Source organism: Bombus bifarius, unplaced genomic scaffold (genome assembly GCF_011952205.1).
Source record: "Bombus bifarius isolate JDL3187 unplaced genomic scaffold, Bbif_JDL3187 scf7180000007991, whole genome shotgun sequence".
NCBI lineage: Eukaryota > Metazoa > Arthropoda > Insecta > Hymenoptera > Apidae > Bombus > Bombus bifarius.
Window position 1 is genome coordinate 676829 of NW_022884372.1, and position 71636 is coordinate 748464.

A 71636-nucleotide genomic window follows, 5' to 3' on the forward strand; every position below is an offset into this window, starting at 1 on the left:
CTCGAGACTTGTCGAAGAGATTTCGTGCGTGGGATTCTTTGGGTTTCGATCGCGTTATCAGTAGATCGCGTATCGTTCTAACGTTTCGTGAATATTTCGATTCGCTTCTTCAGATTTGAAAGATCTGAAAAGAAATGTCAGCCCTCTGTCGAAGAAATGAACTAAATCTGAAAAAAGAATTCTCGGATCTCTTCTGAAGAAATAAACCCGAGCGGTCACGAAACGTGTTAATAACACGATACAAATCCGAAGAATCACAAATCATCACATTCAACGTGAAAGTTTGCGATTTAAAGAATCGCGCGATTTGATTTTATTTAAATCATCGTAAAAGTTCTCACTATGTTTCGAAATGTTTAGCTTGAAAGAATGTAATTAACTAAAATCTCGTTGAAATTTAATTTTATTCAACATTGGAAATGTCAAGGTTTCTTCTTGCCGATAGGTGCGCCTCTTAGATATACTTTTGTTATAGCTTAAAGCAATTTGAAAACGAAGAAAAATACTCACTTTCCGCTGAAAGTACCGTTTGGTCGTAACCCGATCGACTTTTTGTAATTAATATAATTTCTATGATGTTTGATACACTTTTGCCAGCCTATCGCAAGAACATTAGTTTTGCATACGTAAAAGCCTGAACAATTAGAGGAAAGAAACTGTTGACAGTCCTTTTTCTTAAATCATCTTTCTGCAAGGAAATTGCCAACGAAGAAGCAAAGAGTGAAAAGCGGTTGAAGATGAATCAGAATAATGAGATAGAACTCAAATAAGCACTTGATGTATATAATTTTTATACGATTATGTCATTGACTTGGTTATGCGTGTATGTATATTTCCTATGCGTTTCAATTTTTACCTTTGGTCTTCGAAACATACTGAACAGGATAAAATCAACTACTCGTTATTTTAAATAAAAGAAGTTGCGAGATTAAAACTATGACTAATATATGGACATTTATGAACACAAATAAAGCAGTGGAACCGAAATAATTATAATGAGTACTTTATTTTGGATGTTTTGCATTTGGATATTATTGCGAATTATGAAACCTATCGTCTTGTATATTTTTGCACATTAAAATTTTCTATAAATAACATAAACATTTTCAATCTAATTGTGGGCTTCTGTTAAGTGCGTATTTATGTGTTTCTTAGGAAAATTAAAAGTGGGAATAGAAACAGTTGATATATTTACCGTTGCATGAAATTGAAGATTCCTGGTGGAAACTTGAAAATGGGTTAATATATTAAAGTATTCAGTTGTTCTGGTTATATTTGATATGGTTATATGAAATTCTTTTGGTTATATATATGGTTATATTAAATTCTTCGTCTTCCTTCTTTTAGTTTCATCATTTCTTTTCGATGTTAAATTAAAAGCTATTCTTGTTTATTCAATGCAAACTCGCAACGGTTTTTCTTATGTAGAAAAGTGATGCCTTAGAAAGTAGGTATCTTAGTTTTCATTTGCAGGAAGTCAATTTGAAATTTTTCGTATTTCATTTCGAAAACATTAATACTATGTTTATAAATTTATCGGCCGTATATACTCGTGTAACGTGGAGTAGGAAATAAAAATGAAGTCAACACGTGTAAGCGTATACATTATTACTAGCGTGATACGAATGTTAATTTTTCAGAATTACCAGTATCACAATATAATTAATTAATTATACCTTAATTTTATGTGCCGATTTTAGAAGCCATTATTAGATTTCATTTTACGATTACGTATCGATAAAGATATTTATTAATTATCAGAAACCACGTACAGTGATAAAAAATATTAACTTTTATCGCTCTGACTTAAATAAATGTAAATGTACGTCGATTATATTCTGCTTTAGCTAAACCGTTTTCATTTAGCATTCAGATTTATCAGCCACGATATTAGTTTCATTATCATTCGAAAATATTTCTATCGCTTCCTATTGATATTTACTTGTTACATTTACTAGGTACACATACGTAATATTAAAGCAAGCAACAATCATTAAGGTTAATATTTACGTTTATAGTACACGCATCAGAATACTTGTTGATGCTTATGAAACACACACAAATACCCGTCCTGCAACAAGTATTCACAATGTTTACAAAGATTCATAATCACGCGGAATATCATAAAATGTTAGATGTTTTACGGTCATTATACATGTTTCATGGTTCAGACAGAATTACAGATGTAATAATTTTTATTACACCGATGAAGCTAAAAATGTCAATTTATTTGTAGTTTGTAGAATTGTTTAAAATTGCTATATTTAAACTTCTGTGAAACTGGCCAGTATTTTGCAACGAAAATAGGAAAAATGCGCTAGCTTTTGCTACATTTTTTGACGAATGTATTTCTTTAAAAGCTCTCTAAGCTCTTTACATAGTTGAATTTTTTTTCTGTACCTAATAGTTTCCAGTATATTCCGTAAAATATATTTTCGAGAGTCTACTTTAAGGGATATTTGTATTTCGAGAAGTACGTTGCACGTAAATTTCATCAAATCAATGCCTGCTCCTTTATTATCGTTGGTAATATTTTTCAGAATCTTAATTATTTAATTATTTAATCGTTCGACTGTAACAGCTTTGCGTACGTATTAAATGGGAACTATGGAATTCGTTTTGAACAGCGCCAAAGACAAATGCAATTAGCGTATATATCTATATATATATTAGAATACAATATACCAGAAAGAATGGCTCTAAGATATGCTTATGTATACGTATATGCTTAATATGTGTTCAAATATATATAAATATAGGTTCGAATTGAGACTATGTTAAGTTTATTATTGGTTTTAATACTTATTTAGTGAAACTATAAGGGTCGGAAGATAGTGTTTGTGGTGAGAATAGTATATAAGACAACATAAGATATTGAAATAAATGGAGTTGTAACCGGAAGTTTGCAAATGGTGCGAATCAATAAATAAACGATAGTAATATTTTTGTAAGAACGTTACTAAACAATAAACAAGAACGTATCGAGAAAAGTTCGATTATAAAGGCAGATCACGTGTTGATAGTTTTTCGAAGATTTCTCTGACTATATGGAATCTGTTTATTGTTGTGAAAAACAGAGGAAATAATTTCAAATAGATTTCAATAAGCGAAATTCCTTTCTTTGAATTTCATGAATGGTATTTACTTTCGCATTTGCGCCTTGCCTTTCCTATTCTTCCTATATTTTGTTGATAATTCCAACGAAGTATCGTGGTCTGATTCCGATGAACTTTTGTGCGTCAAATAGTGGCGTTGTCACGTCGATCCTTTACCGGTCAAAATTGAATCAGTGCGCGTCGAACGCTGCAGTCAATCTCTCTCGTCAATTTCTAAGTGACTGAATTTCGGGATGCTCGATTAGCCAGCTGAAATCTCCTCGATAGTTGCGACGAGGTGTCTCGAATCGATAAAAGAGAAATGTCGAACTAGATTTGGCTTGGAAGTTCGAATCAATCGAACAGTATCGGTATTTGATTAATGTGTATTCGTACATTCTCGTTTATGAGCACACTTATGCTAAAATTACGTACATCTGAAAAATCGTCAAGAAATTAATTGTTTAATTATTTAATTAAATGTTATAATATTTAAAATCTGCCTGAGAAATATGTATATATAACAATTTGTACAATAGGAAATATATCAATTATAGTATTACTCATGTATTAATTTCAAGATTTTGGAAAACACATACATATACGTTTGTATACATAAACGTTTGTATATTTAAAAATATATGACACATAATAATATATAATAAAAGTAATTAAAGTTGTAACTATATATATATATATATATATATATATATATATATGTATATGTAATTACAACATTAATATATATATCATGAAAATAAAAATGATACTTCTATTTTCTACGTGATATCGCTAGGGTGACATAGTAATAAGTAATAAAGTACAACAGTAATAGGTAAATAAAGTAGTTTGTATAAATTTATATACACATACAAGAAATTTTTAAATTACATATCCTTATGAAGGATTAAATAAAAAAGAGATACCTTTATAGTTAATAAATCGATATTAATGATTTACTTATAGTTCGCTATTCAGTATGATCAGAATGTTGGTACTATAGAGCGACATCATTATACTGTGCAAATGTATATTTGACTCTACATTATATGTCTATTATGGTATTCACGAGGGACACACAGCAGTGCACGGTCAATAATGTGAAAATTTTACTTCCCAGAATTAGGTATACGCAATGTCTGGAATGCTTGGTTAGGTAATAAGTTAATATTCCGACTGCTATCAGGCTGAATGTTCGAATTCCACACGTATTTCAGTTGTTGGCTTGAACATCGCTTCATTGCTACTCAGCCGTGCAAAGTGTCACGAAGGATAGGAATATTTCTGTATCTTGAATAACACATTCTACGTGCATAATAGTAATTTTGAATTTTAGTATTTTCGCGCACAAAGAATTGATGCTCGTTTAAAGAGGCAGTTATTAAAAAATTTGGTTTTTATTCACGAGAAATGCTGAATCGATGTTTCATTTTATGACTTTAATACATTTTGCGGATAATACAATCGTGAGTACGCTATATGGATGACATAATAAAGGATCACGTGCTTCGATATCGACTATTACTTAATGCACTCTGGGAGTTTTAAGTAATAGTACTAATTGAAAACATTTCTTTTGTTTATATCGATGCCTGTAGTGGCTCTGATCGATAACCTGCTTGCTGTTAAAGTAGGACACCTGTTGATTTCTCGTAACAATAAATTTATTCTTCTTCAAGAAGTATAATTAAGGAAAAAAAGAGACATAGACACGAATCATTGATTAAAATTTTCTGTGTGCAAAAATGTATCAAAGCAATATACATATAGATACATATATGCAATTATAAAAAAAGTATTAGGACACTTTTCTACGATATCTATGTATAAGATTACCTTGTTCAATCCTTTTTTTACGATATATTAATTACTAATTAAAACCTTTGATTATTAATCTTATTAACTTTTGAGCTTAAATCTCAGTATATCGTAATTCGTTTCCTCGAAGCAGTTATATAATATGAATAAATAATAGAAGACATATAATAGACTAAATTTTTTATGAAACGTAAGATTTCAATTACCGTAAAGTTGATATGAGATTTTAGAAACGTTTTGTAGCCGATATGGAACCAAAAACATAATGGTTTTAGAACTGGTATATAGGAACCGATATAGAAATCATATCGAAATGGATGGAGTTATAAATTTCAGTGCCTTGTAATAGTTATTCGCGATAAAGTTCTGTATATTTCAAGAGATTTGAGATCGATGTGTCTAATAACTGTTTTCAACTCCTACTTACGATGTATTTAATGCTCCGACTGAAAATTATATTTTACAAAAGAATTGAACGAAGAATCGTGTTTGTTCACAAATTTACGCAAGATTTTCTATGAAAGAGACTTTCCTGCGCCACTATTTTTATTCGTGACTGCGTGTAACATAAAAATCGAAAGAGAGCTAATCATTAAATATGTCTATTCCGAAATAACCAAGATCAATAAATGATAACAATGTCGAATTTGAGCGTAATTACTATTCACGATTTGTAATTATTAAACGATTATTATACAATTATTGCACTGTTTCATCATGGTAAATAAAATGAGCTAATGAATTATTTAAAACACGCAATTCTATATGCAATTAGTATTCATAAAGATTGGAACATTTCTCAGTTTATGAATACTGACGACGAAACGTTGTAGGTACTAATTACAATTTGCGATAATTGATTATCTCGCAATGTAGATCGATACATACTTGCGGTAAGTCACACGTTTCAAGATGCCATGTATTTTCTAGATTAATTTCTTTATGCACCACTTGTAGGTATTTTTAGAAGATTTTTAGGAGATGTTGTTTCTGCATTTAATGCAAATAATAAGTGTATGCAGGATCAACTGTTCGATTTATTTTATGTTAAATAAAAATTTAAGAATATTTTAAAGAAAATAAATATACATGTGTATAATAATTAATTTTTTATTATTTCGATATTCATCAAGAGATAAAAGTGAAGTCGAGAAGACAGCTAGGTTGGCCGAGCGGTCTAAGGCGCCAGACTTAAGTTCTGGTTCCCTCTGGGAGCGTGGGTTCGAACCCCACACTTAGCAAATATTTTTTGGTGCTGCCATAGTGCCATGGCGACGAGCTTATTGCTAGTCAGTCAACTTCTGACCCGAAATTCGCGGATTTCAATTTCCGTCAAGTAGATATCTCCACCAAAAGTTAGTCTACCGTAGATGTTTTATAGGTGGTAAAGGTCTGTCACTATTTCACATCATTGGCGATCACGATACTCGAGTGCATACAAGATCGTAATACAAAAACATACTAGAACGCGTGTAATTCACGTTCATATTGGTTGATTATAAATTTACATTGATTATAATGGATAATATTTCGATCATTACCTATATTACGAAACTATTCAGCAAGAATTACTTATCCCTTTTCTCAATAATTCTCAGTAACGCTACATAATTTTCTAGTTCGTCTTTTTTCCAAATTATACCGTGAAACGTTATACATTCCCTTTGAACAGCTGGTATCGACAAAACGAAGTAGTAGTAAAAATCTGTGTAATAAAATTCTGCATTACTCGTCTGTTCGCCATGCTACAGTCCTCGCCTGGGTTTATCTAAAAGTCTAAAAGGTTTGCTTCCTTCTAGAGAAATTAAATTTAATACGCTGTGCTCCACGTACGTTATATTTCTCAGGAAACAAGAAAAAACAATTATCTTTCTTTGACCTTACTAAATTCGTCTCTAAAAAAGTTAATAGGATAACCAAGTTAGTAACTCAGCTTGTATATTCGACCCATTCGCTTATCAAGCCACACAAACGAACAATCCACTAATTATCATCTCCCTTCTACTCTTCCCTTCATAACTTAAGCTATCGCTCATCTGGAATCTCGCTAGTGACTTTCCCTTTCTGAACATCGCGCTGAGCAAGAAAACGCGCCCGACGTTGGCGAAATATCCTTTCGCGAATGGGAACGTTACGTTAGGTTAATGCAGACGTATGAATTACTGTCACGTAGCGGGAAGGTTTTCTGGACGGGGATGCGTAATTTGTACCGGTGGCTGCAGCATCGTGAGATGAATAAATCATCTGGCACTTATCGCGGCTAAACTTTTCGAAATGTACGAGACCCACAAGCTCGCGGCTCGTGCGCGCACCTACGTTAGTTTCCTACGTAACGTCCTTTTTGGTCTCGCGGCTTTCAGAAGAAGACAGAGAAAGGAAGAGAGAAAGAGAGAAAGAGAGAGAGAGAGAGAAGGAGGGAGAGAGAGAGAGAGAGAGAGAGAGGGAGGGAGAGAGAGAGATTCGAAAGCGTCGAAAACGATTTATATCCGTCAGAAGGAACCGTCGCGGATTCCGTCGCTGAATTATTGTTTGTTTGACATTCTGATCTTCTTGGGCCAAGAACTTTTTTCTTCTTTTTTCCGCACGGTTAAGTGGAACAAGAAGAAAAAAAAAGGAAAAATCCAGGGAATGAATATTTATCAGCCTTTGGCCGGGATTAGTCGCGGTAATTCGTACGTGTCTCGGCTCTTTTGCTGGATTACATAAATTTGGGAAAAGTACTTCTCACTGCAGAGATTTCTCGGATGTTTCTTTTTAGGGAACCGAGATATTTATAGTTGATGCTTTGGATAATTCTTTTCATTTAATGCGATCTATGTTCCTCTTTTTGCGTACCTTTTACAAGCGCTTTCTGTCGCTAAATGAATGAATGAATTTTTCAGTTGTAAGCCGATGAATGGTCGAGTCACGTTCTAGAGAATTATACAGTTACACGATTATGTAAGCGTATACGTATCTCTTTGACTGTCGTAATGCAATGAGTTTGCATTATGACAAAAATTTTATCATTTTATAGTCATCATGATCTTTGTATTTTATATCATTTTGTATTATTATTATTTCGTACAGTACATATCTTTTCAAAGAGATTAGGCGGACAAAGGATAACTTTTCAAAAACTCTACTATAGTTTAACGAAATTAATACTTTCCATTCTTTATCAGAGTATAGTCAACAAAGAATAAAATTTTACAGCAACGATAACAAATTTCTTCTTAAAGGATTAAATGTAACAATCTATTATCTTATTTTAAATTCAACGTATAACAATATATTCGCAATTACCATCTTGCTCTTTGCAATTAACTGTGATTGCAATTAATACTTCGCGAATCATAAAGAAAGCTCTTAGCCTCGAAACCTTGTAAAGTTTTGCACAAAAAGATGTGCTCGAAATCCTTTATTCTATTTCTTGCAGCTTGTATATTTTCGATCCCGTGAAACCATCCAGCCAAACGGGAATACTTTTTGCTGCATCTTCTGCCAAACGGAAACTCTCGTCGAAACTTTCCTTCGTACTGACGTTCGCCGAATTTTCGTTGTCCCGATTTGCAAGCATTAGTTGATCAATTCCGCGACTAATAATGATAAAAGCCGAGTTGTTTCAGGGTGAAACCGCGTAAAAAGCGGCGGATAGCCCTGTTCAACGACGGAAATAACCGTGGCTCCCGGTTCATTTTCATTTCTCCAACGGAACGGTCGGAACAGATGGCAAATTTTTGCCGGATGCCATGTAAAACCGCTTTTAGTTCTTTCCACGGAGTTACATCGTATTTTCAGAGAGAAGTCGCCCACTTTGCGCGTCGCTGCTCCGCACGGTACCATTTTTCTTTGCGATTCGTACATTTGCACTCGGCTGAATTGTTTATGTAATTAGATCGGACGCGGTCCGGTGGTTTTTATCTGTTTTGAGCGTTAAGGTTGTGTTCGATATAGGAAAGAAGTAACTTGATGTCAATGGAATCGCAACGAACGACTTGACAAGTGAAGTTCTCAATTTTCAGTTCGTTTTGAGCGCGGAGCGAATCGTTAAAAATGGAAAAAAGCCATACAGTGATGAATAATTTTGTTGGTTTTGTAAATCGATAATTACCGATATATATATTACAGTACATATATCGATATTAATATTAATATATATTAATATATATGATGATTAATATATCATAACTATATACATATATATAACGTGATTAGTGCGATGAAATACTTATTAGATCGAAAGACGCGATTTTTGTGAGATCCTATTGAAATTAGTAACAATTTATTGTTAACAGGCATGCAAGAATAGGTAATATAAGCTAACATGCAAAGTGTTCCAAGTATGACCGTAGATTGATAAAATTAGAAAAATCTATAAAACTGTACATACAGGTTTCAACGCTAGAACTTCTTAAAATATTGAGAATAAGGAAAAGGTAGGATACAAATTAAATTGTTCAGCAATCATACCTGAAGTTCTGTATTTTTCAATGGATCCGTATGAAGAATACTTTCCCCTTTTCCACAAATTTTGTTACTACAGTGAATTAATATTTGAGAACAGGATTTATAAAAGCAAAACAAAATTCTGGAGTATCCACGTTCATTTTAGCATTATTGATTCGATCAATATAACGACAAATAATGCGATAATAAATAATAGCAACGAAGTAATTCTTGTGATATAAATTTAACGAGCTTCTTTTTGCAACACTTTTCAATTGTGACAGGGTAAATAAGTTACTATTTTTAAGCTCCACTCGTGTACTTTTCTTTCTAAGTAAAAGCAGCGAAGTTTTACGATAAAATTTCGCGCCGGAACTTCGAAACTCGGATGCTCGTTTGTCCACGTGAATCATGCTTATAAGTTAAGAACAATGAGCCCATTAGAATCGATAGATAATTCTGCACAGTTGGATCGTTAACACGAGAATCGCTCCTCGTAAAATGTTTCCATATTCATTGGAAATACTACAGGAAACTCTACTATGTATAAGATGATCGAACATCATTACAAGCAATTATTCATTTCGAATGTCCTTTAGATTCGATAAAGCATTAAATATTTACCAAAAACTAGATTTATTGATGTATACGAATTTGATAAAATAAAAAGATGTAATTCTTGGAATTATGTAATGATCTTAAACAATAGTATCTTATAATTACTAAGTTTGGAAAATTTATTTTTCCAATTTATAATTCTTTTCTAACACCGCGTTTACTTATTTAAGCTTTCATAATTTAATAACTGTCCTTTTATAATTTCAAGATATTTATTACGAACGAGACATTAATTTTTTACAAAAAATAAAATATACAGCTATATATACAACATACTAAATTTCCTGGATGAAAAACAAAATATGATAACATGCGTAATGGTTTCATAATTGTTCGTCTGTACACTTTCTAATACACGCGCAGCTACCGTATATAACGCGCGTTTACCAATTTTACCCGATAAACGAAACGTTATTCGGAACAACAAGAAAGCAACAAAGCTGAAGCTACCTGTCGCAACGGACTCTTCCAGGTCGTCTCAACTCCTAATCCGATTCGTATTAAACATTTCCAACATCGAAGGCGTCGATTCGATTCGAATTCGAAATCGAGCACACCATATTCCAAACTTGAAACCCGTCGACGTAAACGCGATATCGCCATGAATCAAATTTAACCCTTGTACAATATCTTCGACGCGATACCTACGGACAAACGATTGCATTGCGGTCCCAGCGACGATAGATTTCCAGCAGATGCATGTTCTTCGTGCGCACCTCGAACGGCTGCCCGAAATCATTGTTAGTTTACGAGCGTTCGGAAGCCGTGGCTCGGTCCCAGGCGGGCGTTACTCTTCGGCAAACTCAAACGCTCGCGATTTCCCAAACTTCTTTTGGTGTCGATGAGAAAGTGAAACGGCGAACGTCCACCGCACGTGGCGTACGATACTCCGTGACACGCGTAAATCACGCCGCCAGGGGAGTTTCGCAACTTCGACTGTCTTGCGAGCCCGAAATCACCGATATAGGGGAACGTTAAGGGGGCAGAAAAGAGAGAGAGAGAGAGGGAGGGAGGGAGAGAGAGAGAGGGAGTGAGAGAGAGAGAGAGAGAGAAAGAGAGAGAGAGAGAGGACGCTATGGGGGCGCACAGGGGTTTTTGGTGGCATGTACACACGAACACGAGCACCGATACGTGCCAACGGGGCGATAGGCGAAGGAAGGGCGGATGGAAAGAAAGAAGGAGAGGAGAGGAAAAAAGGACGAACGTGCAGAGCACACGTGTGGCCCATTCGTTTCGAACGTCCCCCTCTGCCGACAGGGCCAGCAGCAGGGACGAGAGGGAAAAAAAGGAAACGGCGGAGGGTAGTCACGCTTTAGGGGCATTTTTCAGGAGCCGTTTGTCGGCCACCGTGTCCTGGTACTTGTCCCTCCGTCTCTTCGCTTCGCCTTCCCTTCTTTATCCGTTTCTCAATGGCTGCGTGGACGCCGCGTGTCACTGATCGATTTCTTCGATTCTTCTTCGAGCCTCGTTCGGATTAGTCGAATTATCTCACTCGAAAGAGTATTCGGACGATCGATATTATCGCTAATATTGTTTTCAATGTTCAGGGTTTTCGATATTGTATTGAGTATATACTCGGGGTGTGCCATTCGATCCAAGCGAATATCTCCCGAGTTATATACGTTATTGGAAAAAGTTTTGAACAAAGCTCACTCTGCTTCGGGAAGGACATGTTGCAACGATCACAAATCTTACGCAGATGCACGTGTATTCGAGACTACAAGGTAACCTTCGTTTTTTTCTAAATGGTTCCATACATTTTTTTATGCACCATCTGATGTATTTTTTGATTCTCTACCAAAAGATGTTAAGTCACATGGGTCGAAAATGAATAGTTTCAAAGGTATTTTATCTTTGATCTTGTAAAGCTTACCGTATGAAACACAAGTAAAGATAACGCAGTGCTTTCGCTTTCGTGTTTTCCTTGTCCTTCATACACTCTGCTCGATGATAGACAAATTTGGTGGTCATCGTAAGGCGTCCCCCATGAAGCTCAGCAAGTTTTATCTGAAATGCTTTTTCGAATAATGTATAGTTTAGGAGATATTTGCGTAAATCGATTAAAATGAGACACTCTGTATATTGATGGTGAGATCGATAGAGAGTATTTTACGTACGATAATGCCGAAAAACCTGAATATTCACAGTAATTATTGGTCGTCTGAACGCGCCTTAAATTTAACTAAGCGACTAGAATTCGAGCATCTTGAGATCTTTTTACCAGCGCTGAAGTTGTTATTTACCTATTTCTTCGAATACTTTCTTCTACGTTTATTCTCGTTTATCAAGTCATTTGACTTCAAATTGCTTCAAGTGCTCGAAGTAATTTGAAATGGTTCTTTAATGTGATTTAGCTTGAAATCTTTTTTTAATTTGAAACGAGGCGTAATTATTCATCGATCTAAAAAAAACATGCTGAATAACGTTACTTCCAATATCTTATTTCCTACTGTTGATTTCTTGAATCAAGTCGTTTGTTCTTGAACTTTTATATCTTCCTTATTTCTTTGCTCTTATCTCCTACAGTCAAGAGTCCCACATGTACTTACCAAGACGACCCTGTCATAGCAACTGATTTCCTTACCCAAATTGATTTACTTGTTCCTCTTTTAATAGCGGTTTTCGCGCTTTAGCATTTTGTTGCCAATAAAAGATAATAAATATACCTATATAATTACTAATTACATCATAAAGATAATTATCTATAAGGCATATTTAATGACATAGTTGAACACCAAAAGTTTCTAAGGTGTTCATATTGAGTCGTGAGACATTCAAACTTAATTAGAATGGCTTAAAATGGACGTCGTGTAACATTTACGAAATTACTTGACTAATATGTATGAAGCTTCGCTTGAATACACGTATGTCTAGTCACTAGACTTCAAACGACTAAGTCAAATAATATAAGCCTGTATAAACGGAAACTTAAAGTCAAATTACTTCAGGAAATTTGTCTAAATTGCACGCGTTATTATCACCTTCCGCTTATTTCCACATTATATACAGTCAGATAGTTTCTTTACTACCACGACCAGAGATTTTCTGCCCTTTATTTCGAACGATAGATTTGTCAACCGGCCACCCGAACTACACGGTCCACTCGAAAGCACCGATACAATTGCGTGAGCCATCGGACGTGCATCCTGAGCACGGAGCAGATCGACACGGAACCATTCGCCACTTCACCATGTCCGGCGCCGTCCAGAGATTTCGCGGTCATGCGTCAACTATTTATTACAATCCTGATCCTTCCAGATATAATTTATTGGATATCAATGGGAGCCAGCGAGCGGCGTTACTTCGTCGATGATCCGTGGCCGAGAGACAGCCTCCTTAATCATCGACCGTGGAAAAAGCTTCTATTTACCGTAGCTATGGGTTATCATAAGCCGTGAGACTAGAGGGTGTGAGATGCGGAACGAGGGATGGTAAGCCAATATCATTCCCCGGGGAAATATTTCGTAGTTGGTAGAACGGCGCGCTTAAACATGTTTACATGCACGGCGAGTATCTTTTCCCCTCTTTTTCTTTTTCTTCTTCTTCTGTATTTTTTACCGTGTGCTTCGTTTTTCCTCACTTCCTTTTTTTCTCAAGTTGGTCCTTTATGGTTTCTTTTTACGGCCACGCAATTTTTCTCTGGCAAAATTTCCCTTCGCGACAAGATATGTATTAGGTTAAGTAAAAAGTTCTGAGCGTTTTTCGCTAGATGTCTTTAGTGAGCCATATCTCACGATGTGCACATCGCATCGAGTCATAGTATACACCGATTTCAAGGTGATATTACGCATCAAAAAGGTTCTTTGTCAGTTTTGTGTTCGGTGAAGCCAGTTGTGTGTTACAGCGTTCGAAAATGGAGATAAAAAAAGAGAAAATTCGATACATTCTTCAGTACCACTACGACCAAGGTGAAAAGGCGGAGCAGGCGGCCAAAAAAATTTGTGCTGTTTATGGACCCAGTACAGTATCGAATGCAACAGCAAAGCGGTGGTTCCAACGATTCCGTTCTGGTAATATGGACGTCGAAGATGAGGCACGCTCTGGTAGGCCAATCGTCGAAAATGTGGATAAAATCATGGAAATCGTCGAGTCGGACCGGCATGTGAGCACTTATTCCATTGCCCAGGAACTGAAGATTAGCCAGAAAACCGTTTGGAACCATTTGCATAAGGCTGGTCTCAAGAAGAAGCTCGACGTATGGGTGCCACATGAATTGACGCAAAAGAACCTTTTGGACCGAATTGATGCCTGCGATTCTTTGTTGAGACGTAACGAAATCGACCCATTTTTGAAGCGGATGGTGACTGGCGATGAAAAATGGGTCACATACGAGAACAACAGCCGAAAAAGATCGTGGTCCAATCGCGGTGGGCCGGCCCAAACGATCGCCAAGCGTGGATTAACGGCCAAGAAGGTTTTATTGTGTGTTTGGTGGGATTGGAAGGGAATCATCCATTATGAGCTGCTCCCATCGGGGCAAACACTTAATTCGGACCTCTATTGTCAACAACTGACCAGACTGAAGCAGGCGATCGACCAGAAGCGGCCAGAATTGGCCAATAGGAAAGGTGTTGTGTTCCATCAAGACAACGCCAGGCCGCACACATCTTTAACGACGCGTCAGAAGCTCCGAGAGCTTGGCTGGGAGGTTCTATCGCATCCGCCGTACAGTCCAGACCTGGCACCAAGCGATTATCACCTTTTTAAGTTTTTGCAAAATTTTCTTGATGGTACAAAACTGGCCTCAAGAGAGGCTTGTGAAAATGAGCTGGTCAAGTTTTTTACCAATAGGGACGAGGACTTCTTCAACCGCGGAATTATGAAATTGCCTTCAAAATGGACAAAAGTAATCGAACAAAACGGCGCATATTTAATCTAAATCGAATAATCTTGACTATGTTAATTTCATCGTCGAAATAAAGCGAAAAAGCGCTCAGAACTTTTTACTTCACCTAATATATATATATATTTATTTATTTATATATACATATATATATACACATACATATAATATATGTATATGTAGGATATATAAATGAAGGAACTAGCGAGAGGAGAGGCTGTTTTGCTTTCCGACTAAAGCCAAGATATTTATCGAATCAAACTTCTCTTGGTGGATTTTTACGGCAGCTCGCGAGGGAAATTGATTCCCCGCGTGTGTTTACGACGTCGTCGATGCGGAGGAAAAGATTTCTTATTTCCGTCGGATGAGATACGTTTCTCCTCTCTTCTCCGTCGACAGCTCTTCCGCGTCTTTAGATAGACTGGTATATCGGCCTTTGAACATCCGGATTGATGCATAACGGGTGTAGAGACGTTATTGGGAGGAATTTTGTGGGATTAATGGGGCGCGTTGGAGAAAATGAAATTTTGTAAATATATTATGCCGTAGGAAATTATACTTTGTACATTTTTTAGATTTAATTACAATTCGCTGAATGACGTATAAAGTAAGAGTAAGCAGTAAAATAGAGAGATAGATAACGAAAAGATGTGTCCTCCTCGTGAAAGAAGAAATCGATCAAGTCTCGTATGTTCGATTTTGATTGTTATTTATATTTATTTTACAATTTTATTCGATGGGTCAATAAAATTAGACTGTTTCAATTTGCTAATAATATCTCATTTAGTAATTTTATACGTGTTTCACTCCTTGCATTTAAAATTTCTATTTTTTATTTTATGGTAGTTTTATTTATGAGCGTAATTAAAATATCTTTCTTCTTCCGCAGAGTCTAAACATGTAAGTTTCAAGTAAAAACAGAATTCCCATTAAAGAAAAGCATTTTCTCAGTTATGAAAAACGATCTCGGTTAAATGTTTATTACGCTATGTTAAGCTATGTCTGAACACGTAAGACTTTAAATCTTGGTCTCTGTGTATATTTTTGTTTAAATCTCCTTTTAATCTAGTTTGCTTCATTCTCAAACGACGTCTTATTTAAATACTCTATCCAACTCCTTTTAGCCTCCCCCCTCTTCTCTTTAACTTCCCTTCTTAATTGCCATTTAATTAGCTAATTAGTTAATTTTAATAATAAGTTTAATAGCAGTTAAATGGTAATTAATTACTTTGAAGCTAATGTGACTGGAGGAAGGAATTCTCTTTGCTTCAATTTATTCCATTCGACTCTCGTCATGGATACTTTTTATCTTCAACGGTAGAAAGGTTTAATTAATTGTTCTGTTCTTATCGGCTTTCTCGATATTTGAACATATTAAATAACGAAATTGACAAAACATTTGCTGCTTGACTTTCTTTCTCATTACAGATACGCCACACTAATCTCATGATTTCCCAAACGTTCGATTACTTTAACCCTTCGTGATATCAAACAGTTTACAAGCGTATAAAAATGAATATAAATTTTGATAATTGCTATGTTCCACTGAAAATATTACGCGTTGGATTAATTCGAAGTCGAGGGTGCATGTTCAAGTGTATTCATCAGTTGGAACGCGTGTTCGTTGTTTGAATATTAACGCATCAAGGGTTGGGGATTTGAATCGACGTGATTTGCTTTTCAAATATTTATGGAATAAAAATATGTACCGATCGTCATATGTTATTTATAATTCTTTCGTATTACGCGTATATACAGTGTAAGTAAGCAATTTGAGTTTGTCAGTAGCCTTTGAAACAGAAATATCTGGGACAATAACTAAACATTCATTCTTTTAACGATTACAAAGATTTATCAATCATGCAGGCGTGAAAGGGACACTTGCAGAATGAATACATTTTGGCTTTAAACTTCCAAAGAGATGACTATTTTTTTATAGAAATATAACAACATTAAAGTGTTACATTAAAGAAATCATAAAGGTTGCATGCGTTGAAAGAATAGGAAACTTTTTTTTTTTAGTCGAAACTGTTACAGATAAATAATTTATTTTAGTCTCTAAGACTCCTATTGTACGTTAGAGCTATGATCATAAATGCCGATTAAGGTGAGGCTGATAAAGATGAAAGTATAATGTGCAAATAAATTTGTCTCCTTTCTATTGGAAATCTTTACTCGTGGCATCTATCGTTTAATCACGAAGAAACATAATAATACATCTATGACCGTTAATGTGTCAATAATCAAGCTGTCTGTTGTATTGATCTTTATATAATAACCAAGCTGTCTGTTGTATCGATCTCTATGTGCCTAACCATTGTATTATTCTTGTCTTTTTATCGCTCAACCCACAAAAGCAGCTAAATTATTAAATACATTCGATCGATGATAACAATTCGTTCCTGGAAGATTCGTTGCATAATTTACTTCTACACGTTCATATTTAATTTGTTCCGCGCATTCATAGTCGATTAATAAAAACGTTCCACATCGATGCGCCATTGATGCAGGTTCGAAAGAATTCGCTGCTCTATGATAGAAATGAAATTTCCATACGTTGCGTAGCCCGATTTGCTGAAAAGATGAAATTGCCTTTCGCTAGAGTAATTGCATTATATTTCGTTCTATTTGGTCTATATCCAAGCACAATTTCGAGTTGAGTAGCGAGCTGAGGGAGTTTTCAAACGAATTATTCGATCACTGAATCGTGTCGTACTTAAAAAGGCATCAGTTTTGCTTGTTGGCACGATATAAACCAATAAGATGCTTTAAACGGATTGAAATTTCTATCTATTTCAGTTTTATTTTTCGATACTGCTTTTCTCTGTTAATTCCTCTTAGTACTTTTTTTTTGGAAATAATGGCGACTAAAAACAATCAAGAACGTTCGTTGATGAAAAGGTTAGAATTGGATTAAAAAGAGAAATTTATTTCCATTGCGATATTATTTATTGCTTTATATTAGATTCTGTTCTTTGCTTCGAATTTTTTGTTTGTTGGTACGCCAGATTCGAGGAAAAAGGGCTAAAGATTTTCACACTACACGAGTGTTTGTCTATCCTGGAAATTTGGACGTACGCAATCGAACGACACGCGATTTCACGCCGATTCGAACAGACTTACGCGATTACGATTACGACTGACCTGATAAGCCTCCCCTTTGCAGCTGTTACAATCGATTGTACATCGTAGCCAATTGTTTATGCCAATGTCCGTTACGTTACGATTATCAAGATCTGTTCTTGGCTTATGTTACAATTTAGGTAGTGTCTCTGATCTTTCGTTTATCTCATTAATAAAAGGAGGTTTACATCATTAAAAACCATTCTTATTAAATTTTTGTCTGTTTCTAGGAAAACGAAACTGTAACATTTAAAATTTTTATTGAATAAATTTCAATTTTTTTTAGACAAAATACTGATTGTACAAATTACGTGTGCATATTAGACTTGTAGTCAATTAAATCACGAAATTATGGATTTTATGATTAAGATTGCATCTGGAGCAAAACATTTCCAAACCAAATTGACGTGTCCAGAAGTATACCCTTGAATCGAATATTTTCCATGGAATAAAAAAAGCAACGAATGGAATATTTCAAAATATCACTGTTCTTTTCTGTATTGTCGTTACTAGACTAAATCTGCCTCCAATACGTGAATAACAGTTTAAGAAAGCGATGATTATGACATTCTGATGAAATAAAACGAAATAATTTTTATTTCTTTAGTAGTATTCATAAAAATTTGAATTTTCATGAATATTTGTATCCAATCATCAGGTTGTGTTACATTTCCTCCGTCGCTAGACCATGGATTTTTATACATTTATAGGAATTCAAAAGTTGTAAAAATGTACAAAATTCGCATATGCAAAAATATAAAAAATATTTAAAGTGAATTATCTGTTTTAATTTAAGATTTAATAATTGAAATAAATGTTCATACATTCAGATACCACAGTTCTTTAGTTACGTTAATAAAAATATGATATTGCGTACAAATTCACAGTATGCTCGTCGCAATCACCAAGTTAATTTTATTGCTCGTACACTTCCACATTCTCTCGCCAAATTTCATTAAAATCGAAATTTTTTGAATGATCGAGTCTCCTCGTTGGTGGCCATCATTAAGGATATAGGTGACACCGAAATATAGCCTGATCCTCGAAAAGCATCTCGCGCCAGGAAGTTGCAATAACGTGCGATTACCGCATCGCGCGCGACTTGGCCGAGAAAATGCCCAGGAAAACGTGCGCCACTGAAAACGACGCTCTTCAGAAACTTTTCGCTGGTGTCCTCAGTAGCACTATAGTATAGAGTATCTGTTGGCACGTTAGAGCTTTCCTCGCGTTTAGAGAAACAACGGCCATGGAGTTGGTAGCACGTGTGCTTTTATTGTCTCTGACGTGCTTGGCGTTTGGAGGCTGAAGAGAAAAGTGGCGAAAATCTGATAGATAGTAGTTTTAGACAGATTTCTGAGAATACAACCTAAAGATTAAGATGTTTTGCTTCAATCTATGTGAGCACGATCATTGTTTGATAATTGGTCGACTTGATAGATTTGGATTTTCCCATGTCACTGAATTATTTTTTCTCCATTGTAATATAATTACAATATTATCTTGATAGCTATTATGGTCTATTTGTAGCACAGTGGAACCTTCAGTATCACCATTAACATAGATACATAATTGTTCGGACGAGGGAATTTTCAGATAATAGGAATCGATATTTCAGAAACAATAATACAAGAACAATTATATACGATATAATGTAATATTTTTATTCAATTAAATTAAATTCGTAATAAATTTGTAATAAATTTATTTGATTAAATGTTCTATTCTTTAAATTATTTCTAGATCCCACATCTTTTTTACTGTTAGATCAATTTTTGTTAATACATGGAAGTAGATTCAATCATATTCCGTTTCTATCTGAAACATCTAATTGTAAGTCTTCTTTCTAACGTCGTCAACAGTTTAAAATAAGAAGGCTTCTTATCGTCAGTTTCACTGTAATCTTCTTTTATTCAGCACGAGGACTTAAAATATTGATAACAATATATATCATATATATACAAATATTTCAAAATTTTGAAATATTTTTCTATAATATACTTCTATATATACAGGTATACTTTTATTGCTGATTTATTACCACTACCATGTAACAGATCATAGGAATATATTTTGCAATTTCATTAAAGTTTGTTCTACTTTTTGAAACATCTGAATAATTTTCAACTAGATGTTTCTGTTTCATGATGTCGTTACTTATAGATCCTCTAACGTTGTAGATTTTTGCTATTTTTGCAGCGTTTCCACATGTTCTACTAGCTTTTGTAGTATCCTTTCTTTTCTTTCAACGTTCGGAACAACATATTTCCTCTTTGATGTCATGATACACACGATACTAACGTGTAGGATATTAGCTTCGTATCAAAGTAACAGGAAAGTAACATGAAATTATAGAATGGACATATAACAGTAAAGGACACAAGCAAAAAATATTGTTCCGTTTATATATAATAGAACGTTTGAATAGTTCGAAATGTTCGGATAGTAGAACACCCGGATAATAGATGTTCGGATACGGGAGATTCGACTGTATCGTATTTTCAACAACAAAAGTCTTTTTCTTCTCGACATCTCTACGAAAATAAGATACTGGCCAAAAAAAAAAAAAAAAAAAAAAAAATAGTACCGAGGCATCGAACGAAGTCTTACTTTGCGATAATACTTTCGAAGTAAAACAAAATGATGCATATAACACTAATAATTTGTAAACATGAATCAAAGATTTTCTATGATAAGTTCGATTTTCAGACTCCGACTCTTAGATTTTTTGACAGATTTTTATAGACACCTCATATAGAACCAGACTTGAACAATTTCATTCTCCGGTAAAATACTTCTCTTATTTGTATCAGAAGAACGAACGAATTCTGCGAATCGAGTCTAGCGCGTTTTTCTGTATCATTCACTCTCTTTCCTCCTATCTTTTTTCTACTCTTGTATCGCGTGGTCCGTCCGTGTTTCAAGAGACAAGGAGAGGTCCCCTTGATTTTTTTAAGTGACGCTACGTCCCTGGCCCCCGCCTGGGTTGAATTGTAGTCTAGCCCGAGAGGTAAATAACTTGACGAGGCTGGGCAGGAAATCGTGGGTGGAGCAGGCGGGCAAGGGTAAAAGAAAAATGGATCGAAAGAGTAGACTACGTTTTCCATGGGTATATACCTTTGTTTCTGGGAAAAACGAGTTTGAAGTCCAATCGATCACGCCCGCATTTAATCCCGAATTACTTCTTCCGTATCCGTTGTTCCACGTGCTTCGAGGCGCGATCGAACGATATCGGAGGGAACGAAAGCGAAAAACTATACCTGTAAAAGCCACTGGCTCGCTGTTAATTTCCATAGACTGTGTACCTTTTGCTTCCGATGGATCCAAATAGTATAAAATATATATACATAAATAAAATAAAATTAACGAAACGCTCGGTAGGGCTGACAATTAAAGGTTAATTAAGCCGTGGTTTTATAGATTTCATTGTGGATCTCCGTTATGTTATTTAACGAGATGTGTCCATTCCCCAGGGAAATATCGAGATAATTTATAATAACCGTGATTTGAATTTATGACGGCGAAGATTTTACACCGAGGAGGATATTCCTTTTTATTATGTTCGGTAAGAATAGCTAGGTATTAATTAAATGTATTAATTATACGTATATTGGTAATTACGAAGGTAGACTAATTGTGAGTTATAGTTCTCGTTTTCGGTTAGATTAAAAACGAAATTAATTCGATGTCATAGAAAATGCATTTAAAAATGTTTTCGCATTGTTATAATTTAATTATAATATAATTTAATGCCATACGCTATACGTAAGATTAATATAAGTATTGTAATCAAATAATTTTTTTGAATTATTTGATATAACGCGTCCGATTAGACATAAACGATGATGAAGGGTAACCGGAAATATCGTATTTGACGAAGATTATTAAATAACATTAATTATTGATTGTATTGCGTTCGTGAGGGACGGAGAACACAGGAAAATTAAAAGTATAGTGAAAGTTTGTACTGTCATTGGTAGAAACAGTCGGGGATGGTTGTTGTGGATGATTTATGGGGATACCGTATGATCGATCTAATGTCAGTTTTATCGACAACGTAGCGAAGGAAATAATAAGAGGTAGAAAAGAAGAAAAGTTTTGATTCCTTTCCCACGGATTAGTGCAATACATTAAAAGACTCAGTGATATGATTCAAAGATTCGATGGAAACCCAACAGGATATTTGTTATATATGTTTTTCAATAACGTGGAAACGATTGTTGTGCTATCTTCACCAGGATACAAAAGATACAACTACAAAATGGTTTCAACCATATAAAATATAAAAGAATGTCGAGACGCGGCACAACACGAAACGACTCAACGACTACTGCTGAACAACTATCCTAACATTCGCACATCTTATCTTTTCCTATTTTACCATCTCTTTCACCTATTTCGGGCAAACTACGAAAACATTTCCTGCACATATCGCGTATAGTCACTCAAAATCTTGAGCGACGACATATTTTCTTTTCACCCACCTATCATCGACACTCTACATTATTTCGGACATCTATTGCACTCAAAAGCGCATTCACTCACAACCAAATAATCTTTCCAAATTCTATAACATTGTATCATTCACATAGTATTGTATACTATTACGGTTGTTGTGATAATCTCGTATTTATATTATAACTTTTAATGCCGTATAAACCCACAATACGATGAAACGGAGCACGAAGCTTACATGCATAGCTCACCGTTGCATGCGCCAAGAACTCGTCACTCTCGTTTCAAGTTGATGCCCTAAGATTATATCGCGTATCGATTGAAGTAAGAGAAACATTTTATCAGACAAGAAGTCTTTGCATAACGTTACCTATGAAGTAGATAAAAACGCGGCGGCAAACCGATCCGTTGGAAAAAGCCGCTCTTCGACGACGGCAAACATACTCGATGGTAAAAGGTGAGGAGTTTCGCGACTTCCTTCACACCGATGGAACCAGAAAGAATATGGTATAGAAAGACAAAGGGCAGATCTTTAACCAAAGGAAAGAAAGATTCGCATCGTGGCTGGCGAAAATTTATGGCGGTTAATATAATAATCCCAGGCGAGTTTCGTACGGGGATCTCAACTTACGAAGAGACTCGTGAATATAGAAAATTTCTTCCTGCCCGACTTATCCCCGGCCGAGCGGAATAATCTTCTTAGCTGATATCGTTTCGCATTTTTGCCGGGGAAGGTGAAAGGTGACAGCAAACGAACTTGAACAAAAATGGAACAATACCAGCAGGAAGAGGGCTAGGAAAGAGAAGAAGAAACCACTGTCCTCCGAGGAACAAGCGATGAAAAAACGACGGGCAAGAGGGAAAAGAGAAGAAAGAACGAGGTAACAAATGCAAGAAAAAATAGAGCAGAACGAGAACCAGGAAGAAAGGGAGGAAACTTGGCCGTTGGGAGCAGAACGCTCTCGTATTGTGTGTATGCACAGATGCATATTATCGCTGGCCCCGATAGCCCGTGTGTTCGATCGGAACGAAAATATGTATGCACGTGTATATATTTCCCAGGCGAAGCGCGTCGAGGAGCCCCGGTTGTTCCTGGCCCTATAAAGCCCCGATACGCGTGCACTAGGTGACCAACGATGCGCTTGGATCGATTTTTCCATATTTCCGCGTGTATCGATAACACGCTGGCTCTCGGTCTGGCTAACACCCGCAACCTCCGGATCCTCCGAAGCGTTCCAGCTGTCTCTCATATTCCGCCTTTAAGTGGATTATCATCGTTGGGGATTTCGAGCGTCGGTCTTTGACGTAACGAGAACGACGACGATGGTGTCGCGAGTCGAAGGCAAAGCGCGCATGTCGATGTTCAAGGCAGCCAATGGACTGGTTGAAATATTAAACGGGAGCAAAGACCCTGTTCTCGTGCACCACGTAGCCGTGGTTCAATTTCTGCGCTGGAGGCGGTCGAACGCGACGACGACCAGGGCGAGAGCGGAAGAAGACAGAGGACGGGTGAGAGGGCTGAATGAAAATAGACGACGACACCGGGAGAACTAGGGGGTGGCAGAGGAGAACCCAGTGGCAGGAGGGGTAGGGGACGAGGGTTAGGATTTCGATGGCATTGCCAGCGACATCTACATTTCGCGACTAGCTGCAGGGATGCAAAAAGAGGTACCTCTCCCCACCCCACGGCAGTGGCGCGTGCGCAACCCGTGAAATCTCGGCCTGTATTCGCCATATAACACGAAGAAACTTACCTCGATTTTGTACATCGCGGATGCTGCCCCGTGGCTTTCTTGCATTTTCCACTGCGCCCCTGATAAAGACTAGCATAACAGAGAACTAACAAAATGATTAGGCAAGGGAATGCGGGTCTGATTAGTTATTTCCCATAGACACAACGCAATCGTAAAGCACAGCACGCGTATTGGCTGAAAGTGTCACACGTATAAATAGGACCATATAGGAATCCGTGGCGATGATAAAGCGACAGAGAGCGGGATAATAGAGAGCCGAAGAGATGATTAAGCAAAGTAATGCGGGTCTGATCAGTTAATTCTGGTAGCTCCGATAAAATCGTAAAGATACAATCGGGGACAGAAGTAAGAGTGCAGATAGCGAAAGTAGGTATCGGTGAAATTTAATCGAACTAGTAGTAGCGTTATTTATAAGTACAATATCTCTTTGTAATAAATAATTGAAGTTAATATATGTGCCGATGATTACGAAAGCAGTGTAAGTCATATTTAAAGCTTTGCGTTCGTCGTGTGAACCGAATTCTGTTTAGCGACGCAACGATCAACTCGAATCAACCGTTCAATTCAATACTGCCTTGTAAAGGTGGTTTCAGACTATTGCGTCGTAAATAGAAGTAACGCAAAGTAAATGATAAAATCTTTTTTACATTTAAATACGGCATTAAGCAAGCTGTATTTAACAAAGCTTCATTAATATACCTATTTTCACTATTTACCCACTTACTTTTGTCCCCGATTCTAGGCACGCCTATTGGCCGAAAGTATCACGGATACAAATAAAGGTACGCTTAACCTGCTTATTTATAAAATCAATTAACTCTACGAAATAAAATTTAATAAACTAGATTCTATCAAACTAAACTAAACTAAACTAAATTAAAATTACTAAAATTTCAAAAGTGGCGTTGACCATTTTGACCTGTGAACGCCTCACATAGCAACACGTGACGATGAACAATATAAAGCAGTACTTTTTCTTTGCCCCTGTCCCATTCCGCCAATCGTCTCTTCAGCTCTGCACAACACTTAGGATAAAGAAACCTGTATTTATATACATGATTAAGAAGATTTGGCAAAGTGTTAGGAACGAGAGACAGTAGATATTAAAAAGGAAGAATTAATAGTATTATGTAGTAGCGATGTTTCGAAGGTAACTGCCTTGAAGGGTAGGATAGATGAAGAGATGACGAAGCAGCGGGAACGAGGCTGAAGTATACGGTGGACGTTTTAAGGGGCTTGTTTTGGGGATGATTATGCGATATTGAGGAAGTTTAGTGAAGTAGAAGGGGATGTTGTTTAACTGGTATAATAGGGTCGAGTTGCAGTGTTGGTTTTATTAATGTAGGAAAGCGTGTTGTTAAAAGTAACCAGGGGATTATTATTGCCTTGGGGTTGAAGGGAATACGAGTAAGTAATAATAATATCAATCTGACCGGTAATTTAGTACATGAAAATTACGATACTGGTTTATTATCCATAAATTGAGAGATTTTAAAATGAACGGTGACAATAAAAGTACAAGTAAATTTATGCTGATCGGTAAAAATATATTGCCGATCGATCTGACAGAAGGATAATACATTTGCAAAATAAATTATTTTCCAGGAGACAAAGGAAATCATTTTTGTTTAATTGAATTTATAATTAATTGATGAAAAGACTATTCGATGATATTGGGAATAAAGTAAATGTTAGTATAGTTTAGTTATGAAAAATAAAATCAATATTTTGAAAAATGTTATGCGTCGATATACGATTGTACGGACGAGTCTCAACATTATGCATGCACATTTGTTAATGCATCTTGAAGTTAGAATGACATTTTAATTTTCGAATATACCATTGTTTTAAAAATTAATCACATTAGTATCTTTGCATTTGGAAATATTTAAGAGAACGCTTTAACAATGCATGCGATGCAATTAGAAATTAACTGGGAGTGCCCGAGCGTCTAGGATATTCAATAATACGATATATCAACACACGTGATTGGCAATTGCGGTTGCTTCAAACACCTGTGTAAGATAGACCGACCACGATATACGTGGATTAATACGTTGCGAGGATAGATACGTGGAAAATTACTTGGAACATTCTCGAGCACCAAGAAACCGCTAAATGTACTCGATGTCATTAAGAACAGAATTTCGAATATCGCTAAATCGGAATAGGATATTTCCTGAATATCTAGACATCGCTCGATTATTTCAAGAAAAGGCAAGCAAATGTTGATCTTTCAAATATATGATTTCCTTAAAAACCTTGCGAGCCGTCTTTTGAAATGTCATAAAAGTAGATTGAAAATATAGAACGAATTCTTAGTATATAAAGCTCTATTTCTGAGGAAATCACGAATTTTTAAATCTAACTTTTATGGTATTCGGTTTCGGGTTTGACAGAGAGGGCTTAAAGGAATTTTAAATCCAATATTCTTTTATTTTCATCTTACCTCCCGCTTTAAAACACGTTTCTATTTTTCTCATATTTTACCACTTGATATCCCTGATTTATTATGTTTTATGTTTTTTTTATACCTTCTAATCCAAATAAAGATCGAGAGGAGACGTGTTACTAGATTTTGTTAAATACTGTCGATTACCATACACTTGTAGAAAGTTTGGAAATGCAAAATTGCACAGACTGTAGGTACATGATATGAAAAAAATGTATAAAATATCAAAAATATAGTGTTTTCTACGATACTTGGTAGGTGAAACGATTTTCTATTTAAGTTCTATCTTCTTAATTATATTTTCAAAAACATGAATTTGCACGAAGATCCGCGATCTATGTGCTACGTGCAATTCTAAAGACATCAAACACTTTATCGATTGTGTAAAAGAAGGGATATATCTGAATTAATCATCTCCGAATTTCCTTAGATAGCGTTTCTTTCGTTTGAAATGATCGAACATGACTTTGTCAAGCCGCCCGATTCGAAAACGATACGCAAGGCTTAAGGGGTTAAAGTTTCGGTCAATCACCGATGTTTTTTTTCCGGTCACGTATCGCGACACTTTTTCAAGCGGATTTTATGAAATACTTTCGTTCGGTCCTGTAAACAAAGCATAATGTGCCAGATAAACGCAAACAAGTATTGCATATTATTCGGAGACATGGTAATTTTGTTAGGAATGATAAATAATAATACGCGATAATACATTTAAACAATAATTTCATCTAAACTGAGTGGATACTATCTCGTCTTATTTCTTTCTTCCAACATTTTTTTTTCCTTGCCATTTGTGTCGCTGTCAACAAGAATACGTGTTGGAAAGAGTAAATTGAGCTAGCCATTTTGATGGAATGACACGCCTTTGTGCAGCTATGCAAAAGTCAAAGGAAGCAATTGATATTGTAGCAAAAGAGAGGAATATTTGTTGAACACCGCAGATTGTAGAAGCGTGCAGAAAAGAATAAAGCGAATTGAGTGTCGAAGTTTAGGTAATTCTCCGGGAACTTTTTGACAAATAGTTGTTATTGAAAAATAGATTGGTTAGGACAGGGGTCCTTAAACTATGGATCGCGATCCCGTGAAGGGGTCGCGTAACAGAATTATGGGGCTGTCAAAATTTTTGCGATTGCCACGCACCAGTCAAATAAAAAATGCCGATCATCTGTCATTAAAGGATCCTTTCATCAAGTTATTAATCGTCATAGAGATGAAACACCAGCTTTTTAAAAAAGTTGCTTCAATGGATTTTTCAACGGAATTTCCAACAATTCCTAAAATGATCTTAAAAGTACTTATGACACTTTGTACTGCATGCCTATCGTAAAAACGTCTTCACAATTGACGATTGTAAAATCAAGATATCAATCAACTCTGAAAAACGTTGAAGATGTTCTATTGTATCAAATATTCACCCAAGATTTAATTCTTTAAGCACGTTTGCCTCGTTAGTATGTAAATTTAGTTTTATCCTAATAAGTGGCGATAAGTGATACAATTATAAATATAATAAAGAATTGTTTAAAATTAAACTTCTTTGATTTATCATGAATTAATGTTTTATTTGTATATTTATTTTATGTATCTTTTTACGTATATAACCAAGTTCGCGTAAAATTTTCTGAACAAAATAGGATCGCGTATTAAAAAGGTTTAAGAAGGTTTGGCTTAAGACAATCGGCAATTTGAAATTTTGCGGATGACCTTCAAAGGTGGTATTTAATATTTGGTGGAAATGGACGACTTGTTGTAGAAAAGAAAATGATTCAGTGAATTAGCGAATAATGGTGTTCGATGAAACAATATCAATACTATTAATTATTGGCACTAATATTGTTGCTGAAGGAATTAGTACGTTATTAAAAAATTGTAATAAAATCACGTAAAAATCTGTAACATGTACGGTGCAAAATATAAATTGAGAAATTAAATAAAATATTACATTTTGCAAGTCTTTATCATTAAAATTACTAAAAATCACAATTATTAATATTTATTTTCTTTTTCCAAAAAGTAATAACACGTTGTCTATTTTACTACCGAAATCGAGACTGATTTCCTTTCTTAACGTTCCATTTTATTTAATTATATAGCAATGTAACATAAAAATTACATTAGTCAACCATTAATAATTCTTTATGCTGCTCAATATTTCACCCATAAATGTATAAACATTACTTTTAAAAAATTCCATCTACAAGTGAAATGTATGAAGTTTCCTAAACAATTTTCTTTCGTATTGCAGCACTGAACACTAACTACCTATCTTCTCTGTGTCGCTGGTTATTAATGTTTACGCCAGGATGGTCGAAATTGTCGGCAGAGTAGGAAGAAGAGGAAGGGAGTAAGAGGGATGCGTATTATTTGAATTCAGTTCGACCAGATTATTCGGTTTGATTAATCAACAACGCACAACGATGGTGTGTCTCAAAAGATAGCCGGGCCGAGGAGTTATGCACACAGGGACAGCGATGAGTTATTGCTGTCGCGTTACTGTGGCCTGTTGTCCTATTGTTTCTATTATTACATACGTCAAACGCGCGAATGAATTATGCACGCTGCTGAACGTAGAAGTTGATTCGCGCGGCTAACGATGTTCCGTGTTTGTACATTACTGATCAAAGTTTCGATTGTTCGCATTTCGTGTTCTCCGTTGAGGAACGAAGGAGTTTTAAGGACTTGACGAAAATTGGTAGGATGGAGAAGAAGCTGTAGAATATGGCGAGATTCGAAACGAAGGAAACCTTTAAGTATGATTTATACTTGTACATTGATGACAAGAGATTCGATTGTGCGCACTTACTGTTGAAAAACGGGGGAATGTTAAGGAATTAACGAAGAGTAAAAATACGGTCGAAAGAAATTGTCGGAAATAGTGAAATTCGAAAAAAAAGGAAATCTTTAAATCAATTATTTGTACTTGTATGTTAACAATTAATTTTATTCGCATCTCGCATAGTTTGCGAACGAAAATTTCGTTTCAATGAATATTTTTCATTATCAAACTTAACAATGTTTATTCCAAGAGAAATATCTGTAAAGCTACCGTTTTCCAAAGTATTGAGATTTTTAGAATAGTTGGATGCATTTTGAATTTTTCCGATATTAATATTAAGATTATTGATATACATATACGTATATTTAAACATTCCTTTCATGGTTTCTTTTGAATCTCATCTTCCACAATTATTTTTCAATTTTCTACTACTGTCCATTGATTCTCTCTTTCACTAATTGGAACTTCTTCTTTTCATCTTTTGAAAATAAAATATCTTAAAAATGTTTTTCAACTATTTTATATATCGCAATCTCTATACACGAAAGATATAAGTCAAGTACATGTAATTTAGATTTGAATATAAACTTAATTTATAGCCTGCAAGTACAAATATAGTTGGTGCTAGTGAAAAATGTAAAAAAGAAAAGAAGGAAAAAAGAAAGAAAGAAATTAAAATCAAAAGAATCAAATTAAATGGAGCACGAGAATTACTCGATTGTTTCCTAACGTGTAGATTGTGGGCTCTATAAAAGAGAGAAAGAATGAGAAAATTGTTCGATTCACTTATCAAATCGATCAGATTCTGTAAATTCTGCTGAAGAAATGATATCGATTGTTCAAAATCGGCACAATGTTTGTTGAATCTACAGTTGTTTTCACCAAAGAAAACGAGAATGATTAGTGTACGTGTGTGTATTGATTCGTGGTTAAATTTAGAATGAAATTAAGGCACGGTTAAATTGGGGACATTTCGACTGTAGAAATTAGAAACTATCAGGTATTGTTACGTAAATGAGAGAACAATTTTTTACAATTGAATATTTTAATGAAATATAAACAATGTTAATTACTTGAATTTTTAATAGTTGATTTTTATAGTTGATTATTCAAAAGTCCACAGTCAATTATCAAATAAAGTCCTTATTTTCAATATGTACATAAAATATTTATTTTGTACACTTAGCCTGTATATTTACATACGTAGAAAATGCTAGGAATAATAAAACTAGAGAAAAAACTTCTTTTAACTTGCATATTCATGACCAATTTTACGCAGTCTTTCATAAATCGAAAACAGAAAGCTTTTCGCACTTCTTCCTTGAATACATGCCAAGAGTCAACAGGGAAAAGGGGGAATGCGAATTTTGCCGAATTTTGAGTTTAACATTTTTTCGTATGCTGTTGTATGTACTCTTTAACACTGGGTGTGTCGCATTAATTTGCATTAAAATTTTCTGAATTTTACAGTAGTTATAAGAAATTAGGGGGTACTGCGTATTTTTCATTTTTCACAGTTTAACGTGTCATATATTGTTTAAAATTATAAGCGAAAGTTGAAGATGATGCAGAGGATTATAATGTTTTATTTCTATATAATGTCTATGAATATATGTATATTATACATATATACATTTATATGTATATAACATCCATGAAAATATGAAGTTGTGACTATTATATATTGAAAAATGAATTTTCCTTTTCTAAGGAATACTAGAACTTGACATTTCCCCTTTTGCCTATGGACTCTTCACATGTACATATATGTATGTATAGTTCTATATACATTTTATTATAAAATCCACGTTTTATATTTGCAATTTTTAAATCGTAAAAAGTCAAATTTCGATACAATTTGGAATTTTTATTATTCACAATTACAAGTAACGGCAGTGTCAACGTGGCACCGCTAGAAAATTATGATACTTCTAAATACTACTAAAACTAATCGAAAATTATTCTTATCGGAATATTATACTTCGATAGATGCATAATTTATAGATGTTTCACGATAATTTTCAATGTTTCGGATTCGTGTTAAATGCACATAAAAGAATGTTATACTGTTTATAAAACAAGCACGAAGCTTTAATATGCCCCTTGTGGCGATCAGACGTGGCGAAAGTTTTCACCGTTGGTACATGCACGAGCATCGCAAACTCATAACGCGTCTGCGCGTAATAAGTCGATGCAATTTGTACGTTCTTTATTGGACGCATTTGTATTTGCTTAATTACATTGTTACGCCGCCGGCTATTACTTCGACGCGGCCGAGTTAATGGGACGATAATACACTTTTCGTAACCTGCTCCGCCGCCATTCAGTCTGCGCCTGAAACATGCATACGCGAATTTCTCTGAACAGAAGTATCTCTTTTGAAACGATAGCAGCTGGATTAATGAATTTTTAGGTAGCTCGAGATAATTTTAATTTTCTCCTTTCTACGAAGCAAGTTAACGAGTCTTCTACAATCTTTTTGGCATGGTATCGCTTTTATTTAATCCTTTCGAGTTGAATTATTTAGCGATTTTAGTTTCAGTACTTTCGATTACGAAATTCGCATGGGTAATTTTAGTTATCGCTTTTCTTCGCTAGAGTTTATTAATTTTGGCAGAAGTTTCGTATAATGTAACATATCATATTCTTTTTTATTCTTCCGAAGAAATTACCAACCGGAATAGAAATTTTTCAAAGTACTATTATTGTTTCCTTTCAGACAATTGTTATCCAGGAATTAACTTTTGAAATTCGAAAGATTAAGTAAGGACAGGTAAGCGAGGGTTAAATTCACGCTTTCGTTACGTTTGACAGCGATCGAGTTTTTACAAATAGAATGAAATTTTCCTCTCAAGAAGTTGTATCATTCAATAGAATTTTATAACATTATTTTATTAATGCAATGGTTTTTTTGGTAATTTGATTTTATCTAACAGTGGAGGAGCTTCTCTGCGAAGACTTACAGGGTAGAAATTGAAGTTTCGAGATTTTATTTCTTTTGCTGAAAGTAAATTTAGAATGTGAAGAATAAACAAGAAAAGACTAATGCTGCTTGTCAATATTCCGTGCAACTCAATTATATTCCTTCGAAACATTTTTCCAACTTCCCCCAACTCCTTTAACGTCTACGCTCTACATTGACTACCTTGTTAGCTTTTAGTTTACATCTTGTTATTTCAATTTATTTATAGATTTAACTAATGCAAAGATATTAAGGACAATCCTAAATTCAATAAACTCTTTAACGTTTTCTCTGTTTTTCAAGTTTTACGTTTCTCATTACTCACTTTGTTAATTCGAATTATATCTCATTCCAGTTTCGTAACAAATTCAATTAATGCAAAATTACAAATTGCTGCCTATATTTTAGTTTCTATATTTTACACCGATCGTTTTATTTATATTTCATTTGCATCTTACTAATCCAGCTTTTCTATAAATTTAATTAACAAGATAAAGCATATTCTTTCACGTAACTAGAAAAGCGAAACCTAAATGAAGATTCATCACACTCTTTAAATACTATAACAGGAAGTTTATTGCGGATATTCATTCTATACGCTTTTGCATATTTAAATTTAGATTCCCTATAAATGCATAATAGAGCCTGCAGAAAAATTTCAATTGATAAAAGTTATTAAAACGCAAAAAAAATATTTTTAAGGTATATCACTTATACAATACAGAAATTGAATATCCTCCTCGACATATTTTCTGTTTCTCTTTTTAAAAATAAAATAAAGCCACAATTCACAATTCACAACAATTGTTGACTTTCGCTTGTGTTAAATCGGAAACAGAAAAACAGGAAAAAGAAATTGGCAGATAGAATAAGATATGTACTATCTATAGATACTATATATCTCATGTACAACAAAAAATCCAACTTTAATACAACTCTAATACGTTCTCTTTAAATCTTCAATCACAGTCATAAATAGAAACTCCAGCGAATGTTCATGTCTTTAAAATACATTTTTCCCTGTACAATTTCTGTCTTATGAAACGCAACTGTAAACGTTAAATCCCGTCTCGTCGTCGTCGCGATCGTCGTTCTCGTTGTTGTCTGGCGTGGACAGAAAAGTTTTCAGACACTTTTAACGCCCGTCGGCGTGATATACTTTAAGTTCGCGCGATGTATATCTGAAACCGCGCGAATTTCCGCGAGTTCGTCCTAATTAACAAGATGAAAATCGCATTTCGTCCCTTTTGGTCGCAGCTGGGCTACGGGCAGCTTTTAATCGTTTTAATCTAATTTTGAAAAGCACAGGCTCGTTCGTACGGCTAGCGTATTATCGCGCCGTGAGATCTTGCTTTTTCCAACCTTCTACAACCCCTGCACGGTGGCCGACGTTCGTTTCTTGCGACGAATTCCGTTGAACGCGCGACCTGCCGAGCTTGAATAGCGAAGTTAAGTTGTCACGCGACCGCTGAATGAACATCATACGTCTTATCTGCGTGATATATTCTGTCTATTAGCGTGGCCATCGTATTGTTAAAAATGTGATGAAAGGATAGCTGACGTAATTGCAAGGAGAATCCCATTGTACGACGCTCGAGAAGTTAAATGAAAAAGGAGATTCGCGAGGAACATCCTAAGAGCTCTTTTGATAGTTGTATTAATTCCTTGAATTAGCTGGTATCTTACAGTAGTTGTATAAATAGCGGCTGATAAAGGAAACTTTATAGAATAATAAGGGTAAAGAAGACAAAATAATTTTACAAACTCTTTCGAACGACTTAGATAGTTGTACCTTGTAGCAGTAATAGTAGTAGTAGTAGTAGTAGTAGTAGTAGTAGTAGACTGTTTGTGATAGTTGTATTATATATATATATATATATAACTATATATTATATTGACCTATTTGACGTACAAATTTTGTGGGGTTTTAGAATCATCGGTTATGTTATGACGATAGCAAATGAAAAATAACTTACTGTATAGATCTCGACGATAAAATATGACATAAAAAAGATGAAAAATTCTAGGAGGTTCGTTAAAACCTAGAAACGTTCTATGTATTTTAAGAATGACTTATCATAGTTCAGCTAGAAAATTCTTTTTTAAAACATAGCAAAGAATTTCTTTACAAAGCCGATTCGGAAACTTTCCTCTAAAGAATTTTGAAAAATTTCTATTTCCTCTAATCTGTTGGATCTATTTTTAATAATTGTATGTATAAAAAGATATTGCTTTTGTCTATAGTCGGACTATTCATAATTTTTGTACATTCTGACGTGTGATCAGAAGCTTTTCTCCGTTCGTTCGATTTTGTGTTTCCTCGAGAAGTCTCGTAACACGTTCAATCGTTTAAGGGAAAGATAGATCGTAAAGGAAATTCGTGGGGCCACGAAAGTTCGAGATATAGGTTGAAAGGCGAGTTTGATTCTATTTTTGCGTCGGTCAATTGGTTTCGGGTATGTGGTTGTTAGCGCTTCTCTGGCTACACTTGAAAGTCACAGTGGTGCGATATTCTTTGTAAAGTTCGAAGTTTAGCGACCGTACGAGACGTTTGTAAAACACGTAAAATAGAATTTTATGAACCAACTGGGTTTAATAATTACTCGCCCGGTCGGAATAAGAGTGGGTACATTTTTTTGAAATTTTACTCGACTTTTCAACACGGTCCGTGCCCAGCGGTAAGTAAGCGTTTTGGCAGAGCTTTAAACTGGAAGAGTAGGAAAATTACGTTGGCAAATTTAATCGGAGGAAAATTCCACTTGTACTGAATTTTTTGACAGTTTCGTCTTTACTCGTATCCATTTTATTTGAACAATTTTTGCAAAGAATATCTCTATTTGTTCGATGGAAGTTTCAGTTTCGCTGACTATCATATATAACCAACTGATGACCCAGGGAACTTGTGAATCTTTTAGTAGCGAATTGTTCATAAAGCGAAGAAAAGAATAGAATTTGACGTTTCACTGCTGCTTTACTCAAATATGCCATCATTTTACTAAATTATTTTGCTGGTATATAACCTAAAGACACTATATTGCACGTGATATTTAATATCAATCGTTAGCATTAAATAAATTTGTCTTTCTGTTACATCTATACGCATAAGGATGTAAGTACTTTTTCCCAAGTATCCTGCCTGTTGCTTGCTTAATTAATATTATGCCTTAAACTCGTTTTATATCTACCTTTTGCATATACTTTTTATAGTTACCTTTTTATTTTTATATTCTTGTAATATTACAGTAAATTTATTTATCATAACATGGTAATACTTATACCATTATATGGAATCAATAATAGTACTTGTCTGATAGCAAAATATTCAAACGTCAAAAGAGAACATTGAATGTTAATTATAGGAATTAAATGCTAATTAAACGATATATGTTCTATTCAACCTGCAGCTATACGTTATTAAGTCGATAGGTGATTTCACACGTTCCAGTCGCGGCGTGAATGAATATCAAACTACTTTGAAGTAATGAAATGGTGAATCTTTCATTTAATTAACAATGTCTACGTACATGAAGAATAGATAGCAGGAATCCCATCCTATTTTTTGAATTGTTAATGACTCTTTTAGATAGATTCAAATTTCGTAAGAAAATTATATAAAAAATTTCACATCAAAAGTATCTAAGTAATCTAAACGATTAATTCATACTCTTTTATGAAGTTGCGAGATTTTCACGATTTTCTAATGGTTACATGCACTCTCTTCTTAAAATATTAATAAGCGTATAATAAGCGTAGAGCATCCCTCTATTACATATCCCGTTCGACTCATATATTTAATATTAATTAGAAAATTCCAATAGCAACTTTTTACCTCGTAAATTAAACAAGAAGAACAGAAGATAAAAAAGATAAGGAAAAAAATGGAATAAAGGTGTGTTAAGAGTAAAATGCGAAATTTAGATCAAATTTTAATTCTTTCAGATAATATCCGCGAATATTTATAAAATTTTTCAGATTATAAATTATTTTTGAATAAAACAGATTGTATCGTATCAATAGCAGAAGAAAGAAGTATTTTGAGATTAAGTGAGTAGCCGTTAAAATAAACTACACATATTTAATTATTTGATACGACAATGAAAGAAACAAAAGACCTCGAATTATAAAGTTATAATTTACAATCATTCGAAACTTAAGAAGCTTTTATCTCGAATATAATTTTAATTGTTTAGCTTTTATATACATAAACGAATATTCCTTAGAATTCAGTAAAACACAACTCATTAAAAATGTGATATTTCATATGATGCAACTAATACAAGGTATATTATATGTTTTCGCATTTACGTTTCTTTGTGACATACATTTTCCTTTGCACAAACTGGACAAAATGCGTACTAACGTATTAAATATTATTATTTCGTATCGCAGTGTCTACAAAAAGTATTGGCACACATTGTTATCTCCCATTTTTTTCCTCAGCTTTTACATTTCATTTTCACGGCATCAAATTTTTGTATTCATATGAAATTACTATTGAATTATACGAAATTTAATACACTTGAATCTAATTAATTAGTTCGTAAATGTTATGATAAATACAATAGTGTGCGAATATTTTTCGTAACTATTATATTTGACAAATCGTATTTTGTTTGTAAGCAAAACACGATTTGCCTTGTTTCATGTCTTGTTCTGCAACAGGCGGATTTTTAAACGTCTTACCTCAGGTTTCAACAGTTTGTTGATACAGTTTATTCTGCTGCTCAGAATCTCCAACTCCAGGCGTTCCTTGCAGAGCTGTCGAAATACAGAGGGCTTAAGTCGCATAACTCTAAAGAGGGGAGAAATTTATTCGAGTGTAGAACAACCTACCATTTTCTTCGTCTTCTCCTGGAACACATCGGTCTGCTGCAGCTGGAAATCAGAAAGCAATTTACCATTTACCGTAAACGTATTGTTGTCCGCGTGCCGACCAACACTTCGAAGCTATACGAAGGCAAAACAACGAAATGCACTTTCGGCATGATGCACCGACCCGAAACAAACTTACGTGCTTATGAATGCAATTGTAGATCGGTCTGATGTCCGCCATGCTTTTCTTCCGCGGAATTTTCTGTAAATTAAACACGATTATATGTATATAGATTGGGTCCCATTTTAATCAATTCACGCAACTATCTGCTGAATTATACGTTGTTCTAAAAAGCATCTCAAATAAAGCATACTCGATAAATTTACCATTATTAATTATACAAATAAAACTCTTGTTTCGAGGGAAGCATCTTATGATCCTCGCAAATCTTATCTATTTGGACGTTCTTTCGAAATTTCGATATATCTTTTGTGTTTTTTAAATAGAACTATACATTTTTTTGTACACCACTCGATGCAGTTTGTAATTCTTTAGAAGAAGGTACAAGGTAATTGGGTGGAAATGTGTTTAGTTCAAAAGATATTTTAAATTTAATCTTGTAAAACTTATCGTATGAAAGACAAGAAAAGATAACGCAAAGCTTTTGCGTTTATGTTTTCCTTGTTTCTTTTTCTCAATTTGATGAAATTAACATTGAAACATCTTTTAAACTACGCATTTTCAGATAAAAGTACTTTGATACTTCTTTACAGAGGACTAAAAACTAAATCGAGACACGTATAAAAAATTCTATAGTTTCATTTAAGGAAACAGAAGTTATGCTGAGATCTCGAAAAATGCCACCCATATAGACAAATCTGGTGTTTATCACAAGACGGTCCCGTTTTATTTGAAACATTTTTTCGAAAAATGAAACGCCCTATATAGCGACACTTCGTTTCAAAATGAATTCAACATGTTGTTATTCGCCGTACCTTGTCCGCTTCTTTTTGTAATTCCAGGAAGACTTTTTGATTCGAGATGATCGCTTTTGCAGCCTGGGATCGATACATGAAAATGAATAACTTGGTGTCTTTAAATATGTAGAATATTATTAGATCTATCGGAAGACTGGCGTATTTTCGTAACATATATAAATCACGCAAAAGTTAAACATCAAATTAATTTCGTCAAGACGAAATCATTCGTCGTCTAAACATTCTATTTCCAGATTTTTATATTATAATTTGAAAATTTGTAAAAGATAAAGTTGTTCTACAATTTGTAAAGTTCTATTTTTGCAGCAACCATAGATGTGTAATCTCTCAGGTTACATGATATTTCATTTATCGAATGTCATTCTGTTATCGTCTCTCTGATCTATATAAAGATTATTGCTTGATATTTTAATTAAAATAATCAAGTCAGGATATCATCTTCTTAGTTTCCTATTTTAGGAATTGACGATTACAATAATTGAGTTATTTATTGTTGTCGTGTAACATTACAATATATAACACGATAAGATTTAAGAAGACATTAAAGTTACAGAATAATATAAAGTAAAATTTTTAATCTTCGTTTAATAATATAGGGATACGTTTATAATAATGAGATCATTAACGAAATTATTGAACAGAAATTTATCTCTTAAAAGTTTAAGTTGGAATGCTGCTTAAAGAAATGAAGAATATTTCGAATCTCAATATGAAAGTGTGCTAAATAAAGTCGAACATGCTCGACGTGCTTACAACTTCGTGCTTGATCAAATTAACCTTTCTCGCCGTTCAACGCCGATAAAAACTTTCGATCTTTCCGCTAATCAGAACACCGCAGAGAAAGAATGAGAAAGAAAGGAAGAGAGAGAGAGAGAGAGAGAGAGAGAAAGAGGAAGAAAAGAGGAAACGATGCAAACGAACACTCGTAATTGCGAGACATCTTGTCGACGATACTACGATACTTTCTCGACTGTTATCGATCCGTCTGCCTTCCGTTCATCCAGACGAATTAACCGACCACGATTTAACAGAACAATTGTAATGCAACGAGGCGTTAAATCACGAGCTAACCTGCAAGATACGTTGTCATAAAATACAATCTTAATCCATTTACAGCTTTTGGCTCTTTTCATTTTTAACAATGTTAACTCGACAACACGGTTAACTTGTCAGATAGTTACAAAATAGTTTTGTAAATATATCTTCAGGTAGTTAGACTTAAAAGTTTAATAATATAATAAATATAAAAATGAGAAAAGTTAAGATTCATAAATAATATCGTATATTTTTATATGTTCATCTTAGATACATTTTTGCGGAACACTTGCTCTTATACATCACGTTACGTTATTAAGGCCACTAACGACTCAGGTTCGTGTATAACTTTCACGTGGAGAATGTATAAAATATGTAAATATATACATTTTATGTTTTACATTTGTTATGTTACGTTTGTAGAAAAAATTCAATAACTTGGAACGGTTGAAAAGTTAAAAGATTAATATCATACAAAATTTTAAGGTCTATAAATAAATAAATATACTTGTATAATTTTATAGTAGTTAACACTGACAGTTAAACTCATATGACGCGTAGTGTGGCGTCGTCGGTCGTTATAATATTAACACGTCGAGTGCCACAGAGGTCATCGGCGACTGACATTATACTTGTTAGTGACGTCATGTAGATTAATCTCAGAATTAATTAAAGAGCTTAAGCTAAAGAAACATATTCGTAAAATTTGTAATACTTTCAAATATTACCATAACAATATTGTGAGGTGCGACACAAAAAGCACTGGACTGCACTTATAGCTCGGGGATGAAGCGTGGCAGGGAAAAGATAAAGGAACGACTGTCAAAGATTAGTGTTGCCAAGATTAGCTCGATCGTTACACTCACAATCGATACAAATGGATGCGTCTTCAATTATGGTGTTTTCCGCTCGGTCGAAAAATGTTGGACAGAAAAAGCAGATAAATATTAAGTTTTTTTGCTAAGCTGGAAAAATTTTCAACAACATCTTTTCAATTATTGACCAAGCCTTACGATAAAGATTGTATGTCTTGAGTTCGTGCCTTTGAACCACTTCATCAAATTAACCCAGTTTTTGTCGTTAGAAAGTGCGAAAGCGAAAGCAACGGAAGGGATTTTCAACGGAATTGTCTCGAACTGAATTGTCTTAAACGCTGGGACAATCATATGTGGTTGTGTCTCAACTCGAAAGGGAACTACTTCGAAGATGATCCTAGTTAATCTTCTGAATTTGTTTAGTAAAAATAGTTACAGGCGCAGTCTTGTTTCTTTTGTGTCATACGTCGTATAGTACAATATAACAATGCGTTACATTATTATTAATATAACGATCTAATAATGTATTACCATACAACAATGTAACATTATCCTGCTGAAATAACTGACAGTATTCCAATGTTGTGGCTGGCAGTCAACGTATTAAATTTTTTGTCCGATTGTCTCGCGAAAAGAACCGTTGTCATAAAAATGAGCAAAAATCTGACTCACCACAAGTGAACAGACAATGACGATGAACATCATGAGCAAGGTAACGAACGTAACGATCCCGCATTGCGGACCCAAATTAAACATGAGCCTCAGCTTAGTATCCGCCAGCAGATACTGGTATAACTGAAACCAAAAAGAATCATTTTCATCTGAAACGGGGTTATCTCTCTCGTATTTTATGTCACTCCACTTTATTATTCGCCAATGCGACTTTCGACAAAAAAGATACGCATAAATGTCTACGGACCAGCCATTGAGGACCAGAATTATAGGATCTGTAGTATTTGTGGAATCTTGCGACTTCCATGGCGATTTCGAGTTTTGATACCGCGAAGCCGATAATTCTTCGCGATTGTCACGAGCATCACGTGAATTTGGACGGTCCACGCGAGTCGAAAAAACTGACAGTTTCGCCGAATCGTTTGACAGAAAATGGTCGATGCGTTTCCCTTGCCCCACCCTATTGCTCTTCCCCTCTTCCATATATAAGTACGTGTATTTACATGTATGTCTGTTCAATTTTGTACGAGGGGTATGTGTTCGAAAGTAATACACGAGCGGACATAAGGTGAATTATGTAAAAGTACGAAGAAAATATAGAATAGAATTTTGTCATACGATGTTTCGTTTTTTTGAGAAACTCGAGTATGAAAATGTATCGTGTATACTTGAACATGGTTAATTTCGTACACGGGAGTAAATAATTGACAAGAGGTGATTCTACGTGTGAAAATAAGTCAAAAATATAGAATGAAGTTTGTTCATAAGACGCTTTATTTCTAAAAAAATAAATTTCGAAATTTCTCGTAGGCCTGCCAATTCCTAAATAAACATGTTCAAACTCCATTTTTCTTGAAAATGAAGCATTGAACGGAAAAACTGAATTGCACATTTTCGCCTCATTTTCGCGCATATTGAATAACCTCCTATCGTTTGTTTATTGTTACTAATTGTCGGATCATATCCACTCGGTAATTTGCCAAGTTCAAGTATACTCGACGAATTTCCAAACTCGATTTCCTTTAGAACAGAGCATCATATGAGAAAACTCTATTCTACATTTCCTTCTTATCTTTTTATCGACAATCATCTCGTGTACATAACTTTCGGACGCACCCTATATGTATCTATACGTCTATGTGCAGTGATCGATCGCGAGCAACGATAGAAGTAAACATCGTCGATACAAATTGATACGGCATGTTCAAACAGCGTCGCTCACAATAATGATAATTCGGCCACGGGTACATGCCAACAACCGTATACCATCGTAACGACATTATTTTTTTCAGCGATCGGTGGCTCCCATCGGTAAAACGAACGGCTCAATAGATTCTATCTGTTCCCTCTGCCATTTTCCACCTGCTTTCAACTTTTAGCCTTCGATATTTGCACGAACAATGGAAACGTGGTAGATTCAGCCGCGTGCTCCTTTGCAATAATCGCGAGACGTTTATTTAATTTTTCGTTCGTACTGTTTGCGGTTCGATCGCGACCCTCGTAAAATGAAGAAGTTAGAAATGATGGTCTCGTTGGTTTTTATCGTTAGCCGGGTCCCAGGGAATTCGCTGGATTTAGTAATGAGTTTGATCGTGTTTGCTCTTTCTTGTTGTTCCTTCTAATGGATTTAAGAGGTTTCAGAATATTCCGCATGAAAATAGGCAATTCTTCGGACTAGTATCTCGTTTAGTGGAAGGCGTAAGAATACTGTTCCGGTTTTCTCCATATCGAATGACATTGAACGGTATTTTGAAGTTTTATTAAATTCGCTTCGAAATGTGTCGATCTGATCAATGACGTTTGTTAGATATTACTTTTTTAAATAAAATCTCAGTACCTTTCTCAACATAAAATGGAAGGCAAAACAAAATCTTTAGTAACCTTTTACATTATGGTTACAAAATGTAATATAATAATACAATAATAATAATCCGACTAACGCCTTTTATACGAATATTTTGCATAACAAGTTTGCTCATACAGTGTGGAAAATTCTACAAATGAACTTTACAAAATACAGGAAAAATTATAAAATAGTAAAGTGTTTGTATAACAAGTAGCTACAACTTGTCACTTGATGATTCACTAATATTACTATACATACATACGTATATATATATATATATATATATATATATATATATATATATACGTATAACATAATAATAATATAAAATAATATGCACACACACACACATAGAGTATATTATTTTATTATCCGTACATTGTAGCTTTTCGATACAATCAACTGTCTTAAACTTAAATTGATCTTACACCATAAATGTAAGACTTACGATATATAGCCTGTAAAATAGATAGGTACTTTGCGGTAGCTATACTAATATCCTTGGATTGTGAAAAGAGTCGTTGAGAAGCAACATTGACTAACTCCATAAATTGAAAAATATAGAAAAGTACTGATATTCTATAAATAATTTCCTAGTTCTTTTTGGAATTTACTGTCATTTACACCACGTTGAGATAAATAAACTTACAAACATAAGTGATAGGTGTTTCTTCTACGCTGAATATTAATTACGTAACTGGATAACGAAAATGAAAAATTTACTAAACGTACAATTAATCAACTTGATTTCTGAGATATTCAATTATCGTGCAAGGGGACTCTTGTCGAAAAATCGAAATCAAAAAATCGAATGACGATCACGGTGGGGCGAGCTGTTTGTATCTTTCTTTCGAATCAGTTTCATCGGAATTGCGCTCGTGGTTACAGAATGTCGTATTAACCTGACGACGACGCGACGTTGGAAATAGAATTTCATGACTATTTGTTGGCGTCGTCCGGACGTCCGAATGATAGAGTCAGGATATCGGGCCGCGCCTCGAAATACACCGCATCCGTGTAAAAGACGTCTCTGTAAATTGTGGCGTAAATTGAAAATGTTTCGAAAGGTGGAGGAATGGCGTAGCGCTCGTGCGCGCTTTTCAACCAGAAACATTTCAACGGTGCAGTTACCTCCTCGAAATTTCCGTGAGCCGTGCTCGCAGAGCTGTGCCCCGACACTGAATTTTACCTTTTGTCTAGTCTCGTTCCATCTTGTATCTTATCGCAAGATCGAAACACGTTGAATAAAAAGATACACATAGCAAGCAGGAGATAAAACGTAAAAGATCTGTATTTGTTGTAATAGCGTTAAAAATAGTTTGCACGTACATCTGCTGCACTGTGAAATTTAATAATTGTCATTGTAGTTTGTAAAGTTTCCTCCTCGGAATTTCCGTAAGCTCTGCTTGAAAAGCTGCGTTCCGACACTGAATTTTGCCTTTTGTCCAGTCCTGTTCCGTTTTCTATCTTATTGCAAGATCGGAATATACCGAATGAAAGGGTATAGTAAATAGAGCAAAGGTTCATGTTGGATGTAATAACTGTAGTAGGAAATTAGATTTAACTGATTGTGAATGTACTGTCGAATGGATGTATATAAGATGTGTAGGATGTTTAACGTTTCGTTGGATTTGTCAACAATATGTATATGTACGCAGTTATTTACGCTTGAAGTTATCTATTTAGATTTCTAATGAACAATATGTATATGTACGCAATTATTTACGCTTGAAGTTATCTATTTAGATTTTAGCATTTAGAAGGTTAGCAAAGTTGTGTCAAATTAGCAATTTCACGTTAAATTTTATTGAATTATTTCTTCAAACTAAACAGTAAGTTATTAAATCAAATTCATCTACGAGAGGGGAATTTTTAAGAAGAGGAAGTAAAGGGCAAAGCACGAGGAAGGGGGATGCAAGTGCAACAGAACCAGGAGAACGACTCGACTATCCGAATAGCGTTATGGTTCTTTTCCTTCTGCATATTTTATGAACCGTTGAAATATTATTAAACTTATATTACGCATTATATCAGAAAACGTTGATATGTGCGGATGGAGATGTAATAAATACTTGCTTAAATTAAATTCATTTTAATTCATTTTAATCATGCGGAATTAATCCACGATATCGAACAAAATCATGAAAATATGGTATTGCAGCTATACGTTCGAGGTTAACACATGTACCTGAAGAAAGTTTTGACAAATGAACGGTGTTCAATATTTTCGCGACACACGAAACTGTTAGCTCACCGGAAACAGGGTTTCACGGTTGTTCGTGATCGAAATGGCGATGTCGGAAGTCCGGCTCACCGGTCGAAATTCAAAATTCGATAGGCCATAAATAAAAGACTGTCGGGTTCAGCGTGGGAACATAAAAATCAATAAGATTTGTACATTTTCCTTTTCTCATGATCGCCGATCCCGATTTCAACAATTGAGGATTTGTTGGTTTAGATAAAAGTTCGCTACCGGTTTTGAAAAAAATATCTTCCACATAGAAAATTTGAGTGAAAATAGGAGGATCGCGTGTTACGGATGTTTAAATCAAAACGTTTGTACGAAAATGTCCCTGGAAGATAGTTTTATTCGCTCTCTTCATTTTTACTCTACACACATTTATATTATTAATATTATTTAGTATTGACTGATGAAACTTGCATATGAATTACGAAAATACCGAATATTTCGAGAATTCCTATTTATAAAATTTAAACGCACAAATAAATATATATATATATTTATACCTATGATATATTAGATAAAGTTTCATGTTTAAATAATACTGATTATTTAAATTATCTCCTTGTGTTATTCATATATGTGTGTTAAAACGAATCTCTCCAAACCTACATAAGTGTTTCATTTAATTTCGTGGATTTTATGATCAGAACCTTCTTTTTGTACTGTAATAAGTGGAACACTGCAACAAGAGCATTTTTAATCCATATAGACACTTCGTTTAATTCTTCATGAACACGAAATACACCTACGACTTTATGATCAAAACCTCGATTCTTGTCTTTCTGTGTATTGCAATAAGTGGAACATTGCAGCAGGAGTAATTTAAAGTACGCGAATGTACGAGTCTCTATACGTTGCTTTATTACTGAAGGGAGTTGCAAACATTACTTATGATAACCTCGTAATATATAGCATGCTCCAGCTGTGCAGCGAATAAACCACACGCAATATAGTTCTTTTTTTTTCATTTAGACTGCAAACACATCTCATGTGTACTCCTTAATTGCGGTTGTTAACTAATTCCTTTAAAAATATGCTGAAGGCACGAAGATTATTGTTAATCGCGGCTTCTGTATAACGAGGATATCTTTCGTTTCTTTCTCGAAACATGGTTATTGTACAGCACGTTCAACGGAAAGCGAAAGAAAAGAATATATTTTTGACATAATATCTATTTTGCATTACTAATTTCAAAAATTACAGAAGACTATAATTAATGAATTACAGTTAGAGACTCTACAAATAAATCCGTGCAAAAATTTTTGGGAAGAAATCATTTTCTTAGGAAAATTACATAAAAAGAACGATTTCGTTAAGTCATTTTATTTATGTCTCAAAATACGGTATAACATAATAAGTATCAACTTATTAATGGTTTTGAAGAAATCATTTTTTAATATAATTTTCGTAAAGTGATTTCTTCAAAAAATTTTTCGTACAGTTTTATAGGTGTCAAGACACGGTATAACTTTTATTTTAACTTTTTTTTTATATATTTTATCGTTTACGATTTATAAGCACTTACATAAAAGTGTCGGCTCGGATATGATGGTTGATTTCTCCATTAAAGTAAAAAACGGACATGAGAGAATTAAGGCTAATTTCTTAGGTAGGCCTAATGAACATCTGTGCAAAACTTCATGAAAATCGGCGTGTATCAGCCACTGGGGTTCTCTCGTTGGTACTCTATCGTCAAGAATTTCCTTAAAATCTTTTTAATTTTATAACGACGCGAAGCTCATATACAAATTACACTCATATATGCCATTATATATCGCACAGTCATTTGTTAACATATATACACATCCAGGATAAGTAGACGTTTTCTATAACATGAAATCGTTTATATATGCACATTTCTTACAGCATAACCAACTATACAACATATGTAAACAAATTTCTATACGCAGATTTTTTTCACCTGTTAAAATAACACTTTGCACTTCCAACGGTACCACGACGAAAGAATTAAAATACAACTCTGTTTAACGTAAAACCACGATCCAATGTAACATCCAAATCGCAAATTATAAACGTCGACACAACGATTTACGGTTGCTGGAATGTTCGCACTTGCCGAAAGAACTTACATTTGACGAGGAGAAGGATGTTGGGGAGGGGTAAGAGGTATGCGGGCCAATGGTTTTTTGCGACGAGCGGGAAACGAGATTTCGCGGTCGCTCGGCGTCGAGATGGCAATGCCAGAAGCGTCGAGCGTCCGTCAAAATTCAGAATATTCACGTCGCCGTCGTGTAGGGCCCTTCTGGCGCATACCGCGAGCCTCAAGAGCGGCTCGCACAAAAAATATGTGTAATTAAAACTCGACGCTCCGGGGGATCCTCCGCGAACGCCGTGCGCCCGGGAAAAGGGAGAACATCGGGTATAGCAGAAAGAGAAAAAACGATAGAGAGACGTCCAGACAAGCCGCCACTAGCGCGAAGTTTAGAGCACGGAATAATCAGCGGCTGAGGGATCGGCGACTGTAACGATTTCGGGTTGAGACTGGATAATCTCTGTCGGAAGTAAGTACTCACTAAGCGTTCAACGACGGTTAAGACCGAGATCGGACGTCTGGGATCCGATTTTTTCGGAGTTTCTCCGGTGTTTCGGTATTTCTAGCGAATTTCGAAACAGTTTATACAGCGTCAATAGGGAAGAAAGGGATGAGACAAATAGAAGATGATGAAAGTTTAGAATACACAGGATGAGTCGATATGAAATATTATGTAAAATAATTCGTTACATAAGCGATTTTCTCGAATAACGTCTTAGATGAGTTACGTTGAATTTGAAGGAATTTATCGGACGGATGCAATGTTATTTTCTAATATTTTAGATTTTCTGAGATATCTAGATGGTAAGGTAACATTCTCTACAGAAAAGTATTAACCTATTTATACGGAAAAGCCATTAGTTTAGCAGATATTTTAACTTTAATTTGTCAAATTCAATGCATGAGGGACAAGGAAAGACGAGAGGCGGCATTCTTGTGTTCACGCTGCCTTTGTTTTTTATACGTTAAATTTGACAAATTGAAGTTAAACTATATGCCAAACTAATGGAAAGGACAGAAATAGGTTAAAACCTTCTTATAAAGAATGTCCAACTGGATCGACTAATACTAGAAAAAATATACGCTGTCGTTTTAAGGACTCAAGATCAGGCTGATATCTCAGAAAATATAAGATATAAAAGAATAACATTGCGTCCATCCGATGAGTCCCTTGAAATGTAACATAATTTATTTAAAACGTTTTTGGATAAAACCAATAGGCAACAAGTTATTTTAGATAGTACATACTTCTTATTGACACATTCTGTATTTTCGTAGCTCAGATAGATATGACGACATCTTGTTCGTACGAGTGTTCATGTAATACTGCGACTCGGTATTCTTTGTCTATTTCCATGTCTATTTGCGTGGATGAGTGTCGATTAAAGTGAAAAAGAGATTGCGTTCTATCTTTATTCATTTTTTGAAGAGTTTGAGAGTTTTTTTTTAGTTTGAAGATACTGAATGATTGTAATGGAAGCGAAAGCTTTCTTTGTAAAAAATAGAAGGAATTGACTGCTATTTCAGAAATTTATCGTACATTTCCATTAGATATTACGGATATTGTAGATTTTATTTTTATTTTTATCCTCATTAGATTTTGGATATTTTCTAGATCTTATAAATCTTATAGGGAGATCTCGTAGAAATCTTGCAGATCTTTTCGCTCTCATTGATGAATCTTGTAAATATCTAGATTTAGTACACACACGTAGATCTTTCAATGTTATCCGTAATGAATATTCAGATTGTAGGATATTCCAACTTTTTCCTGCTATGCATAATCTTTTACTGATTTTGGTGTGACTAAAAACGTAAACTCTCTCTCTATCCTCTTTATTTAAAAAACAGTCACATTATATATACCATGTATTAAAAAGGAATCAGATAATAAAACTCTTTTCTTTCTCGTTCAATATTCCACTCCTATTCTGTTTTTAAATATCCATTATCTTACTAATTACAATACAATTTCCTTGTTTTTCCTTCTCTCGTACAAACGTCAAAGAGTTGAATCATACGGAAATACTACCTGCCAGCTTTCCTTATATAAAACATCTCCCCTCGCACCGGGTACAAAAATATCCCGAAAATTTCATCATCCGTTTCGCAAAGCTGTCGCTATTAAATTACCATGTTAGAACTTCCAACAACAATAAAACTCGAATTATACCTACAACTACGCCCCGACGCTATAATCCCAGCCCCTTATCCCTATTTCCTAAAACCATTTTCAGAACCAAATCCTTCGTCACTTTCCTTCTCCAACCCGGGCCAAGAGTAGCTATCCTAACGCAAGATGTGCGACAAACGGCTGTGTGCCTGCGAGAAGAAGACGATGCCGGGTTTCATGAACCCGAACGACGAGCGTGTGAAGGCCCTCGAACAAGCGTATGCGGAGTTCGCTCAAATCGATAGCAGGTCGCTATTGAAGAAACATTTAACGCAGCAGGTGTTCGATACGCTTAAGACACGCGTAACGAATACCGGCTCCACTTTGATGGACGTGATCCAATCGGGTTTAAAGAATCCAGATTCGGGCGTTGGTGTTTACGCGCCTGATCAGAACGCTTATGACGTGTTCGCTGCTTTGTTCGACCCAGTGATCGAGGAGTATCATATTAATTTCACATCGAGCGACGTCCATCCGGATTTGGATTGGGGAGAACCGGAGCAATTAGGAGATCTCGATCCCGAAGGACAATTCGTGATTTCGACGAGAATCCGTTGCGCCAGGTCGGTCAATGGGTATCCGTTGAATCCTACTATGACCAAATCCCACTACTTGGATTTGGAGGCAAAGGTACACCAAATCGAAAGGTTTGTTATAATTAGCAGACCGCGGATGTTTATTATATTTCATATTTTTACGAGCGTAATCAAACTTTAATTTAAATAGATATTTAAGTGGAAATTATGAGGAGCTATAATGTTTAATAGTTATCAGTATAGGGAATATATTGAATAGAGATTTGTTTTACCTGTTACACGACAAGATGATCAGCTAAATGAGATCATCTAAATAACTATTTTATTTGTGTTTTGTGAATGAGGAAATTTCTCAGGACAAAGTTAAACTATTTCAGGAAAGAACTTTTTCTCGAGGTCATTTTTTCACGCTATCTCAATGTTATCGGTATATTTCTAAGTGGAACTCTATATTTTTGTATCTACCAATTGACGCCTTTTAAAAAGTATTAAGGTACTTGCGTCTGAGAAGTTTAAAAGATATGTTAACCTTGATTCTGTAACACTTAACGTGTGAAAAACAAGGAAAAACGCAAAGTAATACTCCAGCGTTTATGTTTTCCTTGTCCTTCGTACACTACATTTGATGAAATTAAAATCGGAATATGTTTTAAACCATGTATTTTCCGACATAAGTACTTTAATACTTTTGTGTAGAGAATAAAAAATCACATCTACTAGCGTAGAAAGATACATAGGGTTCTATTTAAAAAAATACCGATGAAATCTACGAAAGATAAACTCGAGAAAAATTTTGTCCATGTATCTCTTGAAATAGTTTAACTTTTTCCGGAGAACTTTTTTCATACAATCGTAAATAAGACAGATATTTAGGTGGTCTCATTTAGCTGAGACACTCTGTATATTATAACAAATACCTTGGATATTTTATATATTTTTTCGTGCTATGTATATTCTATACATTCTTGTTTGTAATTGCGAATGTTTCTGCAATTTTACATTTTCGTGAACATAAGTATAAAAATAAGATCTAAATAGACATTCGTTTCACCTATTAAATATCATGAAGCTGTGCTTTGGATATTTTGTATAACTTTACACGGTATATTCTATGTATTCCAGCATCGTAAAACTACCCATAAATCAAGCCTATTAAATTACTTACATTTTGTAATATGAACAGAGATTTGTAATATGAACTTGGTTTTTAATTGTGGAACAGTCGCTGAAAGGAAAATCATTAAGCCTTTGAATTTTCGTTTTGCATGGTAGTGGTAAAAAGGAATTTCGAGTTTTTTCGAAAGCGTAAATTCATGGAACAAGAGATAAAGTGTAGACGACTAATGCGCACAATGTTTTTTTGTTTTTGGAAATTGAAAGAGAGACCAGAGTTAAGACGTAACATATAGCTCATATACGGGATTTAAAAAATGTAGAAAATCACCAAAGAGTAGTACTGTTAGTAGCATTTTGTTCAAAAACGATATTAATATCGTACTCGAATTTAGTAATAGAATGAAAATTGCACGAATATTGTGCATATTTATTGTGTCAAAGAGAATGCCGTAGAATTTCCAACGTTTCAAACAAAAAGTACGGGAAACGAAGGAATGTAGATTCCCATTCAGTTTTATGCGAGCTACACGGCAGACAAATAATATACTTCCTGATACAATGCAGATGAACAACCTGAAGTGTTCAAACGGACATTTCACATATTATTTCGCATGAAGCGAGAAGGTGGGCAAATTGCATGATTAGTTTTAGTGTTTGTAATACGGATACCATTTTTCCATGGTAAACGATGTAAAGAGGAAAGCAGTTTAGATCGTGGTTTTATTAATTGGATATTAAGATTTTGGATATTAAAATTTTCTAGAATTTTTACATATGGGGGAATAAAACAGACAGAACATGAATTCTGTTTTTAATTTTTGCTACTGTAATTTTATTCCAGCATTACATTCGTAACTTAATGTCGATAAAAAAAAGTAATGAAATTTGCAACACTTTTATTCGTTTTCGCGTAAAACTGAATTCCCCACTTGTACACCATAAACATCTATAAGCAAGGCCCCTATTTAAACTCATTTCTCTTCCAATTCTGCTTACCAAACGGGAACAAAAAGGGAGCGAAGTAAACTCTTTAGCTAACACAGTGCACTTCTTTCAATTCGTCAACGCGCCAACGAAAAAATATACCAAAAAAAAAAAAAAAAAAGAAAAAGAGGAGAAAAAAGAAAAAGGGGAGAGGATTGGTGGGAAGAAAGAAGGAAAATAACCCGGAAGAAAGGGTAAAAACACAGAGAGATAGAGAAACGGAAGAACAAGGTCTATGTCTTTACGGTTACACGGTTGGTTAACGCGTTAGAAAAGTTAAATCAAGCCGCACAATGCGCACGTAGCTAATTGATTTCTGCTGGCACGAAAAATCCACTCGTTTCGTTAAAGCGTATAATTGCTTTTTATAATCGCATTTTACCTGCTTTGTTGTCGACTGGAGACAACTTGACTATATAAATCGCCACGAAAAAACTACTGCGATCGCCTTTTCCAATCTATTTACGCAGCACATCTCTTCCGTTATACTTTCGTTTCTCTCAGTTTGTTCTTTCTTTCATCTTCAGGTACAGCAAGCCTTACGCTCGTTAGATGGCGACCTGAAAGGGACTTATTACAGTCTGGCCGCCATGGACAAAGAGACGCAACAACAACTGATAGACGATCACTTTCTGTTCAAGGAGGGTGATCGATTTTTAGAGGCAGCCAACGCCAATAGGTTCTGGCCAAGCGGTGAGTAATGATCGTTCCCCTTTTATACCTCTGCGCTAACTTTCCTCAAACTTTAGCAGATCGATCGCCATAGCTTTTAAACCTGTCTGAAATTTATCTTCCGTCACTGCCTTCGTCGAATCTTGTTGTGGCAACTGCATCCTCGAAAAGCGATTCGACGATGCTTCGGCTCCACAGGACGCAGATTAATGAGCCTGATGGAGTTGCAACTTTTAATTTTATTTAAGCACGATCCGCGCCAGATGTGCCCTTCAGCGTGTCGGTAATTAGATCGTAAGCTGGAGCAAAGGTGCTTTGTGAGGATATTTGTTTGGGTTTATCAGGCTTCTTTGTCTACTCCAAGATACTCCTACAAAAGCTAATCAATTTTCAATCTAACACTTTTCTGATCATTCTTAAGTCACGTGGAAACCTTGGTAACTGGACAATTTTTCTATTCCTTTTTCATTTCGAGGAAGAACTTAAACGAAGGAGGCTTACAATGGATTACATTGTTTGATATTTCGTGCTTCCGACAGTGATCTCATTTATTGAAGATATAGAAGACATTTCAATCGAAAGACGCACAGTTACTTTGGAAAAATTTGTAAACTGTTTCAAAGGATATTCGAATAGGTTTGGAAATGGAGATTCTTAAACTGCTGTACAGAAATATCTCTCTCGTGTATTTGGTATGTCGTTTCGTGGTGTACCAGATAGTAGGAGGCTCGATGTACTGCGATAAATAGTACATAATATAGAAAGTGTACTAAATAGTAGTGTATACTCATAAAATATCATTTTCTCGAATAAAACTTTAATCGGACGATTTCTTTGATATATAGAGGTATTTAATCAAAATAATTTCCACGCTATTTCAATTTTTCCATAACCATCATGAAATGTTAAATTTACGTTATCGACAATATTTGCAACACATTTCCCGTGTTTATAATAAAGAAGGATATTAAACGAATATTTTCATGGTTCGTGAAAAGCAATAACGATAATAAAAATCTTGTTTGCATTCAATACGCGTGTATTATAGCAAATTTCTTTTTCAATGTGGGGAATAATGACGGTAATAATTGACAATAAGAGAAAATGAGCGATATTAAGCAATCAAACACTGGGGAAACGAGGTTTCATATGAACCAGGCTAATACAATGTAAGTTGTTTAATAGGAACTGAGGTGAGCGAATTCAGAATAACCTGAAATCGTTCGCGAAGCAATTCCCTTAATCTGTGCTCCCAGTCAGCTTTAAACTTGAAATTACTTCTAAGCATCCCGATTGGTATTAACCTTCCATTCGTTGTTCTAAAAATTTTTCTCTGCTTAATTCTAGGTAAATGCAAACTAGACAATGTTCGAGGAAAATGAAAGTATAGCGTACGAATAAATAAATTTGACCAATCCGATGACTAATCAGGAATATATATTAAATTATGATCATCACTATCCACATTTTACCATTTATTCTCCCTATGAAAATTCAATTTACCATTTGTTTTTGCTAAATGTATGAAGATAGTAAACACTAAAAGTTCATAGCGTTCAAGTAATTTAACAAATAAATGAACGATATAAGTGCCGAAATTAAAGGAGAAATACATTTCTCATTTTTATTTGAATTTATATTTTTTAATTTTTTAACATTCACTTCGGCATAATAAGTAATTAATATCGTAATACTAATACTAAATTTAACATTAATATTGAATTGCAGTATATAAATACACTAATATGATATACAGCGTATTATAACATTAGCATCAATATCATTATAACAAAGTACTAGTATTCTTTGTACTGAATCAGACTAGAAAACGTTGTCAGCGATACAGGACAATTATTCCATTCTGAGGTTATAATCGTATTCGAGGCAATAATCAGTTAATTGATTTTTCGTGGGAAAATTCCGATTCGTCTTGTTCGCTGGCTTGAGGATCATCGCAGTTCGAGTAAAACATTCAATTACAATGCCGCAAGTTCCTTCAGCTCGTTTGAAAACATTAATCCACGGTAAGCCGAATGCTCGAAATTGGGCGGTTCAAGTTTAAACGAAGATTAAACCGAAAGTTTCTGGGATTAGAGGGAACCCGTTGGTAGATGGGTTAGCGAAATGGCGGCTTGACAAGCGTCACGACCGGTCCAGCTGTTTGTTGATTTTCATCGCGATTCTCTCTTGCCCGTACAAAAACAGTTCAATGCTTCCAGTGGATTTTCAATCAATCATCCTGAGGACCGTAAAAACGGGCCGTTTCACGGGATAAATTGTAAAAGAGCGGAATCTGATTTAAAACGAAAATATCGTTAAACGGCGGGATTGTTATTTACCGGATTTGATATAAAAACATGTTACAATAAAGATCGTTATTTATATTTTTCGGTATATTTCTAGTTAGTTCGGAAAAGTATTCGGTTTTGATTAAGTTACGTGGCCCGCAGAGAATGATATAAGGCTCGAGTTATTCAGAATGGAGCGACAACTGTTGCCTCGAAATGCAGAAACGAAAGTTTTCTGAATATGTAATCCGTATACTTTTGACGTACTAATTTGTGGTACATTCACGATGGAAATTAGTATATTTTCGTAGAAGCCTCGACGTAGATTTTGCACCTGTTACTTTATTCGATCTCTAATTTGTTGGTATTTTACAGAACAATGGTTTCCGAGCGGTCAAATTGGTCGAGAGTTTTCTCTCCGTTTTGATAGTGATCTCGCTATGTTTTATATATAGCGTTTCCTATATATAAAACGTAATAATATTGGCCATAAAAGTTAGAAGCATCTAGTACTATTATGTTACTTACCGAAAGAAGCAAAAAGATCTCAAGTCCTAACAAACGTGGGTCCAAGTAACCGTTCGTTTCGGACCTACAAGATGTTTTTCACTTTAAGTCTCTAAGACAATACTTAAACGCAACGTTTTCCAGAAGGTAGTCTCGTTTGTCCAACTTAAATCACTTGGACCTCTATATGGGAGGACATTAAAAAATGTCTATATAGTATATAGAAATAAGAGATATAAGCTGCTATCAAGAAATAAATAAAATGCCAGTGATTTTTGAGCATGTGTATGTTTCTATGCGAAAACAACGTGGAAATGTGTGTTGAAATGAACAGGGGTATATTCAAAATATGCGGCAGAGGTAATGTATCACTAACAAAAACATCTCGTAACTCCGAAAAGAATGGTTTTCCGACTCGTGTTCATGAAGACATTGTTTGCTTGTTTTAATGAATACTACTAAAGCTTGTCCCTAACATTTTAGGAAACTTTATATACAGTAATCATAGCTTATGGTTTTCCAATATTATTGTATTGATACGCGGAATAGTACGCATAACTATCATTGTACATATCACGAGCTGTAGTACCAGCGAGACTTTCAAGTCCAGAGGCCTAATTATTAAGTCCACCGAATGGGAAGTTGCTGAATTCGCCAACTCCGCAGTGTCCAAGATATTACACCTCTATCACGATGAACAATTCATTCCCCACTAAAGTGAAATGTAGACGATTTATAATTGGCAGAATCAACAGCGCGACAACGAAAAACTAACGCTTTTCGAATATCTAATGGTAGAACCTGTAGAGCGTAGTCAGAAGCTTCAAAACTTCGAGTATCTCTCTATATTTCTATAAATTAAATTAAAAATCAACTCATCCTCTCGAGATGAAAAATCTCATTTCTACGATTCAGAGTTTAATTAAAAATTTTAAAAGCTCAGCGTTTCCTACGAACATTGTCTTTGTTGCCATTAGCAGATGTGATTTGAAGTTCTAATAGTTCCATGGAAATTTAAAACCAAGCTGAATCGGTACGAAGTGTACAACTTTCTGTGTACTTCCACCCTAATTCTTCACAGAGTTAAAGATTATCGTCGGTCTGAATCGAAATACAAACCGATGGCATTGGCATTCTTGTGGGTCCCCGTAGCTTGCCAGAAAGTCGACGAAGGGTTTCGTGATTAAGTGAACTTGCATTAGCGATTTTCATCATGATGGCTTTGGGAAATCTCTTTGCTGCCGAGATTAAACGGCTCAACAGGGTTAAAGTATATTAAAGAGACCAGGCCATGTACAAGAGAGAATCAGCCGCCATTCGAAGGGAGTTTTCAAAGCTAACCAAAGAGGTTTCCTCCTCTTATTGTGAATACCTCGCCAATGTAACTTATTGCATTTTAGCACGGTCTTTGTCAACACAATTGCTGATTATATTATCATAAACTGTCAGCGCGAGGACGTATTGTGGTAGAAAGTCTTTAGCTTTGTCCTTCAGTATTTAACACCGAGGTGTTTTCTACAATATAATGGAGTCTCTAAGTGTGTTTATTCCGAGTAAACGCTAAATCTTGAGAAGAAATAATTTTAGGCGGCAAATCTTCGAATGGTTACAAAAACACCACTTGACTTGGTAAGGACTTGGTGATCGGAAACGTTTCTTAAGATTTGTAAGAATCGTAAATACGATTTCTTAAGAAATATTGCATCTAATTCTAAAGTTGCAATATCTCCTTATTCGGAGAAATATTGATTATGTGATTCAAAATAATTGATACTCCAGCTTCTTTGAATGATTTTTTGTTCTCGCCCTCCCCCCGAAGTCTTAACTAATAATTTAAATTACTCATCATCATTCTTTTTGGAAAGAAGAGAAGCATTATAAATAGATAAATACACATACTAAATATATTTTTTTCGAATAATACAATAAGGACATACATGTATGAGGATTTCGTAGTTGCATGGAGATCCGAGGACCACCGCAGGCTAAAAACCGCTGCTCTATACTATTTCTTTTTATTATCGTGCTCGTATGAAGAAGTTTCTTCGGAGATGTAGCCGAATAATTTTTTAATAAAGTAGGTTTTGTTATTTCGTATTTAGTATCTTAGAAGTATCTTAAAATTTTTTTCTTGTTTCTTTTAAATAATCTCACATGCATGTACATATTCTGTAATATTTAAGGTAACATTATAAATATATTTCAGCATTTTCAATAAATATATGAACCAGATGGAACCATAGACGAGTAACACCCTAAAAAGAATATTGCAAAGGAATTTTCTACAACACTGTATATTCTTCGAATGAACAAAACTCTTCTTATTGTCGATAAATAATTATATCATTTTATTTTATATTTAATTCGTTATCACGTTGTTTATTCTCCAAATAATACGACCGTTCGTTTGATGCGCGTGCAAAATTATCATCACAGAGGCTGCGCTGTGTTCAGATGTTTCAAACGAATATAATCGAACATTTCATTTCCGTCTTTCGATTGTCCTCGTGCAGATAATTGTCGCTTTTGTTCCTTTGAACCGCACTAGATAACAGATTGCCTTTGTGACTGACCACCGTTGCTTGTTATTTACGAACGCTCGTTGCCGTTCGATCAAATTATTTTTCTCCCTTTCAGCTCACGTCCCTCGAAGAATCGTATTACGATCGCGTCCATTTTGTTTTCATACATTGGTATTACTACGTACCAAGAATATTTTTAGTCCAAGTTTAACGTGAAACTAATAAATAGACGCCTCGAATCGATATAGAAATATACACATATTTCGAATGATTTGCTCTATAACCTCAATCGTAAAATATGAAAGCGTATACAGGATGATTCATTGTGAACTTTTGATGTAATTGTCTTCCGAGTTACGTTCGTTATACATGTACTCGTCATTCGAAGAAATATTTCCTCTATAATTCAAATTGTAAGATAAGGAAGCATGCATGAGAGGTTCCATTATAATCTTACGACATGTTTGTCTTTCGAATTATGGTCGTTATATATTCGGTATTAGAAGAACTGTTTCAAGCAAAATTTGGTTTTTGCACGGACAATATTGTCTAAGCAATATTTTTGAGATTTTAAGGTCATGATCATTTCTAAATGAAACGAAATTACTTGAAATAAAATTAATCGTTTTCTTGTTTAAATGAGATCACAATTTACTTTTAGAACTACACGTACTTTATAGTAATTCATTGTACGAAAAGTCAAAAGCAAGAGACAAGAATATTCGATAGTACACAGATATATTACACAGGTGTACTACACAATACATAGTATATACAGATTTTTCTACTAATGTTTAACCTTGCGGAGGGGTTCGTCGAGAAATTGCAGGTATAAATACTACGATGTTCGTCACTTGTATTACTTTCCTTCACAGCCTCTCGATCGTAGCTGAATCACTTTTTGAAGTTAATAATATTTCTGTATCTGTTATATCGTATCATTGTCTTAAGGTTGCGACAGGTTAAACGGCTAAGAAAAGAAGCCGACTTTCTCGAAGTACGAACGATTTGTCGCACATCAAAACAAAGGTGAGTACTATTTTTATAAAATTTGATGCTCTCCCATCGCTGCTAACGACAACATACATCAATTAATTTAAACGAAAAATTTCATAAGTTAAATTTGGATAGGAATACAACTTCCAACTTTCCTCTTAGAGATGCTAACATTGTTACGTTATAAGCAATTCGAAATGTCGTTTCAATTCCTGTCAACATCACGTGAACTGTGATTTTATACGCGTTATGTTATTTAGAAAGGGAGCTAATAATATAGTAGTATAGTATAGTATAATATAGTTTTAGTATAATATAGTAGTATAGTTTACGCGATGGGCATTGACTCAATCATAGACGCTAGCCGAACAAAAAAAGAAAACTATTTTTCCATAATTATCGAAATCAAACATAATCCAGAAAATTAAATATTCTACGTATTTATTTATTTTTTCAATATTTATTGATTAATTGTACGACTTTCGTGTATTCTTAAAAGTATTTTTAAAAGTATTTCTGAAAATATGCTGGATAGGGAAAAATATATTTTGGAAGCCAAATGGTTAGCGCAGCCGTTTATAAAACTATTCGAGGAATATCCGTACTTATTCGTATCTACAGTCTTTTCGCTGTTTTCATGTATATCTCTCTTCCATGATACCTACTCAAAGGGTAAATCCAGTGCCGATTTAAAGATAATCGAATGTGGTTTGGTTACGACATGCGTTTCCATTTGCCTTAGGCATCGCGGGATTGAATTATTAATATTCCATTCTGGTTGTGACGCACATGCGGCCCTGTTTACAAAGAACAACGTAAGAAAACCGAGAAATTGCGCGGCGAAAAGGAAATTTTCTTCCGTATCGAATATTTAGCTCGGTTTTTACGTTCCAGTGTTTCAGTCGGATGAATAGAAATTCGATATGAAACACTGTCAACTGGTACAGTCTACTATATTATAAAATTTATCGCGCGAGGTGTACATATAAAGCAATACATAAATAACCATTAGCCATAAACAAAATTTACCTAAAAACTACGTTTCCTCAAATTTTCACTATTATTGCAGCATATCATAATTTTAATTTAAAGAGTTGGAACCCCTTCTTTACGTTTCATTGTGCAGTAATCATTTTCAAAATTTTTAATCACACACGAAGCTCACACAGAAGAAAAAAATTTCTTTTCTCGACGCTGTTATCGCAGTATATCGTAATTTTAATTTACAAAGTTGGAACACCGTTTTTACGTTATAGTGGGCGGTAATAATTCTTAAAATTTTTAGTTATACACAAAACTCACATAAAACCACTTTTTCCCAAATTTGACGACACCGTTATTGCAGCATAACTTCCCTTTTTTTTACGTTTCACTGGATGGTAACGATTCTCAAAATTTTTAACCGTACACGGAACTCAAACGAAACCACCTTTTTTCAAATTTTACGACGTTGTTATCGCGGCATATTGTAATTTTAATTCACAGCGAAAGGATTAATATTAAAGAAGATATCATCACGAAATTCTAAATCCTACGATATATATCGAATCTCACAAAGAAAGATCCACGATCTGCTAACTAAAGCGGCCGAGTCTCTTTTCTGAAACTTTAAACTTTAAACGAAGAAGAAACAAAACCCTACCCTTCTTTCCTCGTTACCCGCTCGCTATCCTATTTCCAGGCAGAGGAATATTTTTTAACGAGGCAAAAACTTTTCTCGTCTGGTGCAACGAGGAGGATCACATGCGTCTGATATCGATGGAAAAGGGTGGCAATCTGTCGTCCGTATACTCGAGGCTTGTTAAAGCGGTTACCGAAGTCGGGGAGGAAATACGATTCTCGCGGCACCGTCGGTTCGGCTTCCTCACATTTTGCCCGACCAACCTGGGGACAACCATCAGGGCCTCTGTTCATATCCGCCTTCCCAAATTGAGCGAGAATTATGCGAGATTCGAAGAAATCGCGAACATGTACCATCTTCAGGTGAGAAATAATATCGATCCTACTCTACTTTCTTTCTTTTTCTACCTTTCTTATTTGATCGTTAAAGAAACTAGTCTACTTTACATATAAATGACAGGATTTGAATAATCCTCTTTATTCCAAACAGAATTTGAATAGTCTTCTTTTTCTATTGCAAGGTTCTTTATTTTTATTTCATTCTTCAATAACAAAATTGTGAACTTCTGAAGGAACGTTGTAATGGAAGTTAGTGGTATATTTATTTCATCAAGAAGGGATAAAAAGAATCCTTCGATTTTCAATGTTGAAAATGTAGTTTTAACTATTATTATTATTATTAATGGGAGTCGGATATTTCTAAGGATTTCGCGATATTTCACATGAAGAACATGACAAACGTGATAAATCTCCACAATTATATTCATTGTAAAGAAAGGACTGCATTACGTACGTAAATGAATAGGATCATGCGACGTTTATCTTCTTTCACGTAAATGTTTTACGTAGAAATGCGCACATTTTTCATTACAAAAATATGTAATCATTTTTTCTAGTACGTAAGTAGTATGTTCGAATAACCTCAACGGTGTATCAAAGAAATGCAAATTAAACGTACGATACAATGACTTCTGAAACTGTTATGATAGCGCAATTACGAGACACATAAACAAATAATTTTGAGAAAATATCTTCAACAAAGTTTCGCAGTTTAATCAGTTCAAATAAATTTAACGATATAGATAATGCGTTAAAAAAATCGATTTCAGATTGATCGGTCACGCGGCCGTTATGAGTTGCAAAATTATAAATGGGTAAACAGAGACATAATTCCATGGTTCCACGTAATTATCATTATCGAACGTTAGTCATTTTTGAAATGCTAATGAAATGAAAAGCAACAAGTATTCCTTCGGCCCGGGATCAATGCTAATCGTTCGTACGAAATATTTATATCTTTTGCGCTGAGCGAAGCGGCGATGATGCTTATACAAATCCCAAGTGTATACAACATAAACTATAGTTATGGATGAGCACGTACAAATAAGTACAGTTATGAATATTCCCAGCTTACAGGGGAAATATTTGAACTGGATCTTCGCTGTCTACGGGCGAAGAATCTACGAAACGTAAAAACACACAGTTTTACTTACTACGCGAGCTTGTTTATTTTCCTTTTTCCTTTTCAGTTTCAGGTTTATTGTATCTTTTTTCCCTTTCCGCGCGTTTCCTTTTCTTTTTTTTTTATATTCTATTCCACGCGAACGTGTAGCAGGGTTTTATTAAATTTCACTGCCATCCCATGAATAACTATAGCGCGATTAAAAGTGACAAAATACGCCTGATTCTTCGCAGCAAATATCAAGCTGGAGAAAGAACAACGCGTGCCGAGTTTTGACTTTGAACGAACTTCCTTCGCAGTTATAAATTTTTTGGAGCCTTATTATTGGCCTCAGCTTATTTAATCCATCTGTGGATTTGGTTTATTGGACGGATTGTAATTGATTCATACTACGTGCATCCTTCTGCGGTGTCAAATTAAATGATGGTAAAACAATGATTATAAGAGTAATATAACTTTATTATACGTGTAGTAACATTATATGGATATACAAAGAAATAAAACACGATATTGGTACTAATTAAAGAATATTAAAATGAACGCAAACCTCGTGATTATTAAATTTAACTCCGAGAGACAAGAATAATATAATTTTTAAGATATTCGGAGTTCCATAACGTTCTGGCCAATTTCATCATATTTCTCTTCATTCTCATCATATTTGCTTTGAAAATCGTAGTCATAACATCAATCGCTAAATTTTAGCTTTCGACTCGAAAAGCCAAGTTGATTGCATGCCACGAGTGAATAATTAATTATTTGCGCACTACCTCCTTAAGAAAATCTAGAATGTTCACCTATCCTCTTAATACTAAAATTGAAAAATTTAATTTACTTGAATTTTCAATTCGTCGTATTATCACGTCGAACGATGACATTATACCAAATGTTGCGTTGAACGTTATAATTAGATCGGTATCGTGAACTTATTTTACTAGAAAATTTACTGAAAAATTAAACATTATAATTAAATTGTAAATGATAAATATATGGTCGCATGAATTTTCTTATTTTCATTAGTTTTATTCAATATTTCATTTTGTTGTAACTTGTTTGATGTATGATCGAATATTAATAAGGCATTAATATACGCATATTTACGTAATTGTATGCGAATAAATAGATTTTCCGCGCAAAATTAGTAACATTTTAAATCGAGAGAATTATTCGTTCGCACGTCATATGTGTCATTACTCAAATAATTATCAAGTAATTTTCAGGTCATTCTTCATGTACACGCGAAAGAATGAAAATTTATTGAAATAACATGATTGGAATAATTTATAATGAACATCGAATAATTATTCACTGGATAAATCATTCGATCGAAATATCATTATTTAATCCACTATCTTGAGTAAATATTTCTTCCATGCCATTTAAGATACCTTTCAAATTTTAAACTAGATTGATACATAATCCTTCCGCAATATTATAGATAGACGGATTAGTAAATTTATTAATGAAACATAATCCCGTAAGGGCAAGAAGTAGTAATATTGTTAGTAAGGGATATAACGTTGCTAACTCAATAGAAGTTGTAGAAACAGCATAAACTAGATAAGACAACGTAAGAAGATAAAATACTAATTAAATGTCTAAAATCATACTAAAATTAATATCGCGATTTGCAACAGTAAATATAACAGTAATATACGAAATTATTATATACTTATTTTTGTTAAAATATATTATGTAACATTGTATTACGATATATTATATTACGTCGTATTATAACACATTATACTATATTACATTATACGTTATACTATATTACGTTATACTATATTACAGTATACTATGTTACTATACTATATGTATTCTATTACGCTATATAATATTACAGCATACCATATTGCTTTGTATTACGTTACGTTACTCTATATTATGTCATATTATATTACGTTATATTATATTACGATGTACTGTATTACGTTATACTATATAACCTTATATTATATTACGTTATATTGTATTTCGTTATATTATATTACATGTTATTGTATAACGGTATATTATATTACGATATATTATATTGCCTTATACTGTATTATGTTATGTTGTATAATGTTACATTATATTACCGTATATTATACTACATTATGTTACATTGCGTTATATCATATCACGTTATATTATACTACGTGGTATTGTATAATGATGCATTATATTAAATTATATTTTATTACATCATATTACATTATATCATACCACGTTATGTTATAATACTTTCTACCATAATACGAGCGCAGTAGGAACATCTAATGATGACAAAGGGATAAAGTGAATAAACAGTGCAGTTGTCAGTAAGCAGACGTCAGTAGGAGACATAAGTGGAGAGTTGTGAAGAAGTCGCGAATCAAGTTAATAAACGCAAAGTTGAAGAAACCACCGACTATTCATTTTGCACCTTTAATGTTCTACACCGCAGTCATATTGTATTACGTTTTATTATATTACCACATATTATACCAAAACGCGTTATAATATGTTAATATACAGGGTAGTTAGCAACGAGTGGTACAAGCGGAAAGGGGGTGATTCCACACGAAGGAAGAAGTCGAAAATATAGAATAAAAATTATTTTTTTAATTTTTTTTTCGTTACATTTTCCATCGAGACAACGATCTATAGTGAGGTCCGTCATAAAGTACCGCACGCGTACCGAACGAAAATTCAAGTTGATATTCTCGAAAACAAAGCCTCAACCGAAAAATATTTATTCTATATTTTCGACTACCTTTTTCGCGCAGAATCATCCCCCTTCCGCTTGTACCCTCAGTTACCAACCACTCTGTATATTGCAATAAAACAAACTACGTGGCATTGCATTACATTAACTTATATTACGATATATGGTATGGTGGTATTGTAATAAGTTACATTATCCTACTTTAAATTATACAACGTTATATTATATTACGTGGCGTTACATCAAATTACGATATAGAGTACTACATTATATAACAATACGATATATAGTATTACGTTAAATAGTAATACGATATATCGTATGACGTTATGACGTAATACGTTATAACGTTACACCATACAACGTATTACGTTATACTATACATCGATATACTATGTAATGTAATACATTATAACGTTATACTATAAAACGTAACACATTATAACGTTATACCATACAACGTAATACGTTATAACGTTATACCATATAACGTAATACATTATAACGTTATACCATATAACGTAATACGTTATAACGTTATACCATATGTCGTTATAACATATAACGTAATACGTTATAACGTTTTAGCAGATGATGTTATACTATATGAATGTTATACCACATAACGTAATACGTTACAACGTTATACCATATAACGTAATACGTTATAACGTTAGACCATATAACGTAATACGTTACAACGTTATACCATATAACGCAATACGTTATAACGTTACACCATATAACGTAATAGGTTACAACGTTATACCATATAACGTAATACATTATAACGTTATACCATATAACGTAATACGTTATAACGTTATACCATATGTCGTTATAACATATAACGTAATACGTTACAACGTTATACCATATAACGTAATACGTTATAACGTTATACCATATGTCGTTATACCATATAACGTAATACGTTATAATGTTATACCATATGACGTTATACCATATAACGTAATACGTTACAACGTTATACCATATAACGTAATACATTATAACGTGATACCATATAACGTAATACGTTATAACGTTATACCATATGTCGTTATACCATATAACGTAATACGTTATAACGTTATACCATATAACGTAATACGTTATAACGTAATACGTTACAACGTTATACCATATAACGAAATACGTTATAACGTTATACCATATGTCGTTATACCATATAACGTAATACGTTATAACGTTTTAGCAGATGATGTTATACTATATGACATTATACCACATAACGTAATACGTTACAACGTTATACCATATAACGTAATACGTTATAACGTTATACCATATAACGTAATAAGAAACAACGTTATACCATATAACGTAATATGTTATAACGTTATACCATATAACGTATTACGTTATAATGTTATACCATATAACGTAATACGTTAAAACGTTATACAATATAACGTAATACGTTATAACGTTATACCATATAACATAATACGGTATAACGTTATACCATGTAACGTAATACGTTAACACGTTATAACATATAACATAAGACGTTATAACGTAATACCATATAACGTAATACGGTATAACGTTATACCATATAACGTAATACGTTATAACGTAATACCATATAACGTAAAACGTCATTTCGTTATACCATATAACGTATAACGTCATTTCGATATACCATATAACGTGATACGTTATAAAGTTATAACATATAACGTAAAACGTCATTTCGTTATACCATATAACGTAATACGGTATAACGTTATACCATATAACGTAATACGTTATAACGTAATACCATATAACGTAAAACGTCATTTCGTTTTACCATATAACGTAATACGGTATAACGTTATACCATATAACGTAATACGTTATAACGTAATACCATATAACGTAAAACGTCATTTCGTTTTACCATATAACGTAATACGGTATGACGTTATACCATATAACGTAATACGTTATAACGTAATACCATATAACGTAAAACGTCATTTCGTTATACCATATAACGTATAACGTCATTTCGATATACCATATAACGTGATACGTTATAACGTTATAACATATAACGTAAAACGTCATTTCGTTATACCATATAACATAATACGGTATAACATTATACCATATAACGTAATACGTTATAACGTAATACCATATAACGTAATACGTTATAACGTAATACCATACAACGTAAAACGTCATTTCGATATACCATATAACGTAATACGTCACAACGTTATACCATATAACGTAAAACGTCATTTCGTTATACCATATAACGTAATACGGTATAACGTTATACCATATAACGTAACACGTTATAACGTTATACCATATAACGTAATACGTCATTTCGTTATACCATATAACATAATACGGTATAACATTATACCATATAACGTAATACGCTATAACGTAATACCATATAACGTAATACGTTATAACGTTATACCATATAACGTAATATGTTATAACGTAATACCATATAACGTAATACTTTACAACGTTATACCATATAACGTGAAACGTCATTTCGTTATACCATATAACGTAATACGGTATAACGTTATACCATATAACGTAATACGTTACAACGTTATACGATATATCGTAATACGTTATAACGTTATACCATATAACGTAATACGTTAAAACGTTATACCATATAACGTAATACGTTATAACGTTATACCATGTAACGTAATACGTTATAACGTTATTCCATATAGGGTAATACGTTATAACGTTATACCATATAACGCACTACGTTAAAACGTTATAGCATATAACGTAATACGTTATAACGTTATACCATATAACGTAATACGTTAAAACGTTATACCATATAACGTAATACGTTATAACGTAATACCATATAACGTAAAACGTCATTTCGTTATACCGTATAACATAATACGTTAGAACGTTATACCATATAACGTAAAACGTCATTTCGTTACACTATATAACATAATACGGTATAACGTTATACCATATAACATAATACGTTATAACGTAATACCATATAACGTAATACGTTATAACGTTTTACCATATAACGTAATACGATTTAACGTTATACCATATAACGTAATACGTTATAACGTTATACCATGTAACTTAATACGTTATAACGTTATACCATGTAACGTAATACGTTATAACGTTATACCATATAACGAAATACGTCATAACGTTATACCATATAACGTAAAACGTCACTTCGTCATACCGTATAACGTAATATGTTATAACGTTATACCATATAACGTAAAACGTCATTTCATTATATCATATAACGTAATACGGTATAACGCTGTATCATATAACCTAATACGTTACATCGTTATACCATATAACGCAAAACGTCATTTCGGTGTACCATATAACGTAATACGGTATAACGTTATACCATATAATGTAATACGTTATAACGTTATAGCATATAACGCAAAACGTCATTTCGATATACCATATAACGTAATACGGTATAACGTTATACCATATAACGTAATACGTTATAACGTTATACCATATAACGTAATACGTTATAACGTAATACCATATAACGTAAAACGTCATTTCGTTATACCGTATAACATAATGCGTTAGAACGTTATACCATATAACGTAAAACGTCATTTCGTTACACTATATAACATAATACGGTATAACGTTATACCATATAACGTAATACGTTACAACGTTATACCATATATCGTAATACGTTATAACGTTATACCATGTAACGTAATACGTTATAACGTTATACCATATAACGTAATACGTTATAACGTTATACCATATAACGTACTACGTTAAACCGTTATAGCATATAACGTAATACGTTATAACGTTATACCATATAACGTAATACGTTAAAACGTTATACCATATAACGTAATACGTTATAACGTAATACCATATAACGTGAAACGTCACTTCGTTATACCATATAACGTAATACGGTATAACGTTATACCATATAACGTAATACGTTACAACGTTATACCATATATCGTAATACGTTATAACGTTATACCATATAACGTAATACGTTAAAACGTTATACCATATAACGTAATACGTTATAACGTTATACCATATAACGTAATACGTTATAAAGTTATACCATATAACGTAATACGTTATAACGTTATACCATATAACGTACTACGTCATAACGTAATACCATATAACGTAAAACGTCATTTCGTTATACCATATAGCGTAATACGTTAAAACGTTATACCATATAACGTAATACGTTATAACGTAATACCATATAACGTGAAACGTCACTTCGTTATACCATATAACGTAATACGGTATAACGTTATACCATATAACGTAATACGTTACAACGTTATACCATATATCGTAATACGTTATAACGTTATACCATATAACGTAATACGGTATAACGTTATACCATATAACGTAATACGTTATAACGTAATACCATATAACGTTAAACGTCATTTCGTTATACCATATAAAGTAATACGGTATGACGTTATACCATATAACGTAATACGTTATAACGTAATACCATATAACGTAAAACGTCATTTCGTTATACCATATAACGTAATACGGTATAACGCTGTATCATATAACCTAATACGTTACAACGTTATACCATATAACGCAAAACGTCATTTCGGTGTACCATATAACGTAATACGGTATAACGTTATACCATATAATGTAATACGTTATAACGTTATACCATATAACGCAAAACGTCATTTCGATATACCATATAACGTAATACGGTATAACGTTATACCATATAACGTAAAACGTCATTTCGTTACACTATATAACATAATACGGTATAACGTTATACCATATAACATAATACGTTATAACGTAATACCATATAACGTAATACGTTATAACGTTTTACCATATAACGTAATACGTTACAACGTAATACCATATAACGTGAAACGTCACTTCGTTATACCATATAACGTAATACGGTATAACGTTATACCATATAACGTAAAACGTCACTTCGTCATACCGTATAACGTAATATGTTATAACGTAATACCATATAACGTAAAACGTCATTTCGTTATACCGTATAACATAATGCGTTAGAACGTTATACCATATAACGCAAAACGTCATTTCGTTACACTATATAACATAATACGGTATAACGTTATACCATATAACATAATACGTTATAACGTAATACCATATAACGTAATACGTTATAACGTTTTACCATATAACGTAATACGTTTTAACGTTATACCATATAACGTAATACGTTATAACGTTATACCATGTAACTTAATACGCTATAACGTTATACCATGTAACGTAATACGTTAAAACGTTATACCATATAACGTAATACGTTATAACGTAATACCATATAACGTAAAACGTCATTTCGTTATACCGTATAACATAATGCGTTAGAACGTTATACCATATAACGTAAAACGTCATTTCGTTACACTATATAACATAATACGGTATAACGTTATACCATATAACATAATACGTTATAACGTAATACCATATAACGTAATACGTAATAACGTTTTACCATATAACGTAATACGTTTTAACGTTATACCATATAACGTAATACGTTATAACGTTATACCATGTAACTTAATACGTTATAACGTTATACCATGTAACGTAATACGTTATAACGTTATACCATATAACGTAATACGTTATAACGTTATACCATATAACGTAAAACGTCACTTCGTCATACCGTATAACGTAATATGTTATAACGTTATACCATATAACGTAAAACGTCATTTCATTATACCATATAACGTAATACGTTATAACGTTATACCATATAACGTACTACGTTAAACCGTTATAGCATATAACGTAATACGTTATAACGTTATACCATATAACGTAATACGTTAAAACGTTATACCATATAACGTAATACGTTATAACGTAATACCATATAACGTGAAACGTCACTTCGTTATACCATATAACGTAATACGTTTTAACGTTATACCATATAACGTAATACGTTATAACGTTATACCATGTAACTTAATACGTTATAACGTTATACCATGTAACGTAATACGTTATAACGTTATACCATATAATGTAATACGTTATAACGTTATACCATATAACGCAAAACGTCATTTCGATATACCATATAACGTAATACGGTATAACGTTATACCATATAACGTAATACGTTATAACGTAATACCATATAACGTGAAACGTCACTTCGTTATACCATATAACGTAATACGGTATAACGTTATACCATATAACGTAATACGTTACAACGTAATACCATATAACGTGAAACGTCACTTCGTTATACCATATAACGTAATACGGTATAACTTTATACCATATAACGTAATACGTTACAACGTTATACCATATATCGTAATACGTTATAACGTTATACCATGTAACGTAATACGTTATAACGTTATACCATATAACTTAATACGTTATAACGTTATACCATATAACGTAATACGTTAAAACGTTATACCATATAACGTGATACGTTATATCGTTATACCATATAACGTAATACGGTATAACGTTATACCATATAACGTAATACGTTACAACGTTATACCATATATCGTAATACGTTATAACGTTATACCATATAACGTAATACGTTAAAACGTTATACCATATAACGTAATACGTTATAACGTAATACCATATAACGTGAAACGTCACTTCGTTATACCATATAACGTAATACGGTATAACGTTATACCATATAACGTAATACGTTACAACGTTATACCATATATCGTAATACGTTATAACGTTATACCATATAACGTAATACGTTAAAACGTTATACCATATAACGTGATACGTTATATCGTTATACCATATAACGTAATACGGTATAACGTTATACCATATAACGTAATACGTTACAACGTTATACCGTATATCGTAATACGTTATAACGTTATACCATATAACGTAATACGTTAAAACGTTATACCATATAACGTAATACGTTATAACGTAATACCATATAACGTGAAACGTCACTTCGTTATACCATATAACGTAATACGGTATAACGTTATACCATATAACGTAATACGTTATAACGATATACCATATAACGTAATACGTGATAACGTTATACAATATAACGTAATACGGTATAACGTTATACCATATAACGTAATACGTTATAACGATATACCATATAATGTAGTACGTTATAACGTTATACCATATAACGAAATACGTTATA

At 34.0% G+C, this 71636-nt stretch overlaps 2 protein-coding genes and 1 non-coding gene across 3 annotated transcripts; 2 read left to right on the forward strand and 1 right to left on the reverse strand.

The window, feature by feature from the left end:
• Positions 1-6071: 6071 nt before the first annotated feature.
• On the forward strand, positions 6072-6154 carry Trnal-uaa. Its single transcript has one exon. It is a non-coding gene; the product is annotated as a tRNA-Leu (tRNA).
• Positions 6155-31260: 25106 nt separating this feature from the next.
• LOC117205519 lies at positions 31261-41240 on the reverse strand. The gene is made up of 7 exons (XM_033443989.1): positions 40902-41240; positions 40676-40777; positions 38130-38219; positions 37333-37395; positions 37155-37196; positions 37005-37079; positions 31261-31693 (listed from the first exon to the last, which is right to left on the reverse strand). Exons 1-7 carry the CDS (start codon positions 40959-40961, stop codon positions 31619-31621), a joined length of 507 nt encoding a protein of 168 aa, XP_033299880.1. The 5' UTR covers positions 40962-41240; the 3' UTR covers positions 31261-31618.
• Positions 41241-49041: 7801 nt separating this feature from the next.
• Positions 49042-60575, forward strand: LOC117205492 (arginine kinase-like; the record flags this gene model as incomplete). Its single annotated transcript, XM_033443941.1, has 3 exons — positions 49042-49601; positions 52135-52300; positions 60274-60575. Coding segments are annotated over exons 1-3 (972 nt in total), but the record flags the coding sequence as incomplete, so codon positions are not given.
• Between the last annotated feature and the right edge of the window lie 11061 nt (positions 60576-71636).

Excerpts from the sequence above, each read along its gene's own strand:
- LOC117205519 (XM_033443989.1), bottom strand. The coding sequence starts at position 40,961 with ATGGAAGTCGCAAGATTCCACAAATACTACAGATCCTATAATTCTGGT. Across the intron at positions 40,778-40,901 it reads ATTCTGGTCCTCAATGGCTG|TTATACCAGTATCTGCTGGC; the intron begins GTCCGTAGACAT and ends TTTTGGTTTCAG. Across the intron at positions 31,694-37,004 it reads ACAAACTGTTGAAACCTGAG|GCGCAGACTGAATGGCGGCG; the intron begins GTAAGACGTTTA and ends TGCATGTTTCAG.